Source organism: Cyprinodon tularosa, unplaced genomic scaffold (assembly GCF_016077235.1).
Source record: "Cyprinodon tularosa strain WSP-4 unplaced genomic scaffold, ASM1607723v1 ctg45, whole genome shotgun sequence".
Classification (NCBI taxonomy): domain Eukaryota; kingdom Metazoa; phylum Chordata; class Actinopteri; order Cyprinodontiformes; family Cyprinodontidae; genus Cyprinodon; species Cyprinodon tularosa.
Window position 1 is genome coordinate 539209 of NW_024039174.1, and position 70288 is coordinate 609496.

General features: G+C 42.0%; 5 protein-coding genes across 7 annotated transcripts in view; 1 reads left to right on the top strand and 4 right to left on the bottom strand.

Moving 5' to 3' along the window:
• Positions 1–3260: 3260 nt before the first annotated feature.
• On the top strand, positions 3261–10870 carry LOC119793348 (E3 ubiquitin-protein ligase RNF135-like). The gene is made up of 7 exons (XM_038300494.1): positions 3261–3617; positions 4454–4771; positions 4848–4925; positions 6237–6318; positions 6409–6498; positions 9703–9759; positions 9839–10870. Exons 1-7 carry the CDS (start codon positions 3306–3308, stop codon positions 10369–10371), a joined length of 1470 nt encoding a protein of 489 aa, XP_038156422.1. The 5' UTR covers positions 3261–3305; the 3' UTR covers positions 10372–10870.
• tox4a (TOX high mobility group box family member 4 a) lies at positions 10764–17606 on the bottom strand. The gene is made up of 9 exons (XM_038300493.1): positions 17163–17606; positions 17013–17078; positions 16625–16918; positions 14809–15030; positions 13956–14294; positions 13785–13865; positions 13045–13695; positions 11353–11495; positions 10764–11273 (listed from the first exon to the last, which is right to left on the bottom strand). Exons 1-9 carry the CDS (start codon positions 17265–17267, stop codon positions 11216–11218), a joined length of 1959 nt encoding a protein of 652 aa, XP_038156421.1. The 5' UTR covers positions 17268–17606; the 3' UTR covers positions 10764–11215.
• Positions 17607–18949: 1343 nt separating this feature from the next.
• Positions 18950–50775, bottom strand: chd8 (chromodomain helicase DNA binding protein 8). Of its 2 annotated transcripts, none has more exons than XM_038300397.1 (39): positions 50628–50775; positions 47604–48767; positions 47119–47412; positions 35551–35664; positions 34946–35454; positions 34731–34842; positions 34207–34410; positions 34019–34087; positions 33884–33939; positions 33665–33782; positions 33501–33584; positions 33242–33379; positions 31258–31379; positions 30072–30315; positions 29778–29954; positions 29556–29699; positions 29373–29471; positions 29029–29188; positions 28728–28938; positions 28391–28586; positions 28136–28306; positions 27721–28011; positions 26129–26349; positions 25838–26040; positions 25592–25748; positions 25364–25453; positions 25183–25286; positions 24926–25049; positions 24500–24575; positions 24137–24408; positions 23733–23965; positions 22709–23362; positions 22507–22613; positions 22199–22420; positions 21860–21955; positions 21536–21646; positions 21332–21433; positions 20216–20320; positions 18950–20101 (listed from the first exon to the last, which is right to left on the bottom strand). In XM_038300397.1, exons 2-39 carry the CDS (start codon positions 48663–48665, stop codon positions 19724–19726), a joined length of 7830 nt encoding a protein of 2609 aa, XP_038156325.1. In that variant the 5' UTR covers positions 48666–48767; positions 50628–50775; the 3' UTR covers positions 18950–19723. The 2 variants fall into 2 exon arrangements, with proteins under 2 accessions (XP_038156325.1, XP_038156324.1); XM_038300396.1 differs by having other exon boundaries at positions 34207–34413.
• A 1594-nt stretch (positions 50776–52369) lies between these two features.
• cbln12 (cerebellin 12) lies at positions 52370–58569 on the bottom strand. The gene is made up of 4 exons (XM_038300435.1): positions 58359–58569; positions 57451–57749; positions 54658–54777; positions 52370–54572 (listed from the first exon to the last, which is right to left on the bottom strand). Exons 1-4 carry the CDS (start codon positions 58387–58389, stop codon positions 54375–54377), a joined length of 648 nt encoding a protein of 215 aa, XP_038156363.1. The 5' UTR covers positions 58390–58569; the 3' UTR covers positions 52370–54374.
• A 2142-nt stretch (positions 58570–60711) lies between these two features.
• Positions 60712–70288, bottom strand: part of trim110 (tripartite motif containing 110) — a 14470-nt gene continuing 4893 nt past the window's right edge. For both annotated transcript variants that reach the window (XM_038300437.1, XM_038300436.1), the window contains exons 5-8: positions 68867–68889; positions 68520–68665; positions 65802–66073; positions 60712–61130 (exon numbers count right to left, since the gene is read on the bottom strand). In XM_038300437.1, the coding sequence (XP_038156365.1) occupies positions 60861–61130; positions 65802–66073; positions 68520–68665; positions 68867–68889 (711 nt within the window). In that variant the 3' untranslated portion in view covers positions 60712–60860. The remainder of the gene's footprint in view (positions 61131–65801; positions 66074–68519; positions 68666–68866; positions 68890–70288) is intronic.

Here is a 70288-nt window from a genome sequence, read left to right on the forward strand (position 1 = left end):
ATATATAGATAAAAGTAAATATGTGTCATTCCTTAAGAAAATATTTTTTAGTCAATTTCAGAGATCCTGACCAGAACATCAAGTTTCTATAAGTTTGTCCATTCGGGCTTTGGTTGCTGAAGGATTCAGTCAGACATGCAGGTTGAAGAGAAGAGGGTAGATTTGGGATTCAATTGCAATATAACACAAATGCAGATGAGTGCTCAGAAATTCTCATTCTACTTTTTTTGTCATTGTTAATAAATGGATGAAAGGAATTGGATTTAAATCTTGTTGTGTTTCAAGAAACATTCTAATTTGCTTTTAATAAAAAATGTATACCAACGGTATATGCTCATACTGAGAGACACTGTTGGCCTCTGCTTTTTTTTTTTAGTTTATCTTCAAATTCTGTAAAATCTCAATGACTCATTATGATGAGAAAAAGCTTTAATTACTAAGTTTGTTACACAAAAGCAAGAGATTTTACTTCTGTTGCTCTCGATGAGCTGCCAGGCTGATTTTCTAACACTTTTTTTCCAAATGCACATTTAGGTGTGAAACAACAGAAAAACAATAACTCTGATACTATATTAGTTTTTTTCAAAGACTGTTTAATTCTTTTTTTACTTTTCAAGATGTATACTTTATATCAACAAATATCTGTGTTTGTTTTTTTAATGCTGTTTCTAAATAAATTGTCTACTGTCAGATAGTTGTGAGACTTGTTTTTTTTTTACTTTGAACTAGGGCTCCAACTAACGGTTATTTTGAAAATCGATCGATCTTTCGATTATTTTTTCGGCAAATGTTCCTTAAGGATGACTTCATGAAATTAAACCAATTGAAACTAAAACTTTTCCCTTTGCTGGATAGTACATATTGACAGAGGAAAAATAACTTTTATCTTAAATTCTACAATGTTGGTATAATTACTCCTCTAATGGGTTGCTGTCAGTTAAATGTTTTAGAGTCTCTATACTCCGTTTAATGATTGATTACCAATTACTTCAATAATTGATTAATCATGAATAATCCCATTGTTTAGCCCTATTTTAACCACAACAGTTAGAGGATTTGTGTGTGACTTTAAATTACTGTAATGTACACTGAAAAAAATTATGCAACTGTTTTTGGCATTTACCTAATCTAGTTACTTTAACACAATGGTTTCATGTTAGCACATAGGACATAAAATAATTGTGTTAAAGTAACTAAATATGATAAATTAAATGCCAAAAACGGTTGCATTATTTATTTTTTTCAGAGTAAGAAGTTTTGTTTTTAACCAACTTAGGAATTATAAATGTCCTAGGTATGAACAGAAACACATATTTATGGATTCTGTTGGTGTTTATCCACTTGTCTGAGCATAGAGGTCTTAACCTGAAATCATCTGAGGAGATATGTTGTCACTTTGGACATTTTAGGATAACTGGTGTGTTAAAATTAACAGTTTTAAAGTTCACATACTTTACTTGGGCATAAATAAATGAAGGGTAGAATGTCTGGAAGTATATTTAGAGCCCTTATTGCACTGCTGTTTGGACAAAACTCAATCATTTGTGGTTTTAAATCTCACTAAACATCTACTGATAAATTACTTAAACAAACTTCATTGTCATTTTATGTAAACAGAGTGTAAACATAATCGAAATTCCGTTTCGTACAGCTCTCATGACATTTCCGTTTCTTAAAGTGCACCAGTGATCAATGTAAACAGTGTGGGAGAAAAAAACATGGTGCAAAAGAAAAAACGCATTGATATGGTCAGTGTGATGCCGAGTCTGTGACATGATTTAGAGTTTTTGCAACGTTTAGCTGTCTAATGGCGGTGGGGAAGAAGCTGTTTTGGAATCTGCTGGACCTGCATCAAATGCTTTGAAGCCTCTTCCCAGAGGGCAGCAGGGAGGACAGTCCATGGTGGGGGGGTGAGGGGTCACTGATGATGGTACGGGCTCCAGACACGCAGCGCTGGGAGGAAATGTCTTCTATTGAGGGAAGAGCAGCCCCCCGATGATCTTCTCAGCGGTTCTCGCTACTCTACTCACTCTTTTCCAGCCTGAGATGCTATAGCCTCCACACCACACAGTAGAAGGTTGTGAGGATGGATGGGGGCAGATGGGCTCTCCTCCCTTTTTTTTTTTTTTTTTTTTTTTTTTTTTTTTTACAAATGAGGTGGTTATGAAAGAAGATTTGTTTCTTTATTATTCAATTATTTAAAAGGTTGGTTCAATCAAAAACATATTTACAATTATAAACTTTCACTTCAATGAAAAAAAACTTCAATCAAAGAAAAAAGGATTTGAATGCAAAAATATCGTTGTGACTTAAATAAATATATTTGAATACTTATTCTACGGTATTTGATTAAAAATGTTTTCTTTAATAGAAGTCAAGTGTGTTTGTTAAAAGCAAGTTTTTTAATTGAGGTAACATTGTTTTTGATTGGACCATATAATGAGTAGTTTAAACATTTGTGTCTTTATCATACAATTAAAAAAAAGCTGCTTCAAACAGACGACAAAATCAATAAAAAAAAGTCACTTCAATGAAGGGATAAACTTTTCAATCATAGAAAATAATTTTTTGAATGAAAATAAAACATAAAACATTTGAGACTTAAAAAAATGCATTTGAACGCCTTTGTATCCCAACTCAAAAGTGAATATTAGTAGCAGTGCTTCAAATGAAACATTTGTGTTTAGCCAACATATTCAATTCCAGATTATACACAGAACCTGGACTTTCTCCTCAGTTGAGTGCATCAAGTCTTGTTAAAAACGAATAAACGTTTACATTGAGGGACTTGAGCAATGTGTTTTTGTTTAAAGTGCATTTCACAAGTTTCCTTTGTTAAGATTATGTTTTTTTATTAAAATAATCCCTATATAAATGTAATTATTTCAGGTTGGTTAATTACAATTTTATTAATTCCTAATTATTTCCACGCATAATGATAAACACAAGGGACATACATTTAATTGAAAATCTGGTGTTTTATTGATTCGCCAAACGCGGTTTTACGCGTTAAAATAGAGGATTTGAAGCGACAATGTGCCACTCACAAGATGGCGAACGCGGCCACGCATCGCCTGAGGCCCGGTTAGCTTTTATAACTAACGACGTTGTTTTAGGATATCTATCAAACGCAACTGAATATAAATGCCAATAATTATTAGTTAGTAATTAGTAAATAATGTTTTTGTATATTTAATTCTGGCTATCCTCTGTTTGCACGTGAACAAAAACAGAAAGGCGGGTTGAGAAAGCTGCATACTTGTCGGTCCCTTGGCCCCGCCCAACCAGGAAGTCGTGCTAAAGTAATGCTTCCACTTTCACTCTTAAAACTGAAAACACGGATTTTGGCACTATTAATGATGGAGGATGCAGAACAGAACCGACTGGAGGAGCTGTTAATGTGCCCAGTGTGTCAGGACATTTTTAAAGACCCCCGTCAGCTGCCATGTGGTCACAGTTTGTGTGTTGACTGTGTGAAAAAGCTGCAGGAACACTCCACAGATGCACCTTTCCGCTGTCCAGACTGCAGGGCTGATTTTGGACAGGGGCTGGAGTTACAGAAGAACTACGCCCTGGTCAGCATCACAGAGGACTTCAAACTGAGCAAGAGAAGGAAGGTATACCTGCTTTAGTACAGATGCACCAATTAGTCTAGTTTTTATTTTTTGGCTGATACTGATTTTTGGCATTCTTTGAAGTCTGACGTGCAGATTCCACCTTTCAACCATTGTAGTTTGTCCTTTTATATAAATGTATTGTTTAAGAAAAAAAATCCCTGAACAAGTATCGGTGTTTCTGTAAATATTAGTGTTGCACCAATACCGATACTGCACTAAAATGGTGGTATCGGTATAATTTTGAGAGTCAAAAGTTTATTCAACTATTGTCACCCATTCCAGGTAGGTAATAAAAAGTTCTACTGGATTTCCCCTTGTATTAGTCTTTTTACTGCTTCACAAAGGTAGACAGCAGCTTGACAAAGACATTATTTTACATCCAAGTAGTGTGCAGTTCTTCATATATACACACACAAATCAATTTCAGACAAATGGTATCGGTATTGTATCGGCCGATACTGCACAGGCAGATATTAGGGCCAAAAAATGGCATCGGTGCAACAGTAGTAAATATGACTATGTCTTCTTGATATTAGTTGATGCTTCAACCATACTTTTTGGTTAAGTGAGACTGCAAGACTGAGGCAGAACATTTTATTGTCACACTAGGACTGCAGTCCTGACAGTAACCCTCTTAGCTAAACAGTATTTAATAACATAAAAACCACTATTGGTTTCATAATTCCTCATGTACTTGCTCTTTGCTGGTGAGATATAAAAAAATAAATAGGGAGATTTTTTCACTGGACCTGCAGTTCTTTACCTATCAGCTGATTATAGGATCATCGGTATGCTCTGGGTAATTGATCGCTACATCTCTGCTTTTTACCTTGCAGGAAAAGCAGGCTGAACGTGTGTACTGTGACTGTTGTCCAAAGAGCAGAACTCCAGCATTTAAATCCTGCCTCAAGTGTGAGGTATCACTGTGCAGAGAGCACGTGAAGGACCACTTAGAGCTGCAGGCGTTTACAGGACACCCCCTGGTGGAACCTCTGAGTGACCTGCTGGAGAGAAAATGCCCGGATCATCAGGACAAGGTGCTCAGGTACTACTGCACCTCGTCCCGCCGCTATATCTGTAACATGTGTGCCCTGGAGAGCAAGCAGCTCAGCGCAGCCTCAGATGCCTCCACTGTCGTGCGACGACAGCTGACGGTGAGCTCAGCATCACTCCTGATGGTGTGTCATGGGAGTGATTTGTAAAAGTAATCAATCTATGTGTATTCAACAGGAGTACATGGACCAGCACTTTAAATTGCTTCAGGAGCAAATTGAAGAATCTACAAATACTCTTAACAGTCAGCTTGCAGTAAGTCCTCTTTCTTAAAACTCTCTTGGGTTATTTTAAGGCTTATGATGTCTTGCAAAAGTATGGAGCTTTTCATTATACAGAGCAAAAGAGAGGGGAATTAAAATCTCCATGGCAGTGGTTTCTCTAAAGCAGAGACAGTGATAGAAATCAATAAAGTGAACTCCTAGGGGAAAACTTGCTAGAATCTGTAAAGGATGCTAGACACGGGCGGAAATCTAAACATAAAGCAGGAGCTGTTATAGACTGATTTAGGTTAGAGTCATGGTTTGGAATGGCTTAGTCTAGCGGTTCACAAAGTGAGGAAAACGCCCCCTGTGGGATAGTTGCAGAGGGGTCACAGTAGATGTGACCCGTATAAATGATCAATTTTGAAAGGTAATTTAAAAAAGGGCCCTCATAGCAATGATAAATGCTGTTACACTGTAAAACAAACAGTTAATATCAAAATAATTTTGATTGTGATTTAATGAAGGTTATGGATAATTTTGCTGCTTTACTGCAGTTTCCTGTCAAAAAGATTGATTGGAGGGGGGCGCTGGCCTAATCAAAGTCCAGAGCAATATCCATCTGAATCTTTTTTTTTTAGCAATACTGCCCTACTAAGCTAAAAGGCAGTGACTGGGCAGAGCTGGGCATGAACTCTGAATTACTTTAAAGTGATCATGTCGTCCAGCCTAATTAGTTGTAGCTAGATTACTGTATCATTTTCTCCAAAACGACACACATTTGATATAAGATATTTAGTCATAATATTCATTAAATATCATGAAAATGATAAAAACTCATTTTAGACCAGAAATGCAGTTACTGTCTTTTTGCCTTGATGGCTAGAATGCGTGAGGTAAGTTACAAAGAAGCGTAGAAAAAAAAAAAAACTCATCTTAAAACCTCTAAAAAACATGTAGATGGAACTGAAAAGTACTCTGAGTTGTTCCACCCTACAAAAACCCAGTGAAATTAAAGGTATAGTGGAGGGTGTTCTTTTTCCGGGTGGATCATCAAAATAACTGGTCCTCCTAAATTTTAATCATTCTGGTGATGTTTACATTAGGCCGTCCTAGAGCGTGCACGAGGAGAAAAGGGCTCGCGCACGTTTAATAAGCTTTCCCTCTCAGGAGTGGGTACAGGGCTGTGCATGTGCACTTTTTTTCTAGAGGGTGGGTCTTTTCAGAAATTTGCAAAAATCCTCCACTGTATCTAGGGTTATGATTGTAATGTGATTTATTCATGTGAAGATGTAAAGGATTTAATAAATTAGGGTTATTTCCAAAGGTCAGATGTCAGTAAATCTTTGTTTCCTGAATCCAGGCACAGAGAGGAAACCCTTTTGACCGCCTTAACGGCGTTACAGTAGTCCTGCTCTTTCTTTGGTTCATCGTCCTCTACTACGGTGAGAGAGATTACGTCACTTTCTAAATCTTATGCGTTTGTTCTTTGTTTTTACACCATTGAACTGACGTCAGCCTTCTGTCTCCACCAGCATACAACTACTCTGTGGAAAACCAGACGCTGATGGACGCGTTGGAGAGGCAGCAGAGTCGAGTGCATCACATTTATTCCAGCATAGCAGGTGATCCTCTGCCTACGTACGGTCAGAAACGGAGCATTAGGTTTGATTCCAAAGATGAGCTTGGTCCTGCAAAGACTAATAAGGAAACGGGTCTTTGTGTTCATTAAAGAGGGAATTTTAGACCAATAGATCACATTTATAGCTTCTACTACAGTATCTAACATCTAAACATCCTCAGCTGTGTTAAAGTAAACGTTTCAACCCTGATGATGATATACCCTAGGGCTGGGCGATAATTCAATAACGATATATATCGATCGATAGACGTGTGGCGCAATAGAAAAAAAGAAAGTCGATAAAAGTTCGATAAAAAAGAAACGCTGTTTTCCTTCCTTCTCATTGTAGCCTAGCATGTAGGTTTATGCTAGTCACTACTTCCTCCCAACCAATCACAATCGCGGACCCAGGCACGCCGTCACCAAGCGCCGCCCTCTCAAACCACAACACAGAGCACATGAAGATGTCGCAGCAAGGAGAGGCGGAGGAAATTGTTCCAAAGAAGGGTTTTTGTAGTTCGCCAGTTTGGCAGCATTTCGGTTATGGCAAGTCGGACAAAAAACAAACCACAGTCATCTGTAAAATGTGTAGGGAACCAGTGAAAACGAAGTCTGATAACACAACCAACTTTTTTTTTAATCATCTCAGCCGCTCACACCCGCAGGAGAACAAGCTGTGTAGGCCCCGGCGCGGCTCTCCTCTGAGGAATCTTCGGGAAATATATATATATATATATTTTCAGTTCTGGGCAGTTTCCCACGTAGTTTTAACAATTGAGAGAAAAATGCTGAGGGGCCAGCAACTTCAAAGTAATGAAGTAATGAACTCAGGTTAAAGGAGGAAACTAAGCAGAACCAGGTTCCAACCGGGGGGTGGGGGGTTAAATAAAGATTTAATTCAAAGTCTGTGTTTGTGTTCTTTATTAAAATTAAATCATTTAGCAATATTATAAAAAGTCCAGGCATACCTGCACATAAAATATGGTTTCAAATATTTTCAATAATTATCGATATCAATCAATATGCATTTTTTTTTTTATCGATAAGCTTTTTTTCTATATCGCCCAGCCCTAATATACCCTCAGATAAAATTACATTGGTTGTTATCAGCAATCCTGGAATCATCAAAGCTCACACTAATCAGAAACTGGTCATCAACAGTTGGACATGATTGACACTTGATTGAACATAGCTCAATCTTTTTGACATCCTTGAATTGTAGACAAAAGCTGTTTGGTGTCTGCAAGAAAAATGTTTGTAGTGATCATCATAGAAACCTATGATGGTTTCTGAGATGCATTTCCACCAAAGCAACCATCATTCCTGAACCTGTTCGCTTTAAAGGTATGCAGGATAATCTTTTATTTCCGGGTGGATCAACTAAATAAGTGGTCCTCCTAATTGTCAATCATTCTGGTTATACTGTATGTTTACATAAGGCTGTCCTTTGTGATCGTCTCCAGTTAGCTATCTTTTTCTGCGCAAGCGCACTTTCAGGCATATATCCGTGGTGAGCTGCGGTTTCAGACAGTCATTGAAGCTCACCTTTTTAACCATGGTTCTTTGAAGATGGCCGAGGCATGGAGAGCTGTTCTTGCAAAGCATTATGGGATTTGCTATCACAGCCGCAGGCACCGCGCAGAGTAGAAGGAGTTACGTGACCAACAGGGAGCAAAAAGTAGTTATCTGTCCGAACGGGAGGTTAACTATAAAGTCTCTGCTCTATATAGGGATTGAGGGATTTAGAGGTTAGGGCGGATGTTCAGACAGAGTAAGCTTGTATGAGCTATGAGAACAGCAACGTTTAAACAGTGCACAAGGAGAAATGGGCTCTTGCATGCTCTTGCACGCGTTTAGTAGGCGTTCCCTCTCAGGAGCGGGTACAGGGCATGTGTTTTTTACTGGAGAGGGCAGGTCTTTTTCTAAAAAATTCACAAAAATCCTCCACAATTCCTTTAAGGATCCGTCTGAGCATGCATCATAAACCAAGGGCATTACACAACAGGAAAGGAAAGCATTTCTGAAGGCAGTTCTAAAACTGCCTTCAGTGTGTGCGTAGTTTGGCATGTTAACACATGTTGGACCGCTACAGATCACAGTAGGATCTTCATCTTTGCTGCAATACTAGCTGTTTCTACTGTATCTAAATTTGACCAGTCCAATGGTGACATCACAGTCTGAGCAGAAACATCAGCATTTTGCTCAACTTGAACCATAGATCCCTCTTTTCTTCTTCACTGGTTAAAAATCATATTTCTGGACACTGGAAAGCACTTTCACTACCTTCAGATGTTTCTGCCTTGATTAGGGCTATGAAACTCTAGTCCACAAGGGTTCAGTGTCTTGTAACCTTAAGATACTCGTGTCCAACACAAATCTAGCAAATTTGATACCTGCCAGCTAGAAGTGTGAAACTTGGACAGGGTCAAGGGGTTCCTCTAATTATACAATGAACTTTCAGCCAGATTCTGAAAATTGATTTAAAGAGCAATAATTTCTTGAAAGGTTGGGATCCAATTTTTCAATTAAACTGTTATTTTGATTTTAAATGATGCATAAGCTGGAGAAAAAAACAACAACTAACAAACCACAACCTGTGATGTGTTTGCAATGGACCCAAAGCAGAGAGGCAATCATTTAAGGCATTAAAACTTTCAACTATTTGTTCACTTATCTCAGGTCTTCTCATTAAACTAAGATGTTTCCGTACTTTCCTAATATCACAAAGGTCACAAACTCCTCCAGTTCTGCCAAAAAACTAAAGTGATCTACTGTCCAAGCTACAAATAGTGCAACTTACTGTAATGTAAATGAGAATAACCCTGTTTGCCTCAGATAATCTCCAGTATATTATAATTTGGTCTTCTAATTCTTAGGAATCTGTGCTCAGTGGGGAAAAGGAAAAGCAATTTAAAGCATCATTAAAGGTCCAAAATTAATCTGACATGCATGATATTAGGTGTTTGACCGATAAAGAACACCAGTATATCAAAAGACACGATGGCACACTTGCCCTGTGCAGTTATCAGTCCCTGTATCAATTTCTGAAACTTAAAAACTAAAAAAAAACACACCAAAATTTTTATTCAATAAGTCAATATCGCCCGATACCAATAAGCTAGCTGATAATACTGTGAGTTCCTACCATGCATGTTTTCAAACCCTGGAGCTGTAGATGTTAATTTGAAATATCCATCTTCCTGCATAGAACATATGGTTGATCATCCTCTGAAGAGCCACAGAGCTTCACATCCTGAGGATGGAGGTATGAAGATGTCCCTCTTAAAAGTTCGCATGGATCTGGGAGAGCGTGTTGTCCTTCAGTGTGTCACCTCCTCTTTCAGGGATCTTCATGTGGGACATGGACACTGCCAGTCGTCTCCTTGGATTTTCTGCCGACCTCCAGACAGCGGAGAGAGTAAAAGCAGCGCTGCATTATCCCCCCAGCGACAGTCGCTTCGACGAAGCCCCGCAGGTCCTCTCCAGGCCGTGCTTCTCCTCCGGGGCTCACTTCTGGGAGGTGGAGGCCGAGGGCTGCTGGGACATCGCCCTGTCCTACAGGAGCATCCAGCGAAAGGCCGGAGACAACAGCACGTTCGGACACAACGCAGAGTCCTGGAGCCTCGGCTACAGCGGTCAGGGTGGGCTTTACGCCTGCCACGATAAAGAGAGAACCGCCGTGGCGGGATCGCTGCAGAGCAGCAGAATAACAGTGGAGGTGAACTTTGAGGAGGGCAGAATCAGCTTCAGCGCGGTGGGTTCCATAAAGACACTGCTGCACCAGTTCAAGGCAGAGCTGAAGGAGTCGCTTTGTTTGGGTTTGGGTCTTTATCATGTAGATCCACCCAGCAGAGCCTCTGTAGTGAAGTTTTTATGAACAATCCTCCACCAAGCATCCAGACTACCGAGAGGCCTTGCACTTACTTTTAAGCTCAGGAGATGTTTGATTAAAGTGTTTTCTTATGTATATCAACTAAATAGGTTATTTTTAAAAGGGGTTGATTTATATTAATGATGTAAATATATCAAAACTTTCTTCAGTGTCATGACAAAGTAGTTTTTCGTACTGATAAAATTCCCTACCTCATATTTAGGGTTCTTGTTTTTCAATCATACATGCTGTTGTGTTAAATCAGTAATGTAAAGAAATGTCAAACTAAAATCCTTCTAAGGAGGCATGAAGCGTTCAGATTAAATCTCAGGAACTGAAGAGAAAAGCTTTCGATTTGGAGGCACCTTAGGGAAATGGGGAAACTGCAGAAACCAGGGTCTTCCTATTTTTTCTTTATTAAAAAAAAAATAACATTTGAACATTGAAGAACTGAACTGCCTGATTAAAAATTACACTTATAAAAAAAGCCGTTAAAAACAAAACTCACACACACAAATGAAGTCATTTTTTTGTTTGGATCTATTGTTACTGGAAACATTTCTCAGCTGTTTAAAAAAAAAAAAAAAAAAAGTAAATTTACAGTTCCTTTTTTAACGTAACTAGCTGCCTTTAGAACGTCCTTTGAGGTTAACATGAGAGGAATGAAGGCCTCCTGTTCTGGATCGGTTTAACTGATGAATGTCTTTTCCTCAAAAGTGTTAAAGTACAATTTACACACAAAGAAGTGACAAATATTGTCACTTCACTCTGTTTAAGTCTTTTTTTTAAACCTATATTTAAAAAAAAACAACAGAAAACTGATTTCCCAGCTGCGTCATCTGTATGATGCTCACTTCACAGTCCCTAGGTTCTGGTTCCGGATGGAGCACCACGCTTTGAAGACATCCCTGCAAAAACAGCACATCTGTCAGAAAATGCTTTCTAATGGCTGTAAAGAAAAACAAACAGGAGGGAAGGCCTGCACACCTGCAGTGAGTGGCCACGCATTCATTACTGCAGTACTCCTTGTCCCAGTCCTTGCTGTCCACCGCCGGGTTGGTGCAGCCCGCTCTCACACAGATGCTCTTCACGGAGGCATCACCGGTGGACGCACTCACCTCCATCACATCCTGGAAATAAGAGCCAAACATTAGCGGCAGCTGAGTCTGATCCGTTTACACAAGGCTGCAAAAACTAATTTAAAGAGGTAGAGATTAAGGGTGTGCAAAATAATGGTTATGATGATGCATTGCGATTCTAATTTTTGTGATCTACTGCATCGATTCTTGAAGGCAAAAATCGATTAAAAAAAATAAAAAATTGAACAAATAAAATACATGATTGGTTGGCGCACATCAGCCAAACCAAGTGGAATACAACTTCCAGTCCAGCAGATGTCGCTGCGGATATGTTGACGCCCACTGCTTTGTGTCATGCGGGATACTGAGACGAGTCATTCGTAAACAAAATATGGAGGAGACTGAGAAAATTCGCCCCCCGGCTCCATCACATTTCAAGTCAGATGCTTGGATGCATTCTGGCTTTAAAAACAAAGGTAAAAATGAAATTGATATGATGCACGTAATTTGCAGAAGGACCACTGAGGCCATGTAAATGGCACTGATTATCCTTATTTTGTTATTTTAAGTTTGATGAATCCTAAGATCTTTTTGACAGTGTGTCCACGCCAGTAATAGTAATATTTCTGTCCAGTATTTGTTTTCATGGCAACACCTCAAAAAGTCGTTTCAATAAATACAGCTATGTATGAATTCAGTTGCTTTCAGTTATGTATCAATTGAAGACAATATCCAGATCATACCCAGCCAGTCAGCCACTGGTAAGGGCTGTATCTTTTTCTTACAGTGTTCAGGGAAAATATCGCAATGCATCGCAATATTTCAAGTATCGTGATGCATCGTGATAGAATCGCATCGTTGGCATGTGAATCGTGATTCAAATCGATTAATGACTTCTTTGCCAATACCCACCCCTAGTAGCCATGGTAATGCGACTGATTTGAGTGTTGGATAGTTTGAATCAGTGCTCACCCAGCTGGTGTTGAACTAAAGTAAATGAAACTACAAAACGGTTTATAAGGGTTTGTTTGTAAAATGCTAAATAATAATGATATCACAGTCATGTTATGAAGTTTTAAAACCATTCAGCCTCAGTCGGTTGCAGCCAGAAGCCAATATTTGAGGCTACAAGGAAACCTAATTTGGTTTAATGTGGATTAATCCCCTTTTAAAAAATTAATTAATCAGTTTTAACTGCTGGAATTGCTGTAATGAAAACGTCACAGTGGTAAAATGAGAGAAAGTTAGTGGGCGTGGTTACGGTCTGCTGGTGTTGAGTCACTAACATTGATCCTTAGATCTAATTCCTTTAGCTCTAGATTAATTCTGCTGCTTCAGGTCCTGATATAAAACTGTAAAAGTTTTTCATTATTAATTTTCAGCCACACTTTTCAGATATTTATGTGCAAACCACACATCTCTCATTTGGAGTATTGTGTTGATCCATTACATCAGATTCAGCTGAAAAACACTGAGTTTGTTGGAGCGAATCCAAAGAAATGAGTCATGACATAGCGCATGGTTTCTAAATATGAGCCTAATGTTTAAAAGTTTGGACTGCAGCAGGAGAGCGTTCAGAAACATTGATTTGAAAGTTTACCTCATCTGAATCCAGCACCTCTGTGACGTCGTCGTCACCTGAAGCCGTAGCAGAGCTCCCTCCTGACGTAGCTGCAGCAGCAATACTGGGTACAACAACGGCGGGAGCCAGTCGGTCCTGAACCTGGACGGGTGCTGGGACTATTTTGATCTGGAGCGGCGGTGGAGGCGTGGCCGTGAGGATAGCGGGTTGACCGAACGCCGTCGCCCCCTCCCTGGGTTTGGCCTGTAAAGGAGGCGGAGCGGGCGCCATCTGCTGGAGCCGTGGAGGAGGCGGGGCGTTCTGCATCTGCTGAAGAGGCGGCGGCTGACGGGAGGCGCTCGAGACCAGAAGGGTTGGCTGCGCTGCACCAACCCCCCCAGATAACAGGGTGACCACCTGACCTCCGCCCTGCAGTAAGTGCTTTGGGATTATGATCTTGGTGATGGTCTGGGCTGGAGCCAGGATGGCACCCGGAGCATTTGCTTGGTTTTCTAAGTGGGAGGGTGTCATCACCTCAGGGACGTCCAGGATGATGTTGGAGGCACAGATATTAGTGTTGGCCTCTGCGCTGCCGATTGCTGATGGCAGAAGAATGGTTTGTTGTCCAGCAGGAGCTGATGGGATCAGATTGACCACAGGCGAAGAAGTCTCCAACTCCAAGGAAACTGGCTGCAAGGAGGCAATTTAAAAAAAAGAGGAATATGAGTAAAAAAAACAGAGTAAGGGGGTTTTCCCTCTGCAGGACAGCATGGCGTCACCTGTGACAGCTGGCTGGCTTTGTACGCTGCTAGCGCCTTTAAGTACTCCTTTTTGGAAGCTTCTGTTTTCTTTTTGTAAACCTATAGAAAACAAATAATCATTCCCAAATCTGGATATAATTCCTCCGACCACTACTCCAGATCATCAAGAAGAAAAAAAAAATGCAGCACCTGTTTCTGATCCTCCGCCAGACTGTCCCACATGGACGCCACGATCTTTGACACCTCCCCAAAGGAGGCGCTGGGGTTCTGGCCCTTAATGGCCGACTGAGTGTCTCTAAAAAACAGAGCGTAGGCCGAGACCGGCTTCTGTGGCTCGTTAGGATCCTTCCTCTTCCGTCCCTTCTTTCCTCCCGTAGCTTCAGCTGCAGAGGCGACAGCGGCAGGTTTCCCGCTACCCCTCCTGGGTGCCGCTGGGGTGGCAGAGCAGGGGGGCGCAGGGTTGGAGAACATGTGGGAGAGGGTAGGGGAGGAGGAGAGGGACACGGGGGAGTCCACCAGGAGGCTTCTCTACATGTGGAAGGAAGCAAACAATAAAAATACAACCATTCATTATTATTATGATGATTCTGGTGCAAAGAATACACAGCAGTGGCAGTATTATAACGCAGGGATTTTCCTTTTGTTTTTTTAAAGCAGGGATGGCGGAGATAAAGACAGGGCATTCCTGTTTAAAACCGGATTTACACCATCAAACATTTAAAGAAAATATTTCAATTTTAACCAAATGTTTGGGTGTGGACTTAAAACTGACAGTATGTCAGTAAGTGTAATATTGGCAGCTATGACTGCAGCAAAAAGTATCTCTAGTTAATCTAAATAAGGGAAGTGTTGCATACCTGGATTATTTTTTAATCAATATGTGAAAACATTCCTTCTACTGCTCAGACATGCACTACTTAGCGCGGCTCAATGAAATAAAGCTAACCCTAACAGAAAACATTGATGCTGGTGGATTTGACAAAATGTGAAAATGTCCAATAGGATGAGAAGACTTCTTCAAGGAGACTGAAATTTTCTTTACCTTGAAGTCATCCATGTCCTCATCCACAGGGGAACCAAGAGGAGATGAGGAGATCAACAACGGCTCGTCGTTTGCATCCGAATGATGGCCAGAGGTATTCCCACTGAGACCCAGCGTCAGTTCTGATGGGTTCAGAAGACCATGACCCAATTCACTCAGCTGAACATCAATGGTCATGGGAGGAGAACGGCTGAAATGCGAGCCGCTGGAAGTCCCCATTTCCTGTTGAGAAAGTAGAGCAAACAAACTTTAACCAGTTTGGCACACATTCAAATTGAACATTTCGTCAAATTCCTTTTCCCAGATTTATCATTGGATGGATGGAGGTTTCTACATGAACAGTTTTAGATGAAAGAACAGACAGACAGATGGATGAAAAAGTGGACAAACAGAATTTATCGCATTGAAGTAGAATTAAATGTTTAATAATGACAGGGCTTATACAGGAATGAGTAACTCTAAGTTAATGCTATTTTAATGTTATTAGAAATAGCAGCCACTTTTGGAGACATTTACATTTTCCAAATATGCATTTTCCAATTCTTTGGCTTTTTCTCCACCTCAAGCTTCTTTTCCGAACATACGGCTTCACGATCAACCAGAAGCAGCTTCACACAAATATATTGCGATATAATATATCTGATTAAATTGTTTTTATAAACATTTTCTTTAATATAGCAATTTAAATGCCACAATAATCAAATAAAACAAATTTTAATTTCAATAAGGCCTTAATTAAAAAAATTATAATTTAATTTTTAATTAATTTTAATTACCTCTATTACTAAAAATAGGTAATGAAGTATAGATACATACATATATATAGTAGAATCCGCTTATAGTGGTTTCCATACAAATGCTGTTTAAATAATTTGTTTATAGTAATCAAGAAATCTGCTTATAGTGTTCATTTTTGGCCATTTTATGAATGTAAACGTGCAGAAATAATTAATAAGTAGACTGAAGTGATGACAGCACTCCGTTGTCAGAGCCCGTGAAGGATGAAGACGTCATTGTGGAGGTACAAGAGCGCTTTGGTGCAAATACCAGTGCTGCACGCAGCGAGGAGGGGGAGGATGAAGATGTGGCGACTGTTGTCTCTTCCACAACTGAGATGAGGAATGTAGTATGTATTTTAAAGATTGATGTCCTGCATGTTGGTTTCAAAAACTTTGACCTTTTACATCGTTTTGAAAAAGAAGTAAACTCCATGTTGGACAACACTGTGATCCAGGGAACCAGGGATAAATATGTGAAGTGATTTCTTAATGCGGTGCAGCAGATCCGCAACACAAAACAGATGTAGGCTATCTTTAATTTTGCAGTTATGTTCTATGTTGTTGTTCTATTAAATCGTTTCTTTCAAACTTCAGACTTACCAGGCTACCAGAGTAATGTCTGCACACACAATGCAGTATACTGTAATTAAAGTTGCATGGTACTGTAATAAAATTCAGTAAATGCAGAAGCTATCTGTTTCATTTCATTTTTCTCATTGTAAAAGCACAAAAATGGCATTTAGATTATGTTCTGCATAAAAAGTGAAATTGTGAAAAGTGAAAACAGTAAATTCGGATATAGACATCAATCGCTTAAAGTGTTCAAATTGAATCTGGACCAATGTGATCACTATAAGCAGAATCCACTGTATGTATGTATATATATATATATATATATATATATATATAAGTCATGGGTACTTGTTGATGGCATTTAAATGGTTTCTAATAGCATTAAAGAAGCAATAAAAAGCATTAAATAACCCTGTATAAAGCCTGTGAATAGGAACCCTACTGCTCCAGAGTGAATCACTCACCAGGGCAGAGGAGCTTATCAGCCCTCCTCCTCCAGCTTGGCCTATCGCTCCAAGGTTCAGCTGCTCCAGACTTTGGGATCCTGTGTTTACAAAGGTGGAGGCGAAGGATGGATCATTGGCCTCCACCACCAGGTTGCTCACCAGGCTTCTGGGACCGGAAGAGCCGCTGTTGTCGTCAGAGCCATCGGTCAGATCAAAGTGGGAGTCGCTGATGCTCAGAGCCTGGTCTGGATCCAGGGAGATCGGGGGGATCTCGAAAACTTCATCTCCGAGACTAGGAGTGTGAAATGTCTGCTGTAAGGGGGCAAAACAAGAGGGATGGTTTCAGTCATTAAAAACACGGCATCATATAAGGCAGATGAAACGCCCCTAAAGTTTGATCACTAACCTCTGCGGATAAGAAATGATGCCCAGCTCCACTGATAGCCAGGTAGCTGTCGCTGCTTTCTGAAAACTGCAGCAAATAAATAACATTTCACTCACAGATAAATCCACGATACTTTATAATAAACACATCTAAGGCTGCACCGACCCTTACCTTGTTCTCCCCAGAATAACCACCGTATTCCTGAGTCTCCATAAACTCCGCATCAACATTTGAAGAGCAGCCATCTGGCAGCTCGGAATAAAATTTAAGATCCATTTTTTTACTGGTTACTCTAAAAAAAAGGTCCCATTTTTCATACTTGAAGCGGATATTTCTTAAATCGTCCCACAGACTGGTTGTAACATCTTGAACAATCGCTGCTAGCTAGCATCAACCAGGCGGTTAGCGGTTTTTCTACTGTTGAAGCAGATATTTAAAGAATTTGGCTTTCAACCTTAACTGGATTAAAATTATACGATTTAAAATGACAAACAGCTGCAAAAGGCCTGTTTTAATCAGCAGAATAAAAGTGTTGGTCCATAGACAGGCTAAAGTTTATAAAGGCCCAAAACAAGCATGCACATCAATGCAAGACTGCTAGCGCCCTCTGTGGGTACACGGTGGAACTGTGTTGCATTCAAGGGCTTTTGGTAAAACGGAAGTTCAGTGCAAAATACGGTAATTGTGTAATAGGAGTCAGCCAGTTTCAACAGCAGAGAAACCAAGACATGTTATGCCATAAAAAACAGCAATTCTGAGTTATAAAATTTGACTTTAATATCAATATTGTACTTTTGAATCGAATTAAAAACATACATCGGGGCACGTCATGTCCCCCCCCCCCCCCCCACGAGCTTTTTAAGTGCGTCTATAAGTGCTACATTAAGGTAGTTTAATTCTGATAAGGTGTTATATTTAAGGCAAATGACGTGACATTTGCTGATGGCAAAATGTTACAGCTCGTTACAAAAGTGAACTAGCCATGATTGAAATAGTGGTCTAGAAAGAAAAACTTTGTAAGATATAAATTTTTAAGATGATGCGATTAGTTTAAGGGGAGGAAAAATTCTAAAAAACGTAGGTGTCAACTTAATGTAACCTTGTAAGGCTTTCATTTTGCCCTTTGTTATATATAAAAGTTTGAAAAGTAAGATCCCTTTATCTCTGGTTCTATCTCCTTGAACCCCAGTCGGCCGCGGCAGATGGCCGCTCACACTGAGCCTGGTTCTGCTGGAGGTTTCTTCCTGTTAAAAGGGAGTTTTTCCTCTCCACTGTCGCTACAAGCATGCTTAGTGTGAGGGATTGCATTTGAGTCAATGAGTCGATGCAATCAACTGGTTTTCCTTAGATAGAAAACTTTGAATCGATTTCACTGTATGATCTGGTGAACTGTGAAGTGCCTTGAGATGACATGTGTTGTGAATTGGCGCTATATAAATAAACTGAATTGAAATTGAATTAATGCGTTAGCAGTTCAGCTTTGTGTTTCCTGTAATAGAAAAATCATACCACACAAGGATGAAATGAATAAAAGCGGATTCCTTCAGTGTCTGACCTCCATACACCCCTGGAAGAATAATATAAAATTCTAAGAAGAGTTGAATCTGCAGAAAGGTGGTCAACTCATTTAACCCCACTGAATAGGAAAGGAAGGTTTAATTCATATAAGTGATGTAAAATGACCAAATAAGTTTGGCAACATTGGATTTTTTCCCTCCTGCTTAGTTTTTCAGTTTTATCAGATTTGTAGTTATCAAAACATTTTCTTAGCAAATTGATTATTTTGGATATTAAAAACGTTTGCAAACATTTATAGTAAACGGAACTTCCAGATTTTATAGTTGAAATTATTAAGTGTTGAAAACAGAAAATCCTTTGAAACAAGCAAAAAAACATGAAACCAGTTCAAGTTATTTTTACTCTGGGCTGTTTTTAAAAAGACGATGCACACTGGGAGGTTTTTTTCACTGTAGATTGCTGTTATTCATATCACAGATACAGTCAGATCATAAAACAAGAATAACTCACAGCTGTCATCTTTGCACCATAGTACACAACTGATGAGCTCTACATTATACAATACACACACCACCCCTTAAACCGCTTCAGTAACTAATACGCCACTTTAACCCCTCCCTCCCTCCCTTCTCAGCCCACAACCCTTACGCAGAGTAAAGACACTAAAGTCTATCCACACACTGGATCCCCTCTTGGTTTACAGTCTTGTCCGAAGAGAGGCCGACCGAAGGAGATCAAAGGGGAGAGAGGGATCAGGCTTTGCTCAGTACGCGTCCAGTTTCATGTAGCTCTCGAGGACCAGCTTTGAGGTTTTTTTTTTTTTTCTTCTCTTTTTAAAGATATGAAAAGTGTGTCTATACAGCAAGGGTCCTCTTTTGGTCACGTCTGGGAATGTGATGGGAAATTTATGGGTTTGGATGGAAGAGATGAAAAAGTACGAGTGGAGAAGAGAGGCCGCTCAGTTCAGCAACGTCATGAGGAAGATCGAAAAGAGCTCGGTGCAAAAACGGAGCGATGGGGGAGGGGTTAGAATAAAATGGGTGGATGCACACCTGCTCCTTACACAGAAATAATCCCAAAGAAAGAAAATAATGAATGAAGGTAGCAAAAACAAAAACAATGCTTGATTTGTTACATGTTGGTAAAAAAAGAAAATTTCGGAATAACATGATTTCATTTGGAAAGAGGGGGGATAAGTCAGATGTATTTGGAGTTCAGTCTTCTGAGCTTGATGAGGAGTCAGAGTCCTTCGGCGCCAGGATGACATCTTCCAGTAGCGCTTCTTGATCCGAGCTGTCGTAGTCGCCTTGAGAGAGGCTGTCACCGCCCCCCATTTTAACGTCAAAGTCCGGGCTGGTGAGGAAGTGATGGGGCGTCTCCAAGTCCTCCTCGTCCATCATGTAGGCTCCGTCGGAAACCAGAGTCTCTTCTTCTACTCCGTCCAAGTTAGGGTCTTCAGGCGTGGGGTCAGGAGTGTGGTAATGATGGTGGTGGTGGTGGTGATGGTGGTGGTGACGCCGCCGGTGACTTTTCTTTGGAATCTCTGAATTCTCCGACAGCAGGCGGTGGAAGAGGGATTCAGGCAGCAGACCCTGCAGGAGGAACAGAAAGATCCACGTCAAATTAATTTATGCTGAAAAACAGAGAAAACATTTTCTTAAAATTAATCAGATTTTCCTGCATCAAAAATTAAATGTCTTGCGTACAGATTTTTGAACGGTTTCAGACCACTCGGGTGAAACGGCGATATTAGGATTCTCCTCCAGATACTCCTTTAGATCCTGAAGCATCGGCGAGAAAGCAGCTCCAACCTGGAGAGAGATGTCTGAATGTTACTTGGTTCAGAGTTGCTATAAAATACAGACCTTTTCTGAATTCTCACTTCTTTTTTTAAATAGAAAACACTCCGCCAAGGAGGTTATATTTTTAGGATAGTTAGTGTGTTTGTGTACGGGATACCTTGAAAGCTATGGATGGATTTTAATTCAATTTTTATCAGCGGTGTCCTTCATGCCAAGGAACAATCCATTCAATTTTGGTGATGACTCAGATCATAATCTGGATACAGGAATTTTTAAAAGATTCTCTAACATTGTAAAAAAGGTATATTAGTCGAAAAAGCAGTTCCACATTACACCAGAAGGTGGCAGCAGTGACTATTGACACCTTCAGCATGGAAGTATTTTGCTGAAGTCAAAAACCCAAGAAAAGGGAATGTTGTTGGTGTGTGAGCAGGATCAATTGGAAACTTATGAACAGATTTTATGGAAATGTGTTTTTTTTTTTTTTACCAGAGGTGTGCCTCACGCCAAGGAACAATTAATTTAAATCCGGTAATGTTTCAGATTATGTGTGAGTTTTTGCTAAAGGTCTAAGCCTCAATTTGGGGTAAAATTTGGTGCTTGTCGAAGATCTGCACTCTTCAAGTGCTTTTATAGTTTGACATATTTTTATGATACATATTTCTGATATAAGTGGGAGAAATACAGCTAAGGTGAAAAAATAAGCAAAGAACTGAAGGAAATAATGCATAAGATTAGGTAAGAGAACAAAGGAAACATGGAAAAATACAGGGACAAAAGGGGCAAACGAGAGAAAACATGGGAATAAGAGGAAGAGAGGGCAGAAGCAAATGCACACATTAGGTAGGAAGGAGAGAACAAGGCAGAATAAAAGAAACAAGGGTTAAAAAAGAACAGATGAAAACAACAAAGCAGGACATAACTAAGTAAACAAATATCCTCTGCTCTTATCCAGACCTGAGCTCTACTGAGAACAGCCTATAATAACACTGAACTAGAGACTGTACAGCTGTAACCCACCTTCTTTCCTGTCAGCATGTTGATCACTTTGACCTTCTCAGTGCCTGTCAGAGGTTTATTTGCTCGCCGTCTCCTCTTCCTTTTGCTCCTGTTAACCAGCAGCTGGTTGACAAAAAGTAAAACTAAATCATCATCCTGGAAGCATTTAAATACAAGCCTGAAGCCCGGATTATAGGATCAAACATTCAGGTGTCATGAAATTACCTCCAACATGTCTCCTTCCACCTCATAATCTGGATTCTCTTTCAACCAGGTGGGAGGGTCCCTTCTTCGAGGGGTACGTTCCAGTGAATCGAGTTCGTCAAACTCTGACAGCTGAAAGATTAGGGAGCTTGGTCAGCCTAGTTTCTGCTTTACGGGATCAAAGTTAAAAATCAGCCTAGTTAGCTAACACATCTGTTTCAGAGCATCACTCTCCACCCCACAGCGTGTGATGTCACATGTTGACTCCTCAGCTCCAAATATAAACAATAGCAAAGGGTCAAAGTTTAATTTAAAGGTGAGTAAATAGAGATGAGTCTGATTTACCTCTTGGTCTTTCCGCTTCTTTCGTCCGCTGCTCTCTCCCCCTGACCCGTTGGGCATTAGTGCCTGCTTGGAGAACGTCAGCTTCAGGCCTTCTTCCTGAAAGGAGGGGCGTTAAAGTTAAAGATGTTGATATATAAAAGGTGATCCCAACTCCTAAATCCTCCTCATATCAAATAAGATCTTTCTGTTTCAGCTAGCATATGACCCCTTTGACCTTAGCTCCATTAGGTCCTCAGCGGTAGGATCTACAGGACTCTTAAAGGTGGATATAAAAGCTATTTTTTCCAATGATATAAATATGTTACAGTAATGTAGTAAAAACTGCGTCCATGATGTCACCTTGAGGAGTTTGACTGTGAACTCTCCGTCTTCCCCCTCCGGCCCGATGCCCCCCGGTGTGCTGATGGGTTTACGGATGACCCTGGGGTAGGCCATCTCCTCTCCCAACAGCTCTGAGCTCGGGTTGAGCTGAGCTTCAGGAATGTAACGTCGGCCCGAGGGCCACTGGCCGGTCAGCACAAGGGTGCACAGGTTATCCAGGCGGTTGATCAGCACACGGTCCTGAAACACCAAACGCACCATTATCAGTTTGCTCCCCAGCAGAATCCAGTCCAGACGAACTAATAAAATGTTTTCCTTTTAACTACCTTGGGCCACTCGACTCGGATAGGTTCAGGTGGAAGTATGCTATCCTGAGACGGAGTCATGGAGAGTAAGCTATTTTCTTCATCCACATCTCCCACCTTCATACCCCCTAAAACGGTGTAGATATTAATTTTTTTCTTTTCTTTTTTTTACAGCAGTATTGATTTTCTTTTCTTTTTTTTTTTATTTAAATCGTGAACTTACTTCCTTCTACCTCCTCGTCGCTGTCTCCGCTGTCATCGCTGCTCCCGGATCGCTCCGAGGACGAAGACCCCGAGTCAGAATCTGAATCCGAGTCGGACCCTCCTCCACCTTTCCTTCCTGCTTTTTCCGATCGTTCCCTGCTGTTCTTAAAGCTCCAGTCCTGACCTTGCACTTTGACAGCGTGGTGACTCAAAGGTGTGCTCTGCAGCTCAGTACTCATACCCCCCCCAAACAGTCGAGCGCTCTCATCTGTTTCCTCCCGCTTCATACTCGTTAAGTCCAACTCCACCTTGGGCTGGCCGAGTGTCATGATTGGTGGAGGCGGAGGAGGAGGAGGGGGCGGTAGAGCCTGCTGGTTCTGGATGAATTCGTCGCGAGCCGAGCTGAAAGTGAACTGCGGGTCCGGGAAGATGGAAAGCTCAGTACGGCTGACGCCGTGCAGTGCGGCGCCGAGCATTAGCTGCCGATCGTGGTCGGGCATGGTCCACCAAGCAGGCAGCTCAGAGCTGCGTGGGGCCAAGAGGAGACGCTCCTCCAGGGAGGGGTGAGGGAGGACTCGCTCACGAAGGCGGCGCAGAAGGCTGATGCGGTACAGAGTACGGGAGGCACGTTCTTCAGTGATGGGAGCCACAGTTTGAGTCAGCTCTGAAGGATCTGCGAAGGATGAAAATATTTTGTAACTGCGGCTTAAAGGGGTAATTAAGGAGAGTCACTACATACTAGCACTGGTTAAAAAACAAAAAAATCTTCCCTTTATATCTAATGCCATTATTTCTGTTTCATTAATAAAAATCAGACATTTTAACAGCAGGATCTTGTAATTATTTTTGTTAGGTTTACTTCTATTGTAATAATAGAATATCCAGGTATTTTTCTCTCTTTTGAGCTTTAATCTCTAAAAATAACCAACTGACCAAAATGGGAATCAGTAGATCAGCTCTACATCAGTCAGAAAGAAGACTAGCTAAAGCAGATGATTCAGAATATAAATAGGTCATGAAATGAGAAAAGAAAGTATAATCACCTTCACCACGACCTGGGCGGAGGTGGCACACTCTTCGGCACATTGCGACGAATGAACGGAAGTATCGACTGAGGCTCTCGTCGGTTTTTTTATCCAGGCGGGCGAAAGTTCGGAAACGGTTCCAGTCGAACTCCACTTCTCCCTCCTCTGAAATGCCGGGCTCCTTCTTAATCTTCTCTACTCCAAACGTGGACACCACACGGTAGAAATCACTCTCTTCTCTCCGCGTCCACCTGTGAGGATGACGTGACAGGCTCGATTTAGACAATTTAAAAAAGTGAAACAGGACAATAAGTTCCACTAAGTTCATTTTATTCCCAAATCCAATGTTAAATAGAATCCTAAAATCTAAAAACCTATCTTGTTTCAATCACTAGAATGATTATGATGGATTAACAGTGAACCTTTGTTGTCGTTCCTGCCGTGCGATTTCCTTTAGCTTGCTGGCCTGTTCGCACCGCCTCCGTCTGCGGTCGCCTTTGGCCTCGGCTTCCATCTTCAGCTGCTCCTGTCTGTAGCTGCGCTGGTACGCTGTGATCAGTCGCCTCAACCGTGCAGTTAGCGACGAGCTTGAGGGCCACTCGCACACTCCACTCTGACTCGTTGAGCTTTCTGTTACCGTTGGTACCGTCTTGTCTTCCACTGAAATCTCATCGTCCACGTTCATAGAGTCAGGCTGTAAGAAAAATCAAGTGAGGATCGGATGAATGACCAGAATCTTCAGTTACATTTATGGACATAGGAAGAAAAATGTTACACATAAGTACCTCATCAAAAAGATCTTTGGAGACTCTAGATGCTGGCTTGAACTCGGGATCTTCTGAAAACTTATCAAAGTCGGCACTAAATAAATAAAATGTAAGAGTCGAGGAGAAAGAAGAAGGAAAAACACGGGGTCAGAACAAGAGCTTCTTGGTAACAATTTTACCAATATTTCAAAATGAAACCGGAATAAATAAGAATGGACGGACAGACATCCAAATCAGTCGAAGCTAGAGAAGTCTATATGATTTCTAATTATAGCAAAGCTTTAAGAAATGGATTCCTTAAACATTAAAAACAAACATTGAATCGGCAGTTTTAATATTATTCTGCTTTAAATTTGCAGCGAAAACAGACCCTGTTTAAACATAGGGTAATGCTACTGCTACCTAAGAAGTTGTTCATTGCTATAATAAATAAATGATACTCACTCATCTCCCAGCTCGGTGTCCCCGGTGTGCTGCTCAGCATCAATTGCCTTGTCGTCAGGCCGACCAACTCTTTCCACGAAACAGAGGCAGGGATCGGCACGCATGGTAGTGTACATCTCATAACCTGGGAAGCAAAGTTTAAAACCAAGGCTGGTAAATGATGAATATACAGAATGCAGGTTACAACTATTTAACAACAGACTAGTAGACCCGAACAGCCTCAAAGGGAGCAGCAGAACATATCCAACCAGACCTACCATGTTTGAAGACACCAGCGAGCAGCGAGCGGTCTGCGTCTGAGTCCCACCAGGCAGCAGGTACCTCCTGCTGTTCCATCTCTGGCATCCAGATATCAACATCCCTAAAGACAAAAACATAAACCATTAAATGGAGTTCATGATGATGAACTGTAGTAAACGAGAGCAGAACATTTGTTACCGAATGTCAGCTCCTTTCAGGACAGAATCTGCATGGTCTCCAATGACCTCCTGCTTCAGGTAGTAGAGCATACGGACCCTGAGCAACACTCTGAGAAAAGACGGGGGAATTTGATGTTAAAAGAGCTCAGAAGAAGCTTTCACACATTTTGAACCAAATTCTTTATGGACATTATGATGGATGTAGTGGGGTATGTTGTGCATCTACTCCTGATTAGCTTTCACCTACTTGTTGCACTGGTGCTTCAGATGTTTGCGGTAGCTGTCGTCCAGCAGCAAAGTGTCGGGGTTATATTTGCGGATCCACTCCACCTTCTGGACATCGAAGGTGCTCTGGGCCTTGACTCTCTTACCTTTCCTGCCTCTTGGAACCGGGATAGAAAGACCTAAGCAGTAAAAAAAAATGTAAAAATGTTTTGTCTTTGAGACCCTTTTTTTTGCCAAGTAAGCCTACAATGCAGAATCGACTTCCTACCAGAGTGGTTCAGTAGTGTTTGGGGTTCTCTGCCATTTTCTGGTGGAGTAATCAGCTCCCAGATGAAGCTCTTGATGTTCTCATCACCACGATAGTGCATGAGACAGAAGACCAGAATGACACGGCAGATGGTTTCTACATCACGTTCACTCAGACGCCTTTTACATCTGGCGTGAGCCAAGATATCCCTCCAGCGGCCCCATCTAAGAGGATCAAACAGGTGAAAATGGCATAAAAAAAAATAAAAATCATCCACTAAACATCACGATGCACCACAGATTTTTTTCATACCCGTAGACAAGCAGGTGTTTCTCCACTCGGAAACAGTCGGTGCGACCGTAACCTCCCCCACTGTGGCGGTCGGAGCGGCGAGATGACCGCGAGTGTCTGGAATTGGCGGGCGGATACTCGTCGTCACTGTCCAAATCGGACAGGTCGCCTCCTTCACCGCGTAAACTGGAGTACTGGCGGGTCTGCTTCCGAATTCTGGGAGTGTCAATCACAAGAGTGTTCTGTGGAAGGAATAACATAGTCGATATGGTTACTCAACGGCTAACAAATAACACGAGTGTTGGAGCATTTCAGTTTATAATAATATAATTATCGATATTGCTCTCACATTGGAGAAATTTACCTCTAAATTTAACCCACCCCCCTTGGGGAACAGTGGGCTGCCATTGTCCAGCGCCCTGGGAGCAATCAGTGTTTAAGGGTCTTGCTCATGAACCCAGAGTGGAGGCAGTGGGATTCTGCTCTAATAGGAACCCACCTAGTGGTGCCTAGTGGGTTCCTATCCAGTATTAAACTTGTGTATTATCTTTAGTAGACTTGTGAAAATATTCCTTCTAAGGTGCCAGGATGAAGAAATGTGTGTGTATCAATGTATCATGCAATAGATTACTCCTCATAAATTCCTTTAGAGTTCTGCTGTGATCTATTGTAACTAGGGACTTCCTTTTTTCTAAAAAAGAGTGAGGAAGACAGCAGAGGTGCTTCAGAGCTAGGGTTGTCAAAAGTATCGATACTCAAAAAAGTATCGATACTGAAATGTTGTATCCGGATACAATACTCGTTTTTAAAAGAATCGATACAGTGCTACCACCAGTGGCACCTAAGCAGTCATTCATCTAAAGTGCAGAATAGAGGACAATGCACTTTCAGAACACTGTGTGATTGAATAATTCTCTGCACTTTTCAGTTTCAGACTTTTTTTTTTGTAACAAGTGCAGCTTCTGAGAATTATTTTTGTTTCTTAACCGGTTTGGCTAGTGTCATTGTTATGTGTGCAAAGCATATCCAAGGAAGGAACACTTAATTTTTTTTTATCAAGCTTGCTTAATATTGTGCACAGCATACAACCTTTATTGTATTTCTTTATTGTATTTTATTTATTAATGAAAATAATTCTGTAGAATTTTGGAGTCTTTTTTTTTTTTATCCTTGTGGTATCGAAAATGGTATCGAGTATCGAATATTTTCCTTAGTATCGGTATCGAGTTGAAAAGTTTAGTATCGTGAGAACCCTATTCAGAGCAGTGGGAGATTGTAACTGATGTCATCTCTGCTGCTCTCCCCACAGGTAAAAAGAATGAAACGTCTCTTGTGCTTCTTCCTCAGGTTATTAGGGAAGTGTTTGGGTGTTGAAACGACTTTAAATAAAAAACAACATTTTCAGAATTCGACAAACAGCTGCTTTAGCTCTGTAAACTGACCACGATCACCAAAACTGATCCCTTTTGAAAGAATTTCATTACCACCACTGAATACTAGCATTTAACAGCAAATCTGTTCTGAAGAAAAGCTGCATCTGAGTGAAGAAGACTGAAAGTCAGCCACGTTGAGTATGAAATTGAGTTTTTACAAATGCTTCTCTACTGATTTACCTTTCGATTAATGGTATCCATGTCGATATCCGCTTTCTTAGCCCACTTCTGCCAGAACTCGGGGTCATCGAGGGCGATGTCAGTGCGGTTCTCAGAGGCCACGAAGCTGGCTTTGGAGAATGTAGAACCTTTGCCTTCGCTCTCGATAGTAATGGTGGTGGCTCGTCGTTGAAGGATCTGGTCGATATCTTCCTCGCAGAACCGGCTTCCTTCGTCATTTTCATCCATGATGGCGGCATAAGCTCCTTTCCGAAGAAGGTCCTCAATTTCCTTCTTAGAGAACTGTTGCAGCTGTGGCATGAGACGAGTAACACCATTTACACGAGTGATGGAAGCCGAGTTAAAATGTACTTTTCTGTAACTACGGTGTGTGACCAGTTAAAAATAAAAATGTTACTGCGTTTTTTTTCCTCACCCCGTTGACGTTACTATCCTTGTTGCCGCTCATGCTTTGCAGAACAGCGCGATCCAAACCAAGCTTCAGACTTGCTTTGTCCAGCATTTCCCTCTCGTATGAATTCCTGGTGATGAGGCGGTAGACCTTGACCGCCTTTGACTGGCCGATACGATGGCATCTTGCTTGAGCCTGGATAAAAGGAGGTGGAAAGGTGAAGCCGGAACCTACAGCTTTTATAAACAAAACAAGCGGCACCACCTTATGATGTCACACCTGCAGGTCGTTTTGAGGGTTCCAGTCAGAGTCAAATATGACGCAGGTGTCAGCAGCTGTCAGGTTGATACCGAGACCGCCAGCACGGGTACAAAGAAGGAAGACGAAGCGGTCCGAGTCTGGTTTGCTGAAGCGATCGATGGCTGCCTGCCGCAGGTTCCCACGCACTCTGCCATCTATTCGCTCATAAAGGTATCTGAAGGAGGGAAGAAACTCAAAACTCAGAAAATGTGGAATAAGCTCAAAACATCACAATATTTCTGTCAACACTTTATATTTATTGACTGATGCAACAGAAGCAGTTAAGATCATTTAGTAAATTATATATGCAGCCTACCTCTTGTTGATGAGGTAGTCCTCTAGAATGTCTAAGCAGCGCACCATCTGAGAGAAGATGAGCACTTTGTGGCCGCCAGCCTTGAGGCGAGGCAGCAGTTTATCAAGTAGCACCAGTTTGCCTGCGGAGCGAATTAGGGCCTGCAAATGAAAGTCAGGGGCCAGGGGGTCGTACTTTTCTCGTAACTCCGTCACAATCTTCTCCTCCGCACCTGATCAGGACAAGATTATCAGAGAAAATGCTAGTTTCCAAAAAAAGAAGATGGTTAAAAACAGAAAAAGGAAAGATGACAGTCTGGTACCGTTAATGAGGTAGGGGTGGTTGCAGCACTTTCGGAGCTCCATCATTGTGTTGAGGAGGTTTGGGACGTTGCTGTTACTGTTGGCTCCTAGACTAAGGAAACTAAAGTTCCTCTCCAGAATGGCTCGGTAGTACTTCTTCTGGATGTCGGTCAACTCAACCTGTAAGGAAAGCAGCGATTTTAACTTTTCATTCACCAGCTATCTTTAAGAAGGACATTTATTTTAAGTCCTAATCCAAATATATGGAAGTTTATTTTTGAAACATGAGAAAATGTTGAAAGGAGTCAACATTTATTTTATGATGCACTGATATTTATCAGAAATTCTCAAAAGACAAACGGACCTCAATGATGGTTTCCTGCTTGGGTGCTAGGTTCTTCTCAACATCTTCTTTGAGTCTGCGCAACATCATTGGCTTTAAAATAGACTGGAGTTTCTGAACCTGTTAAAAAAGATGATATCACTAAATTATCGGTTTCATATCAAGTGACAATAAAGTGAAAGACAAGAGTTCTGTGTTTCACACCTGCTCCTCCGTTTTAAGGTCTCCAAACTCTCGAAGGAACTCGATTTCAGAGGGGAACTGAGCTGGCTCCAGGAAGTGGAGAAGACTAAAGAGTTCCTCCACGGTGTTCTGGAGAGGGGTGCCGGTCAACAGCACTTTGTGCTCCTGAGGGGATCCATTAGACGTTGAGTAGAAAGAAACAGACATATCTCAGCATTGCGGGACTTTAAACGGTCCACTCACCAGGTCCAGCATCTTCAAGCTGTCCAACAGCTTGCAGTTCCTGTTTTTGAGGCGGTGAGCCTCGTCAATGATCACACAGCGCCATGAGATCTCCCTGAGCTCTGGGCAGTCAGAGAGCACCATTTCAAAAGTTGTGATGAGAGCGTCGAACTTGTACGCTCCTGGAATTAAATGTCCCTGTAAAAAAATAATAAAAATTTAATTCACCTAACAGGATGTGCATGGATTTTCCCCCCTCAAGGGCCAACTCTTGAATGAACCTGCTAAAAACTAGTAAGGATATCAGAGGCTCACCTTATCATCTTTACAGTACATCTCATACTGCTGGATCATCTGTCTGCTGGCGAGGCTTCCATGGTAAACGATGGCATTCATGTTGGTCCATGTGGAGAACTCCCTCTCCCAGTTAGTGATGGTGGAGAGCGGGGCAATAACCAGGAATGGGCCTTGGACTCCAGCAGCGTAAATCTCTGAAAGCAGCGTTATGGACTGGATGGTCTTCCCCAGACCCATTTCATCTGCCAGGATGCAGTTCTGCCTGAAAGAGGAGAACCAAGAGGAGCCGAGTTCAGTGATGGGAGTGTGGGGGGGGAAAAAACAGAAAAAAAAAAATGACCTGTTGCAGGGCTTGATGTTAACCATCGCCCGATCTCCCAAGGGGGCAAGTAGTTTTTATTGTTGGGAGAGTACAAATTTCATTGCATTTGCCCGCCGGGTAAGTGCAATGATTGCAAAAAAAAAAAAAAATTATCACTCAAAATTACTTTAAAATCACCGACATTCGATAAAAACGACCCAGAAGCATTGTCGGCGCCTTTTTTGTTGTTTTGTACACATTCTCGCGTGATTCCGCCAGATGGTGTGATTTTTGTCCACCTAGCGGTAATTTTGATGTAGTTACCCAAACGAAAAACGGCTGCATTTATTTTGTCAGGGAAAACTAATCCTGAGTCAGTTTAAAGTCAGGGAATTCTGAAATTATGTAAGACTGTGGAAACCCTATATAAAATAACTATGTATAATGATTCTCTAGAAAAGTCACATTACATTAATAGTATTATCTTGAATAAACATACCGTGACTCTAAAATAAAAGTTATTCATTTGTGACATTGACTTCTGTCTTGTTTTTAGATTTTTAACATTACAATTTATATTATTCCAAGCACACAACAGTTTAAAGCAAAGTTTAGTTTGTAAAGAATGTGCAGGAAGGATTGAAAAGCATGTTAACACGGTAATGTAGGCTTGAGTTCATTATCTGACGCATGCATATACGCACCAGGAACCTGGAAACTTAAAAAATACTGAATTACAAAAAACATTTAAAAAAACAAAAATGAATATTAGGAACTATATTTATCAAACATTATACTGGGCAAGTAAAAATTGTTTCTGGGCAAATTAAATGTGAAAGTCACTTGCCCTTTGGGCAAGTGATAAAAATCCTTAACGTCAACCCCTGCATGTTGGATAGTTACCTGTTGTACCAGTTAAACAGAAGCCAGTTGACTCCTTCCAGCTGATACTCTCTTAGTGTGTTGCCGTTCTTATATTCTCGGGTCTCCTCTAGCTTCTTCCATGCACTGGCAGACGGGCGGACCTGAGAAAAAGAATATACCCATTAAATCAGGAGGATAATTAGAGAAAGAGACAATTTCCATCATGCAATAACTAAATCAGAGGAAGGCAATGCCACAAAGATGTCAGTCCTTAAAAAAGTTTTCCTCCACTGTAGAATCATTTAACTATTAACACCCAGTGAATCCACTTATGCTCAGACTGTTCGGAAAACGGATTCAATTCAAAATTACTATAATAATCCCAAAGGGATATTTAGTGTTGCAGTAACTCATGGGCAGTTTTTCATTAAGATTTTATAATAGCTGATAGCTGTAGGTTTGCTCTGTAGATTTGACACAACATTTAGCCACATTTCTTTTCCGTGCCATAAAACCTGTATGTGGAACCTTAGAAAAAGAAGAAAACAGATCTCTTTAGGGACAGAAGCATAGAACAGCAAGAAATAGACTCTCATTCAGGCACCAGGGAGAGCTTTCTTCATTCTTTACTTAATTTCCTATTTGTATTTTTATTATTATTTAACCTAAAAGTACAACAAGCTAAAAACAGCTTCATAAATGTATTGGAACACTCAACTGATAATTAAAACAATAATAAAAATAAAATAAACAAAATGCAGGATTCCACCTAAGTTGATATCAGTCCAATAATTGAACCCCCTCCCCTGCACGTGTCAGGTTGTCTTATATAATTTATTCAGTCGAGCTAATTATGCGGGCACAAAAAGCTACATATGGAGTCGATCTTCTTAAAGGGATAGTTCGGGATTTTTGACATGAATCTGTATGACATCCCCATCACCAGTGTCATGCAATCACACTGACTTACCCCTGGCAGCATCCTGTGAGCAGAGTTCTCGTCCAGCTTTGGTCAAGCCGAAAGTAGTCCGGCAGGTTTGCTAGACCCAGCGAAATAAAACGTTTCTCTTCCCAAAACATTATGTGTTCAAAAGAGTGATATTTTTGCATCCCAAAAACATTGTAGTGGAAAAAGTCACACGTCGTTATCACTTGGTCCTATTTTCTCTCTGTTCGTATCAGTGCGCGCCGTCATTCTGACAGCGAGCTCAACTTTTCCAGCTCATTTCAGTGCTAACTTAGCAGCTGCGTTTACAAGCAACGCCACCGAGCTAGCTTTAGAGCTAACTTGAAACAAGTGCACCATGATTTGTCGGCCACCCTGGATATCGCAGCTCCAGCTGTGGCTCCTGCGGCTCCGGCTTCAGCTTCCATCACTTCTCTGTCCACCCTCTCTCTTTCTGCCCGATCTAACTCCATTTGTCGAAGTTCATCGTCAGTGTACTCGAGTTCATAAAGATATCCCTTTGGCTCTAAGTGGAAGTCGATGTTTTCCTCGTCGCTCTCGTAGTCAGACATCTTCCCCAGTAGTAAACAATCGCGAATCAAACAGGTAGGCCCTAGCTGTCAGGTCATGGTGTCGCGCGCACTGATACGAACAGAGAGAAAATAGGACCAAGTGATAACGACGTGTGACTTTTTCCACTACAATGTTTTTGGGATGCAAAAATATCACTCTTTTGAACACATAATGTTTTGGGAAGAGAAACGTTTTATTTCGCTGGGTCTAGCAAACCTGCCGGACTACTTTCGGCTTGACCAAAGCTGGACGAGAACTCTGCTCACAGGATGCTGCCAGGGGTAAGTCAGTGTGATTGCATGACACTGGTGATGGGGATGCCATACAGATTCATGTCAAAAATCCCGAACTATCCCTTTAATCTAAGCACAGTTTTGTATTCCTCCTCTATCACTTTAAGTATTATCACTTAGGTTGTTAGTAGAAAAAGCATCTTCTACTGGATAATAGCCTGATCTCGTTGGTTAATATTGTTTAAGAGGTCCTAATCCTAAGTAAATGTACCATTTTCTTCAGGCGAGGTTGTCTGTTCAGGAGTTTGCCAAACTCTTCCACCTTTCCCTCATCAACATCCTCCTTCAGCTCCCACGTAGCGTCCTCATAGGGTAGAGAGCACCACTTCACTAAGTAGTAGATGACCGGCTGGAGGAGATCAGAGAAGGTAGGCAGGTAAGTTTTAAATGTCTAGAAACGTATTAATAAAAAGATCTCAGACGTTTTAGGGATTTAAAAGGAAAGTCTTAACAGGTAGTTTATCACTGACCTCTCCGTTGTCTTTGTCCACACTGTGGGACACGTCAAGGATCCTGTCCACTTCTACGTAGTCTGGGTTGAAGGGCTCCTCTTCCTGCAGGGAACCAGAATCAGTGTCATTGTTCGGAGTTCCCTCCCAGATTAAAAATGTTTCAGAATCGGCCTGAAGCTAACCTCCTGGAATAAATGCCTCATCTGTGCGTGTTTGGTCTTGAACCTCTTGATCTTTTGATGGATCCGCTTATCTTTCTCCAACTGATCCAAAGTGGCCCACTCACAGTGCAAGTAGGAACTGAGAACGAGAGGGTGAAGATGTTCTAGATATGTTTGACCCTCATAATTGGCGATAAGAACTGCCATGCTAACCATATTTACAGCCATATGGAGACTTACTAGTTTTTATATTTAACGAAGAATTCCTCAATATTGGTATACTGGCCTGGTGACACCTTGTGAAGAAGAGAAGACATTTAGGAACCTTTCAAAATTGTCAAAATACATAACATGGTATAGAGGGCGAATAAAAACCTCTTTCTTGGTTATCCTCATGGACAAGACTTTATCTACAATGGCAGCATCTTCTTCACTAGGATTTTCCTACAAACAAAAAGTGAAAGTGAGAAAGAAAAGTTATTCATATCAAATCCACACACAGATGTAACTGAATTAAAACATCCGTCATCCATGTTAAGATCTTCCCGTTTTCAGTAACTCACTACAAAGAACTGCATGCTGGGCAGCCCGTCCCCGTCAAGCTCCACTTCCTGTTTGAGCTGAGCGGCGGCCCCTCCGCTGATCGAGGCAACTGCTGCCGCCGTCGTGGTCACGTCTACATCTTCCTGCTCGTCCTCATCATCTGTTATTTTAATATCCAAGTCTTCGGTGTATTTCTTCCTTTTCACCACCCGGTTGGAGCGTCTCTTCTGTCCAAAACAGAGAAGCAACTAGTTAAACAAATCTGTCATTGAACCATTTCACTCTGAAACAATAAAATCATAAAAGAATCACTACTAGAATGCTTCAGGGGCCGGATGCAGACAGATTTTCATTCTTCCAAGGCTGCTGTTCGTCTATTGGTTGCAATATTCTGCTTTATATAAATTCTTCACTGAACATTTTACCAACTATTTACACAGGTACTTTGTTTTCCCAGGTTTTACTAAAGAATCTCCATTTATTCTTTATTTTCTGGGGATTCCAGGCAACATATCTAAAGGAGTGTGTGTTTTGTTTATTTTACCATAATCATGTCATCCTCCATAGGGACAGGTGAGGGTGGGCTCAGCTCCCCATCAGAAATGTCTGAAGAGGCGTTTCTCTTTCTTTTCTTTGCTCCTACCAGGGTAATAGTGCTGCAGGGGGAAGGAAGGGAGAAAACCAACTTAGATACAGTTAAAAGCCACAGTGACAATGAAACTTTTTTCCTTAACACAGACTTTCCTGCAGAACACTCACTTTGCTTTAGTCTTGCTTTTGCTTTTGTTCCCAGCTCCAGGTATCACTGTTCCACCGCTTACTGCAATAGTTCCTCCAGATATCTTTACCACTTTACCCTTCTTGTCAGTCCCAACAATGATTTTAGGTATGGGTCCTCCAGACACCAGACTTTTCTTTTTGCTTCCGCCTCCGCCGCTGCTTTTTTTCTTTGCAGGAGACACCAAGGTAAGAGTCCCTCCCATCTCCGGTGAAGTCTGTGTGGATGGAAGCTCGTCCTGATTCAGGACCCTGGGCAGGTTCTTTTCTCCCCGTGCTTTAGCCCGAGCAATGGCTTCAGCTACTATTCGATTTGCCTTCTCCTGCTTGCAAAGAATCTCTACCCGTCGGACGGCCGCGGGCTCGCCGGGGGCCTTGGTAATTCGAATGGCCTGCGAGGGAGTGGTAGTTGTAGCAGAGGGGGCAGCGGTAGACGGGTTGATGACCTTCACCACAGACACGGTGCCGCCGGAAGATGTGGCTGAACTCGTCTGGGTGGGAGAGGAAAGAGAAAATGGTAACTAATCTTCACTGAAAGGTAACCATCTAATGCACAGATGTAAACATCTGCAAATGAGCAGCTTTACCTGTGGCTGCAGAAGCATTTTGAGAGGTACAGCCACCCTCTGTCCTCCTTGGCCTTGGGATATCTGCAACATCTGAGGGCCGCCGGTGCCCCCAGCTCCTGACACAAGCTGGTACTGTTGGCATTAAACAGATACAGGTGCTGGTCATAAAATTAGAATATCATGAAAAAGTAGATTGATTTCAGTAATTCCATTTAAAAAGTGAAACTTGTATATTATATTCATACATTACATACAAACTCATATATTTCAGATGTTTATTTTGTTTAATTTTGATGATTACAAATGACAACAAATGAAAATCTCAAATTCATCATGTCAGAAAATTAGAATATTACTGAAGACCAATAAAAACAAAGGATTTATAGAAATGTTGGCCAACTGAAAAGTATGAACATGAAAAGTATGAGCATGTACAGCACTCAGTATTTAGTTGGGCCTCCTTTGGCCTGTATTACTGCAGCAATGCGGCGTGGCATGGAGTCGATCAGTCTGTGGCACTGCTCAGGTGTTATGATAGCCCAGGTTGCTCTAATAGTGGCTTTTAGCTCTTCTGAATTGTTGGGTCTGGTGTATTGCATCTTCTTCTTCACAATACCCCATAGATTTTCTATGGGGTTAAGGTCAGGAGAGTTTGCTGGCCAATTAAGAACAGGGATACCATGGTCCTTCAACCAGGTACTGGTAGCTTTGGCACTGTGTGCAGGTGCCAAGTCCTGTTGGAAAATGAAATCTGCATCTCCAAAAAGTTGGTCAGCTGCAGGAAGCATGAAGTGCTCTAAAACTTCCTGGTATGTGGCTGCGTTGACCCTGGACCTCAGAAAACACAATGGACCAACACCAGCAGATGACATGGCACCCCAAACCATCACTGACTGTGGAAACTTTACACTGGACTTCAAGCAACGTGGATGAAGTGCCTCTCTTCTTTTCCTCCAGACTCTGGGACCTTGATTTCCAAAGGAAATGCAAAATTTACTTTCATCCGAGAACATGACTTTGGACCACTCACCAGCAGTCCAGTCCTGTTTCTCTTTAGCCCAGGCAAGACGCTTCTGACGCTGTCTGTGGTTCAAGAGTGGCTTGACACAAGGAATGCGACAGCAGAAACCCATGTCTTTCATACGTCTGTGTGTGGTGGTTCTTGAAGCACTCACTCCAGCTGCAGTCCACTCTTTGTGAATCTCCCCCACATTTTTGAATGGGTTTTGTTCTTTTTCATAATATTCACTCGGTGTCTCGCTATGGGATGCAGCCTCCTGCAGCCCTGATAGAAGCATCTATCTCAATCTGCCAATCCTGATTGGCCGGTGGAAGTGCCCGTCATACGCTACGCCTCGTAGCTCCGACTACTAAAGCGTGTGCGGATCACGGCACTCCAATTCAAAACCTCTTCTCACCTGAGAGCTTATCTCACGTCGGAGCCTTCGCTAGCTTAACTGCCCACAGACGGACCTTGCTAGTTTCCGTCGCCGGACGCTAGCACTGTGCTCTGGCTTCTGCCCTGTCCGCTCACTCCAGACCGGACCGGTAACCTTTTGTCTCTCTTCACGGCGGAATCCCTCTCGGCTCCTCTCCACGGACGCTCGAGTCGGACGAGCATTTAGCACACCAGCTACTTCCTCGACCCCGCCACGCTAGCACGCCAGCTAGCTACGGTTCCTTTCCCTACCAGCACTCCAGCTCGTCGGGAAATGGCGGCCGTCCAAAACCCCCACGCCAGGGGAGACTACCGTCTTTGTGGCTGCGGGAATAAAATTTCAGGGAAAGACACCCACCCGGTGTGCAGTACCTGTCTAGGAGTCGACCACGCCAGGTTGGCCCTAGAAATTCCCGGCTCCTGTGGACACTGCAAAGTGTTCACGGTCAAGAGCCTCAGACGCAGGCTAGCCCGCCAGGTTAGCATCTCGGACCGTGATCCATTCCTCCCCACCGCCGCACAAGGTGCAGCCGCGGAGGAGGACGTGGACACAGCTGGGGAAGCCCCGGAGACTGACTACGACTGGGGTGCCCAGTGCGAGCAGCTCCATGCCCCCCCGTTTCCCGAGGAAGACGTGCTGGAAGTCAGTCCCATGGAGGAGGATGACGACACCTCGTTCCTCATATCAGAGGACGAGGAAGAGGATGACACCTTCATGGCCCCAGCACAGCCTGAGAGGCCTAAACCGCCGTGCCCTTCCGCCATGGAAGACAGGGGAGCGAGCTCACCAGCTCCCTCCCTCCATGTGGACCTGCTCGACGTGTGCAAACGCGCGGCAGAGAAGCTGGAGATTCCCTGGCCGGTCGCAATAGCGGAGCCCACCCGGTCCCGCTACGAAGGCAAACGGCTTCCCCTGGCACGAAATGCGGTGAAGCAGCTTCTCCCTGTCTTCCCCGAGTTGCTGACGGAGCTCTCCAAAACATGGACTAGCTGCCCATACAGCAACAGGAGCCCTATTTCGGGCGCAGCATCCCTCGACTGCGAGGCGATGGACGCCCACGGCCTCCTCTCCATGCCTCCGGTGGAAGTCCCGGTAGCTGCGCACCTCTGCCCAGGCAGCGTGAGCCAGCTGTCTGCAGCTTCCCCCAGACGCCCGACGCTGCCAGCTAAGCCCGAACGGTTCCAGTCTGCGCTGACCGAAAAGGCATACAAAGCAGCAGCCCTCTCGGCCAGAGCCCTCAGCGCCCTCTCCATCCTCACTGCCTACCAAGCGGAGTTGTTTGGCGCGTCTGCTGAGGAGCAAGACCCGGATGCGTGGGAGGAGATGGCGGTCATCGCGGACCTGTCTCTCCGTATCCAACGTGTCGCGGTCCAGGCCACAGGGAAGGTGATGGCAACCCTCGTCGTCCAGGAGCGAGCGCGATGGCTCAGTCTCGCTAACCTGACCGACAGGGAGCGGGATGACATCCTGGATATGCCGATCGTCCCTGAAGGCACCTTCGGCTCTGCATTGGCCACAATGCAGCAAAGATGTGAGGCAAAGAAAAAGGACAACGAGGCCCTCAAACTTTGTCTCCCTCGGAAAGCCCCTGCGCCTTCACCTCCGGTGCAACGCAAAACCTTTGCGCATGCAGCCTCCCAGCCGCCGCGTTTTAAGGTACCAAGACGGCCACCACCGCCAGGTCCGCCCCCTCCGATGAGGAAGGAGCGCGGAGCCGGCTGGCAGGGGAAACCTGCCTCCACGACCGCTACGCCGCCGCCGCCCACAGCCGCCGCGAGCTCGGTCCCACAGGCGAGGAAGAAAAAGAGGGCGGCCTGACAGCCGCCAGTTCCTCAGTTGGTGCAGCCTGCTGTTCCCCGTTGCGCAGGCCCACCGTTTTGGCTTGTTTGTGCGCACCCCACGCCACCGTTGCCCATCCCAGAGCCGGTCTGCGAGGAGAAGGACATCGCCCCGGAGGTCTGCGCGGTTGCGCCCCGAGCGGAGTGTCCAAAAGCACAGTCACACACCCTTGTTCAAAGAAAAAATGGTGTCAAAATAAAAATAAATCTGTCACAGCCAGGCCACGAGCCGAGGGTGCAGATAATAAAAAAAGCCAAAACAGACGATGCTCTTTCTATAAGCAGGGTGGCCGCTCAGCCCCCTGCAGCTCTGCTCCCGGGACGGGCACCGCCGTCCCCGCGGAGCAGAGCAGAGCGCTCCACCGTGCCTCCGGTGGTGCCCGAGAATCATTTCTCGGTTCCACCACAGGGGGGCGCGGGGCAGGAGCCGCAATATGTTCCCCCGCTCTCTCTCAGATGGGAAAGCTGGAGAGCAGCAGCAGCTCCACCGTGGGTGTTGCGCACAATTTCCCGGGGATACAGGCTTCAATTCGCCACTGTCCCTCCCCGCTTCTCCGGTGTAATACACTCACATGCACAGGGAGAATCAGCTCGAGTTTTACGGGAGGAAATTCTCTCTCTGATAGACAAACGAGCAGTTTCTGTCGTATCTCCCGAACAGAGTCTTTCAGGGTTTTATTCCAGATACTTCCTCGTCCCCAAACGGGGGGGGAGAGGAATCCGCCCTATTCTGGACTTAAGAGCCCTGAACAAATTCCTGCGGAAATACAAGTTCAGGATGCTGACACATGCAGCTCTGTTGCGTCTAGTAAGACCGAACGACTGGTTTTCGTCCGTGGATCTGAAAGACGCGTATTTCCACATTCCCATTTATCCCCCTCACAGACAATATCTCCGGTTTGCCTTTCAAGGGGTGTGTTACGAATACCGTGTTCTACCATTCGGTCTGTCTCTCAGTCCGAGGGTTTTCATACGGTGCACAGAGGCCGCGGTAGCCCCGCTCAGACGCCGGGGGATACGTCTGGCCACGTATTTAGACGACTGGCTCCTGTTAGCGCAGTCAGAACAGGAAGCCAGGGTTCACACACACATTGTCACAAAACACCTGATGGATTTAGGTTTTGTGATAAATATGGAAAAAAGCCACCTATCTCCAACGCAGGAGATATGCTTTCTGGGATTATCCCTGCGCTCTGTTCCGTTCACAGCCCGCCTGTCAGAGGAAAGAGTGACGGTTTTCAGAACGTGCCTGTCACAATTCCGTCTGCACAGGTCTGTCCAGTTCAGACTGTGCCTTCGGTTGCTGGGTCTGATGGCCTCAGCCATCCTCGTGATTCGCCTCGGCCGCCTTCACATGCGGGACTTTCAGCGCTGGGTCGCTTCGCTCCGAATGGACCCCGTGCGTCATGGCGCACGGCGGATAACGGTCACAGCGGACTGTATAACCGCTCTGCGCTGTTGGCGAGCCCCGTCCTTCCTGACCCAAGGGGTGCCTATGGGCACCGTCTCGTCCAGGAAAGTGGTAACCACGGATGCCAGCCTATCAGGCTGGGGCGGCATTCACGAGGGCAGGTCTGTGAGGGGTCGCTGGAGCCAGGCCCTCCAGCACCTTCACATAAACTTTCTCGAACTTTCGGCGATGTTTCTTTCTCTGAGACACTTCCTCCCATTCCTCTCGGGTTTACCATGTCCTGGTGAGGACGGACAACACGACAACAGTGGCGTATATCAACCGCCAAGGGGGCCTGCGCTCCCGCATGTTGCACAATCTGGAGCGCGACCTGATTCTCTGGAGCAGTACCCACTTTCTCTCCCTGAGAGCGACGCACGTCCCGGGAGACTTGAACACGGGTGCGGACCTGCTGTCCAGAGGCGCGCCAGTGTACGGGGACTGGACGCTGCACCCACAGGTCGTGGAGCAGATATGGGCGCGCTACGGGCGCGCTCAGATAGATCTGTTCGCGTCCAGGGAAAACGCTCGATGCGAGCTGTTCTTCTCTCTGAGCACTCTGAATGCCCCTCTGGGCGTAGACGCATTAGCGCACGCCTGGCCGCACGAGCTGCTATACGCGTTTCCACCGCTGGCCCTGATACCCCCCACTCTCGCCAGAGTGAGGGCATTCAACCACAGACTGATCCTAATAGCTCCGCACTGGCCAGCGCAACACTGGCTGGCGGAGATATTCCAGATGCTGTGCGCCCAGCCTTGGGAGCTGCCGCTGCGCAGGGACCTGCTCTCGCAGGGTGCGGGGACAGTGTACCACCCACACCCGGAGCGACTGCAGCTGTGGGCCTGGCCCATGAGTGGCTTAATTTAACCACTGCCGGGCTCCCTCAGAGTGTAATTAATACTATCCAAAACGCCAGGGCTCCCTCCACTAGGAACCTATATGGCTCCAAGTGGTGACTGTTTGAGCGGTGGTGTCTTGAACGGGACTACGTTCCTTTTCAGTGTTCTGTACCAGCGATTCTGTCGTTTTTACAGGAACTGATTGATAAAGGAAAAGCTTTTTCCACGGTTAAGGTTTATCTGGCAGCTATAGCAGCATGCCATATAGGATTTGGAGACAAAACGGCGAGCCAACACCCTTTGGTTTGTCGGTTTATGAAGGGCGCCCGCAGGCTCCTCCCCGTCTCCAGACCTTTGCTGCCTCCGTGGGATTTGTCGGTGGTTCTGGAGGGGCTTAAGGGACCCCCATTTGAACCGTTGTTGGGGTCCAGTCTTAAACATCTGTCTCTCAAGACAGTGCTGTTACTGGCCCTGGCCTCTGCGAAACGAGTCAGCGACATTCATGCGCTCTCTGTGAGCCCCGCATGTACCCGGTTCGACCCGGAATACACGCGTATGGTTCTGAAGCCCAACCCGGCCTTTGTTCCTAAAGTGGTTGGTTCTTGTTCACCGATCGAGCTAGCGGCGTTCGCCGCCCCCCCAGGTGAACGGCGAGCGCACACGCTGTGCCCTGTTCGAGCCGTGCGCTCTTATATGGACAGGACGCAGAGCTTCAGGATGAGTGATCAGCTCTTTGTCTCCTGGGCGGAGCCCCGTAAGGGGCAGCCGATCACAAAGCAATGCCTCGCCCACTGGGTGGTGGAGGCTATAGCTTTGGCGTATGGAAGCAGGGGTCTGCAGCCCCCGGCGGGTCTGCGTGCACACTCTACCCGCGGGATGGCTGCGTCCTGGGCTTTATTTCGGGGAGTGTACGTTCAGGACATTTGTTCAGCGGCGAATTGGTCTTCGCCTCTGACTTTTGTCCGGTTCTACATGCTTGACGTGTCTGGACCGTGCGTGGCCAGTGCGGTCCTAGAGTCATAACTGACCTTGTGGACCTTCCCCATCGGCCGGTTCTTGTTCGATAAGCTGTCTGACAATACGGGAGCTACCATATCCCATAGCGAGACACCGAGTGAATATTATGAAAAAGAACGTTTGGTTATCTAACATAACCCCAGTTCTTAGAATAATATGAGCGAGGTGTCTCGCCAGACAACCCTTCTTGCAGGGCGGCGAGAAGAGGTTTGCTTGTTGAATTGGAGTGCCGTGATCGGCACACGCTTTAGTAGTCGGAGCTACGGGGCGTGGCGTATGACGGGCACTTCCACCGGCCAATCAGGATTGGCAGATTGAGATAGATGCTTCTATCAGGGCTGCAGGAGGCTGCATCCCATAGCGAGACACCTCGCTCATATTATTCTAAGAACTGGGGTTATGTTAGATAACCAAACGTTTCACAATCCTCTCCAGGGTGCGGTTATCTCTCTTGCTTGTACACTTTTTTCGACCACATCTTTTCCTTCCCTTCGCCTCTCTATTAATGTGCTTGGACACTGAGCTCTGTGAACAGCCAGCCTCTTTAGCGATGACCTTTTGTGTCTTGCCCTCCTTGTGCAAGGTGTCGATGGTCGTCTTTTGGACAACTGTCAAGTCAGCAGTCTTCCCCATGATTGTGTAGCCTATAGAACTAGACTGAAAGACCATTTAAAGGCTTTTGCAGGTGGTTTGAGTTAATTAGCTGATTAGAGTGTGGCACCAGGGGCCATCAATTTTGAACCTTTTCACAATATTCTAATTTTCTGATATGATGAATTTGAGATTTTCATTTGTTGTCATTTGTAATCATCAAAATTAAACAAAATAAACATCTGAAATATATGAGTTTGTATGTAATGTATGAATATAATATACAAGTTTCACTTTTTAAATGGAATTACTGAAATCAATCTACTTTTTCATGATATTCTAATTTTATGACCAGCACCTGTAGATCAACACACAAGCATTCGCAAAACACAATAAAAGTAATAAAGAAACTAAAAAATACTAACAGCTTCTCCAGAAACTACATTTAAAATGTCACATTTTAAGAATCAAACTTAAGCCTCAAAACATTTATTAAATACCTGTATAAATATTAACTGCATGTATCAAAGAAAACCCTCAAATAAATTTACAGACAAGCCAAGAGATATTAAAAAAAATAAAATACGAGGATTTAAATAAAATAATCTTCAACAATCAACAGGTTAGTAAACTAATAATTATAAACCTAAAACTTAACACCATTTTTACTTCTTTTTAATAAAACTAACAGCATAATAACATGAATCTGCCATCAAACAGGACAGACAGGTAAACTAAAAGACGATGTTTAATTTTCCAATGGCTGTATGAATGTTTGGAACGATAGGCATAGTGAGAAAATCAATATTTAAATATTTAAAATAAATATTTCCATGCTCCTTTTCCTTATTTCTATAATTATTCAACCTTTAAACCACTAATAAAGACCTGAATGCTGTTTAAGGCTATTAAGAAATCTGACAAGATGAATCTAAAGTTGGTCAAATAATCTACAGAGCCTGGAAATGTCCCATTAAACAATTCAGAGGCCCTTTGTCCAAACCTAAAGTAAATTAAAATAAGTTGGCATGGATTTAATTACGAAAAGTACTAAGAATCAAAAAGACATTTAGAAAATGTTGTAATCAAGCTTAAACAAACATTTCTCATTAGAACAAAACAGATTGGATCAGAGGCTCATGTGTTCTTCCTGCATCAACATCAAACGGTTACCACCTCAAAACGGCTAGCTAGCTTTAGCATTTCGCAGGTGTTTAAAGAGGGGAAGTTAACAGAGCATCTGACTCAAAAACGCAGCTTCTGGTAGATGAAAATATTGGGGAGTGGCGGGCTAGTGGTTAGGGCATAGAGCTTGGAATCCAAAGGTTCTGAGTTGGAGCCCCACTTCTACAGACTGCCCCTCTTGTGTCTCTGAGCAAGACCCTTAACCCCTCGCTTCTACCCTGGCACCCCACTGCTCCCAAAGAGGATAGGTTAACCACTAAGGGCAAAGTTCTCTAATTATTATTATTATTATTTATTTTTTGTCATTTCATTAATTGCAAATAGAAAGAAATTCCCTGACTTAATAATACTAGACATGAAAACTTTCAGTTAAGTTAATACTAATACCTCTGGTGATGCTTCTGTGCTGATTTAGATTCTGACTCCATTAAATATTACATACAGTGGTGACCTGAATATAGTGACCCATAAAGTGAAAACCACAATCCAATAATACTGGATATGAATTAGTCTTTCTAAGAAAAGGCTTTTTCAATTCAGAGCGTCAACTGAGAGCGGCACACAGACAACGGCTTAAAGACACAAACAAAATGACAAATAAGCTGCAGCAGTGTTCACAAATACAAGCAGCAGGAAGGCAACAGTTTAGAGCCAAAATTAGCTCAACCCTGCTAAAAGTATAGTTAGAGTTGAACACAATTTTTTACCAACACTTCCTTATTTCCCAGTTTAAGAGAAAACCAGTCAATCACCGACTACCACAAACAGACCACAGCTAGTCCATCCGAGACATATTTGTCCGATCAGGTGAACTGAAAGCAGTCTATTACACATAACAATCTAAAACACAATTATCTGAATTTCGAATTATGTAAATAGAACATTATCTTCAGTCTTCATTTCTGAAGGGAACTCTAGGTCTTGGGTGTCAAAAAATATCTTGGTAAGTTTAGATCAAAGTAGACCCACATGTCCAAATAAACCTACCATTATTATCCATTCAATTACAGGGCCTACATCATGCAAAATCAACTTTTCTGAGCTTATAACTATGTTATAATGCTATTCGTGCTTTAAAATCATACCAAATCATTTATCCACTCGATTTAGGCCCCGTCCACACAAAGTCAAAACGAACACGAAACGCTAATATTTTCCAGAACGTTTGTCGTAAAGACGGAGACGTAAAATAAATGTGATCGTCCACACGAATGCATGAAAACGCTGCAAAATGTATGCCAGGCCTGTAAGCGGCGCTGTGGTGCCAAAGCAAAAATAGGCGACGAAATGTTGGGCATGCGCACTAATATTTATACATGGTTGCCCTGCGGGTCCATTTTCGTGGTTAAGTCAAATTCAGGTGCTGAACTATGTCGTCGATATTGCTCCGTTCTTCCTGGAGATATTCCAGAAGAAGAAGATTCTGTTGTAAGCCCGACAGCAGGGTGAGTAGCATGAGCAGCAACCATTCAACACAGTACGGCGCCATTGTTGTTGTGATACTGTGTCGCGCATGTGTGTTTAGAGGCGACGCTATGACGCATGCGTGTAAGAAAAAAAATGTGGTTAGAGCTTAAAGATGGAAACGCGAAAACGGCGCTTCAAAATCTTTCCACTCTGAAGGCTTAATAAAAAAAAGATTGTTTACAGACCCCCGAAACGCCGGCTTTGTATGGATGAGAGACTGGTTTGGTGAAAAATTTGTGCGTTTAGGCCAGGGTTCGGCTTCGTGTGGACGGGGCCTTAGAGCATTCCTGATGAATTCTGCTGTCTGAGCAGCAACTCCCTACCACTTCAAGAAAATAAGTGGCCATCACCATTTAACAAAGAGCAGTGATCCTTCAACCCCACTAGGAAGTACCTACTTTGAATGCTCCAGGCCTGCAAGTCCATTTTCTATGATCAGCGAGGGATGATGTAAGACAAAGCGCTATAGCTTCTGCTCAAAGTTGAGTTGAAGGGGATAATTTAGTACCTAATTTGCATGGTATAAAACAACTGCTCTTTTTTTAGGCTAATTTTAAGTTTAAGTATGCAAAATGCCTAAGATTGTATTTAGCCTAATGGTCAGAAGTGGTGTAAAACTATTCTGGAGCAGCTCCAGGGTGACATCATGTAATCGGCGGGGTCTATGCAGGTCGCAGTAAAGGCAAGACCCTTTCTTCAAGGTTGGAAAAACACCACCAAAAAACGATACATTTTCATAATAAATAACTACCCCATAGAGCCAAAAGCAATATTTCATCATATATGTGCCTGCAGTTGCTCGGCTGACAGGGTGTCCCATCAGCTGAGCAACAAACAGGTGTTTTCTGTAATAGCACATTCAATACACTCACACTACCCCATTATTAAGGCATCGACAGGCTGACATTTATCAAAAACATGCAGGGTTTTTTTTTCTGAGCTGCAAAACCATTTCAGCACAAGGCCTCAGCTTCACAGAGGTAATATAAAACCATTAAAGATGATAACAGAGCTCATGTACATGCAGAGAGACAGATTATGTCGCATCAACGGGTGATATTCAAGGATTGACTACATTCTGACTTCTGAACTGAGGCGATATATAACATATTCAGAAAACCTCTAAACATGATTCATAAATTTTCCTCAAAACGTTGTTTTACATCTGCTGAGTACAGCTGTTGGGGTCAGGAGTAAACCAGGTCAGCGAATGTGAGCGGACCACAGGAACTAACATTTCCTGCTGACAGATTTTACTAAATGAAGCAACTCAGGTAACTCAGTATTTCCACTTTACCGCATTATAAAAAAACTACAAAAAAAACAACAACAATATCCTATGACCTTAGCAATAATTTCCTATGTTTAATACTAATGTAAAAAGCAAAAGTGGGCAGCGACCTTCATCCTAACAAAGTAATCTGGCCACATCCAGACACCACAAAATAAATAAAGAGGCGAAGGCACTGAAGGCCGGTTTTTCAGAGCACCACAGAGAACCCAGTGGCACATTATTCTTCCTCCATTTCTTTCTGTGTCTTTTAAAAATGCACAGCTGAATAAATAAAGAGCCTGGAGCTGAAATAAATGTATAACCAATGTCTCAGAATGACCCTTTAAAAGACGTCACAGAAGCAGAGCTCCACTGACAACACACTCTAATGTGGCTGTATGTTTATTAGCATGTCACTGGTGGAACATCCAACCGTCTGGATGGATTTTCCACACTGGGCTCTACCCACTAAAAACCTCCTCTCACCTTAACGACTCCTTGTTGGTTGGGCTGCTGTTGTACTTGCAGCTGAATGGTGAGGACCTTGGGCTGCCCTCCAGCCTGACCTGCAGCCCGAGCCTGGGTCAGCGCCGCTAGCTGGCTTCCCTGGAGCACCAGTTTGCCACCAGGGAGCTGACCCAGAACCAGCCTGGCAGGAGCCTGTGTCTGCTGCTGCTGACCTCCTGCTGTGACTTGCTGTTGAGCACTGACGGCTGGTGTGGTAGAACCAGTCTGCGACGGCTGCTGGAGGACCAGGGTGATGCGCTTGGCTTCACCTCCCTAGAAACAGAGAGACTAGATGTGACTCAGAATGATCTGGGCAGAGTTAAAGCTGCTTATTGTCTAAACCAGGGAGATCAAGCTTTAGACCTGGTTCTAAGAAACTATTTTGTATTTTGAGGCAGTGCATTTACCAGAGGTTCGTAGACGCTTACAAAAAAAAAATGTCACAAGGTTACGGTTGTGCCTACCTGTGTCTGGCCCTGCATGGCAGGTTGGAGCTGCACCTGACCCTGTGTTTGGACCTGGGCCGGAGCAGCCTGGGCCTGAGGCTGGACCTGGATTTGGACAGCTTGGGCCTGGGGTTGGACCTGGAGCTGGGTAGACTGTCCTTGGGGCTGGACCTGGATCTGAGCGGTCTGGGTCTGAGGTTGAACCTGGACAGTAGTCTGACCTTGAGCCATCTGCACCTGAACCGGCTGACCTTGAGTCTGCTGAGGCATGGATGTGAGCAACACCTGTTTGACCGGCCCGTTGGCAGACTGCAGCAGACGCTGCACCCCTGCAGCACCCACCTTGACTTGGGTTTGTCCTGGGCTAGCCTGATTTAAGATGGTACCTCCTTGCAGTATGGACATACCGGGCTTGAGAGGGGTACCAGACAACAGACGGATGACCTTCCCGCCCGTCTGGCCCGTGGTTCCTGACACGGCCTGCAGCACCTGGGCCTGACCCTGGGGGCCTTTGAGAATGACGATTTTCCCTCCAGCTTGCTGTGTAATGGCAGCTAACTGTTGGGGAGTGAGCTGGTGAGTTATCTGAGTCAGCTGCTGCGTGGTGGCAGTGGTGGTAATAGCTGGGGAGCTGGAAACGGTCAAAGGTGAGCTCAGCAAGACGGTGCTACTGGAAACCCCACTGGGGTTGCTGGCAACAGGGATGGTTGTCTGGGCCTGGATCTGTGGCACAGACTCAGCTGGGGCAGGAACTGGGGCTGAGGTCATGAAGGCTCCGGCTTCCACGACAGGAGCTACAGACACAGTCTGGGCAGAACCGACTGAGACCGGCTGCTGGGTAGGAACGGAAAGTGGAGCGGGATCTGGGATGACTGGAGTTGCTACAGGAACGCCAAGACTGGAGCTGACGGCGAGGTCAGGAGTGGACTCCGGCTCGCCTGTTGGGACAGCTTGCCCCAAAGCCAACTTTAGAGCTTCTTCCACGGGGTCCGATGACCCCTGAGAGAAGGAGTCATCTGGGAGGCCGTCCAAGTTAAATAGGGGAGTGTCCTCAAAGAGGTCCATAATGGGATCTGCCATCTTTGCCCACTCCACACAGGGAGTCGGGCAGAAAGTTTAAAAGACTCCGAGATGAAAGAGATATAGTAGTTGTCCAATTCTTCTCAACTTTTAGGTAAGCAGCTGAAAGAAAAAGATGACAAGAGAGCTCAAATATCAGCATTAATCATTTAAGGACTACATTTTAAAACACTGTATGAAACAACCTTCAACAAACAGCATCTTTCTGATGTTGAAGAAAATAACATGATTTGAAAGACTTTTGTAAATAAATAAATATTACAGATTATCTACCCATTTAAACTACTGCAAAACTTCGGCGTGGTTAAAATCGAACACTGCACATAACTCTGAACACATTATCTGTCAAACATGGCTGTGGTAGCATCATGCTGCACCGATAGGAAAGCTAGACAGCATTTATAAATGTAGCAAAACATCTATCAGAGAGGAAAAGCTGTTAGAAACTGTAACAGAGGGTTACCATTAAGAAGTATGGTGACCTTGAACATCCAGCAAGAACTGCAAAAGAATGCCTTAAATCGGAGCTCTTCGACAGGGGGTACTGCATGGGGGTCGTAAAAGTTTTGGTTGATTAAACCTTTTTTTTTTTAAGTGAAATCTCTTTAAATACAAATTAACATGAATTCAACACACTGTATGAAACAGATAAATTGAGGCAGAAGATGTCTTTCAGTCATCAATGCACACATTCAGAGACACACAGGAGCTCTTTCAAGCTGGGCACCGTTTCCTTCACAACACCTGTCCCATCAACGAGGAATCAGAAAAACTTTAATAAAACCAGGGCGAAATTACTTTCATTAAATGACTCCATCTGTAATAGAGAGACTGTAGGACCAGTTTGATATAACACAATTTCATACTATATATATATATATATATATATATATATATATATATATATATATATATATATTTAAGGGGTCTTCGCTGCTTCTCGTCAACAGTTTGGGGGTCCTTGGCCTGGAAAACTTTGAGGACCCCTGCTTTAAATCATACATAGAAAAGTCTATGTTCGATGTTGGAAAGTTATGTTCATATCATTCATATATATCTTTATCCAAGAGAACAGGCTGAAATATACAGATATGATTAAAGCTTAAAGGTGTAAATACAAGGAAAAGGCATATTATTAACCAAATAAGGAGGACTAAACAGATATGTATGCTTGGTTTGTATTTTATTTTAAGCAGAAGTGTTTGGGAAATGTTTAAATAAGTCTGTATTAGGAAAGAAAACTCATTAAATGATGAAGTCCCCTGTTTCACATTAGTATTCTGCTTTGCACTGCCCTATAATAGGGTGTAAATGAAAAAGGAATAGTTAAAAAAAAGTTTAATAGTTGTGTATTATTGTGTCAGATACAGAGCTGTTTCTGAATTTTTAAAATCTTTAAAGATGTGTTGATACACCAATGAAAAATAACGATATAAGAAGCCTGTTTGCTACAACATAAACTCAAACCAATGCTTCACATATGTATTAGTGTTTTAAATAAATATTGTGAATGGGAATAGTTGAGGGTTGACATAAGGAGGCAGGGTACTGATGCTGGACAGGTAGGATGTTTTCGTCCCTGCTCCTCTCTCAGTCTCTTATAAACCCGTCTGCTAGCATTAGCTTCTACAGCGACCAAAATGTGCCGATTACCAAAGCGTCCGAGACACCAGGAGCACATACAGGGGTCAAAAACACGGATGAATGGGCGTCTGTGGTTTCCTCTCTGTCTTTTACAAGCTTCCATTCAGTCTACCGGACTCCCTCAATCTCATCAACAAACCGGACCAAACCAAAGCAACGTGCCACAATAACCACTGCCCGACAACGTTCAGACACAGGTTAGGCCGCAATGCTGTTTCGGTTGGTCTACGTCTCAATTTTCGGCAAAAATACCCTGAAATAACCATCCCAACCACCACCTCGACTCTCATAGTAATAAATTCGGGGTGCTAAATTTACCTTTGCATCGACACACATGGCTTTCTCCGTCTCACAACACTGTACGATTACAGGAAACGGCCAGGGAAGAGCAGGAACTAACTTCTTGCCAGAGAGAGCGCAGAAAGGGAGCCTATTCTGCTGCCGCTGAGTGATGATTGGTCAGTTTTCTCCCGGCCGGCGGCAGACGGTGTTTTCATTGGCTCGGCTGAGTATCAGTCATTTCTACTCTCTCAAAAATGGGCGGGATGAGATCCCGTAGTTTGGTTGACAAAACAATAAATGCGGCCTAGCTAAGATCATTTGACTCGGTGATCTTCATCATTGCAGCCTTACAGCAGATGATACCCTCAGCTCATATAGTCGCTTCCGGAGTTTACTTTAAAAAAATTCAACGTAGTTTAATGTTTGAATTAACTATTCAAGACGTGTTTCTATTTGAATGAATGGTTTTTTAGCTTTTTATTAGACTGGTCCCAAGTCAGGAATAAACCCTCATCACATGCATGCAGACCCCTTCTTTTTGTGTTTCGGTTTAATATTTTTATACCTTTAAATGCAGACTACGTGATTATCCATTGCATCCTGTTCTGTTTATCGCTTCTAAATTAGATATTTCATGCTTTGATAATGTTCTCCGCGCGTCCAGAGCCGATTCAAGCATCCAATGTGGAGTTTTGGCGCCCTCTAGTGCTTTCATGCAGAACACTTATTTTTTAGAATTTCTACTACGAGAGAAGGGTCAAATTATGTGACAATCCTTAATTCAATCTTTTTTTGTTTCTTTGTAGTAAAATGAAATGGCATCATGTTTCCAAATCCAAAATTTCAATAGGTCGTTATAATGAGATGATAAACTCAAACAAAAATATCAATATTTGAGCTCTCATGCACTATGATTGTGTGCAATAATGCTCCACTAGATGAGAAATGGAATTTTATCATCAATTTCGGATTTTTTTTAATGTTTATATGACTCAGGACACATAAAAAACACTTTTTTCTTCTCATCGCAGTCTTGATCCAGATAGTTCCAGAGCAAATTTATCTGATAAAATCATTTCACTGATTTCCTAACTATTTAGGATTTAAATCTGGGCCACAGAATGTAAATGTTTTCAATCTATTTTGTGTTAGTTGTTCTGGAGTGAATTTGATGCCTCGCTGTCCTTCTCAAAACCAAATCGATATCTAATGCCTCCACTTAATATCTTTGCAAATAACTCACACTTGCCTGTTGTTTTTCCTTGGCGAGCTCTGCACTGGCCAAACCAAACCATGGTTTGATAAATGGCTGATTTGGTTGCAGTCTTAGTAATGGTTTATCTGCCTGTTAAGCCATTTTAAAGCAAAGTAAGTAACAATAGTAAAAAAATAAAAAGAAGGATAATTTTTAAGCATAAAATCTCTTTAAAGAAACAATTTTCCTCTTCTAATTTAATCAATATTGACAGCTGGTCTTTTTTCCATATACTTGTTTACCCTTAGCTAACCATCAGATTTTTGGAAACAAGGCAGCATTTTTATGGTTTTGTTCAATTTTAGTTATTTCAACCAGATCCAAACTATCTGATCAATCCATATTAAATCCAAATTGTTACCATAGAAGCAGAATTAGGAATTTTAGTAATTGAGATAAATTAAATGCATCCACTGGGAAAATGTGTTCATTTAAAAACGGACTTAAGTGTTGTGATATTTAATGTGAAGTTATAATGGGAGCTTAATTTAGTCAACAGATCTACTTTAATAGTCTCCAACAATTATGTTTTTGATCATGCAACCTGCTGAAAGATTTTGGGGTATGCATCTTCTTCTTCTTTTACAGATGGACACATTTCTAGAAATTGTAATATTCAGGATACAATTTTTGTTGAAACAACAAAGCCGAACAAATGCTTAAAAAAAATAGCATTTGTAAAAGAAATGCCTTTGCGTGAAGCCCTAAAAATTAGCTCCAGCCCATGCAACCACATAGCTCTAAATTTATTCCTACATGCATGACAGTTTTAATACGAACACGTGGAAGGGGAACAAATAGAGAAACAGAGAGAGGTGGTTCTGAACCAGAGAAGCGTAAATGATAATGTGTGACAGTGGGCCACATATTATCCATGGAAGTCCTGCAGGGATGAGCCGACAGGCACGCCAAAGCCTCCATCTGTCCATGTCTCTGCAAGGAGTATCCGCCACACTCGGCACTTATACCGAGTCCCATGCTGGTGTGCCTGGTCCAAGCCAAAGCTAGCCCGGCTGGTGGGAGCTAAATTTACAAACCGCTGCCGTGGAATTGGGTAGCACTAAAAGGGCATGAGAAAATCTGCTTTGCATTTGGAGATTAAACCGTCCTACTTGCAGGTGATTGATAAGATATATTTCTGTATACAAATACACACTCTGCACAACTGAGGCCATTTAACTTCTTTTATATTTGTTCTTCATATAAATCTCTTAATAAACAGATGTTTTTGTATGATTGCTGACATGTAAACAGAGGCGAAAGATTCATACAGTCAATTCAATCAAAACACTTTTTCTCAAGCTGGACAGGGTATTTGGAGCACAGCTGTTTACATAAAAATCTGGAAATGAAACATAAATTAAGGCCTGACAGTATATCAGCACAGAAGCACACGGCGCACATTAATACTTCATTACAATCATAATAGTTTTTAACTAAATATTTTGCAAAAGGACAGAACAAATAAAATATTTTCATAGATATTTTGCAGCTTTTTATCTTAGTTTTCTATGTATAGATCTCTTTAATTCCGAGACCTCAAAATCTGATGAGCAGTGCCTTGTAAAAGCATGCACCCTGAACTTTTACATATCATTTAAGGTTATAACAATGAACCTTAGTGCATAATTGGAAAAAAATGTTGAGAAATTAGTTTAAAAAAAATGCAACTTGCATTTGTATTGAACTCTACTTATTCTAATTCCTTTAAATGAAAACCAATACAAAAAAAGCCTGCAGAAGTAAAGTAGTTAGATAACATAATTTATCTAGCTGTTGTTCTGTGGTTTGTTAGAGAACTTAAATAAAGATACACAGTAAAAAAGTTTAGGCGAACGTTAGGTAAGTTTTACGCTTGTTTAAGTTTTAAAATAACCATCAGCCATGCACAACTCCAAACTGGATTTTATGTAACAGAAGCTAAAAAAAAGTAATAAGAAGCTTTGGGAAACTGTTTGCAGCGACTCTTATAGGCGACATTGAAAGCCTGCAGAGGAAGTAGCTCTGGTCAGATGAGAACAACATTGTACTTTTTAGCCTGTACATGCACTGCAAAAACACATGTACAGTAGCAATGGGGAAAAATAGTGTTGGCAGCATCATGCTGTGTTTGCTTTTCTTCGGGCAGAACAAGGAAGCTGCAGAGAGTGGCTGGGAAAACACATGAATGCGGATACAGGGAAATCCTGAAAGAAAAGCAGCTACAGTCTGCAACAGGCTTGAGACTGATTACTCAAAGTCAGACATAAAACCATGTGAAAATTCAGTGGCATGCTTTCAAACTGATGGACACAAATGATCTTCGTCCAACATAACCAAGCTTGAAGTATTTTTTAAAGAAGAAGACTAAGTTTTAGGTTCAAGAGGTGGAAATCTGTTGGAGATGTTCCCTAAAACGATCTGCAGCTGCGGTGAAAAGTTATCACATTTTAAAGAAGTTCAAGGGATTTTCCATATTTTTGCTAAACACCGTGAATCCCCTCAATCACAACTTTTTTGTTAATAAATATCTTAAATTTGCAACTTTTTCACAAGGGAAAGACCAGAAAACCGGAGAAGGTGGAGTACTTCCAACCCCCCATCAGGTTCCCCCTCTCCAGTCTGAGGTAGGCCTTGTCTCCCTTCTCCAGAATCACAAGGCCTGCGTTGGTAGCCGCCTCTCTGGTCACGTCTTGGTCCCCCGCAAAGGCTGAAATCATCGGCCATCCGTTCACCATCAGACTGACCTAAGAGACATTAAACACATAGATCGGACCACATGAATCAGCTGGAAGGTCAATTGCAACTGCTTTAAGTGAAGTAAAACAATACCTGAATAGTCTGTCTGTTGTAGGCCTTCACGACATGGAAGTTGAAGCTGTACACTCCTCTCCGTGGAGCTACAAAGACGCTACTCTCCTGGTCAAAGTGGGTGCCAACATTGACTAAGATCTGAGGGGATTTATCGAAGAAAAACCAGGCAGAATAGTTTATGTTAGCAGGATAAAAGAAACCCAGAGAAGAGTTAAGTGCATCTGTGATTGGTGAATGCCTTCTGAAACCTACTATCATACCCGCTCCAAGGTCACTCAAATAACTCTATTTATACAGTTGGAACTCAGTCTCATTGATTCTCTCTTATACATCTGCAATCTAAAAAAAGCTTTAAATATGCTGCATAATCTTACAGTTTTGTTGCAGCACACTAAGCCCAAATGTTCAATCTTTACCTCATTATCATTTTTCCTCAGTGCTGGGCTCAGTGGGCAGTAATCATATGTGCATTATTACTGGCAGACGTGGGACAACAAATGCACTCATTTTCTTTCACACATTTCAAACATTAGAACTTCCAGAGTTTCTCATTATGTGTGAAAAATGTGTCCAGAAATGAAACCTTAACAATCCAAGATTTAGTACACATAAAATCACAATTTAAACTCAGACCAAGACAATAGCTTGAGGGCTTAATCTTTAATTTAAACTCTGATAAAATAATCTTTAAGCGTGGGGGGAAAAAAACACTATATTGTCTAAAAAATATTGTTACCAAGAAGTTTGCAGCTGTCTCTCTCAGGAAACTTGAACAATGCATTTAGAAATTAATATAGACCCGATGAACAGTTTTGTGACGGGTGTCTGACGACCATCAAGCCTAAATCTTTCCCATTTATTTTTCCTTCCTGCTTTGACGTACTCAGCTCACCAACACCAACTTTTTAAAAACTTACAAACAAAAAAATAAAACAAAAGAAAATGTACCTACCTGAGCAACATAACACACAGTTGAGGTACCTCTAATAAAACTACCTTTAGAATGGCTTAAATGGTTGGTAAGCAGAGGAGGTAAAATAGAACAAGGAGAACCGCAGGTCAAGTGACTCATTGTTGTTTATAGACATAATGGGACACAGCTCAGGCCAAAGTAAAGTTTTGGTTTTAGGATAAGTCTGTGCTCTGGTCTAATGGTTAATCTTAGTTACATTCAAATTACTCTTTAATTTCTCTTCTTTCTTTTCATATTTATTGATTAAGATGTATTACTTTGATAAATAACAGATCAAATATTGAATCTGGGGCTGAGCGATTCCCATTTAGTCAGCTTTCAGTCAGTTAAAGAGTCAGTTCTGTGTTTCAGACCATTAGCGTTCACAGACTTTTTGAAGGGCAGGAGTGGAAAGAAAAAAGAAAGAAATGTCAATATAATGGGCCCTTAAGCAATGTCCTGTATTTATTCTACCCAGCCACTGAACCAGGTGAGTCAAATCTGCACAATGATTTATAATGTGCAGATTGGACTCACCTGGTTCAGTAGCTAGGTAGAACAAATACTTTAGCATGTGATTTGATTCCAAGAGGGTAGTTTAGCACGTGTTTTGGCTCCCAAGGGGCACTGTAGAAATTGCTTTCACTCCAAGATGGCAGTTAAGCAAGCATTTGGCTCCAAACGGGGGGCATTAACACGTGATTTAGCTCCCAAGAATGAGTTTAGAACAAATTTTGGCTCCCGAGTGGGCATTTGAGGGCAGTTTAGTACATGTTTTGGCTCCCAAGGGGGACTTTAGCACACATTTTGGCTCCAGAGAGGGAGTTTAGAAGGATTTTGGCTCCCAAGAGGGCAGTTTAGCACAAGTATTGGCTCCCAAGAGGGCACTTTAGAATGTGCAGTGGCTGGGTAGAACAAATACGTGGCATGGAGATGACTTGTTGAATCCCTATCTCCCACCTCTGGCACTTTAGCATGTGCTTTGATTCCAAGAGGTTAGTTTAGCATGCATTTTGGCTTCCAAGGGGCACTGTAAAATTTGCTTTCACTCCAAGATGGCAGTTAAGCAAGGATTTGGCTCCAGAGGGAGTGCATTAACACGTGATTTCGCTCCCAAGAACGAGTTTAGAACAAATTTTGGCTCCCGAGTGGGCATTTGAGGGCAGTTTAGCACGCGTTTTGGCTTCCAAGAGGGCAGTTTAGGGTAAGTATTGGCTCCCAAAAGGGGGCTTGGCTGCTTTACAGAGGTGGGAGTTGTGGAGCCATCAAGTGAGCAACATTTCATGTATTTGTTCTGCCCAGCCACTGAACCAGGTGGGTCAAATCTGCACCATTAATTAAATTGTGCAGATTGGACTTACTTGGTTCAGTGGCTGGGTAGAACAAATACGTGGCATGGAGATGACTTGTTGAATCCCTATCTCCCACCACTTTAGCATGTGCTATGATTTCAAGAGGTTAGTTTAGCATGTGTTTTGGCTCCCAAGGGGCACTGTAGAATTTGCTTTTTGTCTCCAGGTGCATTAATATGTGATTTGGCTCCCAAGAAGGTGTTTAGAACAAATTTTGGCTCCAAAGTGGGCATTTGAGGGCAGTTAAGCGCGCCTTTTGCTGCCCAAGGGGGCATTTTAGCACATGTTTTAGCTCCAGAGAGGGAGTTTAGCAGCATTTTGGGCAGTTTAGCTTATGTTTTGACTCTCAGAGGGCACTTTAGCACTCAATTTTAACCTATAGTGAGGGGCATCCATCTCCTCTGCCCCCGCCCCCCTGTGCATGCCACTGTTTTTGACATTACTACATTGACATAACTTTGATATATAAATGATGCCCTTTTTCACAAGTTTTTTAATGCTACTCACATTATCGAAGTAGATGATCATGGTGCGGTTGCTCATGTCTGTTGGCTCATGATTGGTCTGCCGGCTGGCTGAGAAGGCCACTCGTCCTGAGCCAGAGCGGACAGACATACCCAGAGCACTTCCAGCGGGCTCGGATGAAGGAGTGGAGTCACACACCACCAAGCATTTCCCCTCCAGGATGATGGGCTCTGTGTCATTCTGGGCAAGCGTTTCAATAGGTACCCAGAGCAGCAGCAGGAGCAGCAGCAGACTCGACAAAATCAGGTCAAAGCGGATGGTCCAAAGGGGCATGACTGAACCTGAAATGTTTATGAAAATAGTTCCTTTATCACAACAGTGCCTAGACTGTCTGGAAGTAATTTCTGAGCAATCTGAGGGTTTAGGAAACACGGAACAGAGCAAACGTCAAAGTCTTGTCAACATCATCCATAGGGAACGTGACAGAAAAGCTCTTTTCTTTCCATCAGCAGAAAATAAAATAAGACAGACAAGATGCAGAGATGAATGTGGGAAGAGGATGAAAAAGTGATGAGGCAGGATTCTGGAGGAATGACAAGGGGACCCAGTAGGGAGCGAGAAAGAAAGACTAAGAACGGGAACAACTCCACTGAGTGACCATCTGTCTTATACAGAACCCCCTCCCTCCCTCACGCATCCTCAGCACACACACACCTTCACAACACCCCTGTCTCAGCATATGCTATAGATGAACGTACAAACAGGAGTTGGTCAGCCTAGAATCCTCCTCTGTTCTTCTGTCCGGCTTAAATTAAACACTGAAAAAACTCTAAACTAAAAGCTGTAACCATGTCTTTCTTTTCTTTAAAACTACGTATCATTCCATAAGATTACAAAGGAGAACTATTCCAACAAAAGATGGGATGAAAAAATAAAATCAAAGTGATCACCTGTTTTCAGCTGAAGAAGCTTGTGTCCCATATCAGGCAAACGCTGCTTGATCCGTCCAACTGAAGAAAGGCGTAGCAGAAAAGACCCTTGTTTTCCAGCTCTTTCTGTCACATTATCTCCCGGGGCTCCAAGTCGAGCTGATTGCAGCCGATTCGGAGTATCCTCTGATCCCAGTCTGAATCTCTCTCTCTCCCTGTCTGTTTGTCCTCCCTTCTCAGCCACCCCCTCTCTTCATCTTCCTCTTCTTACTCACCCTCTACCTTGAACCCACCCACTCATACTAATAAGGAAATAAAGAACGTTGCAAAGCTTCCAACGGCAACATTATCAACTAAATGGAAGCTGGTTTTATTTTTCGGAAGTTGGTTTTATAAGTGAGCCCAAACGAATTGAAGGTCGGCTAAAAATGAAAATTGTAGTTCTCAAAGTTAATATAAAACCATTTTTAGCAAGTAAAAAAACCAAATCATTTCAATTAGTCAGTAACAACTGTTTGGTTTTGTTATTTTATAAAATACAGTGCTGTAAAGGAGTAAAGGAGACATAAAAAGGCTGGATATCTATCTAATCTATCTATCTATCTATCTATCTATCTATCTATCTATCTATCTATCTATCTATCTATCTATCTATATATATCTATATCTATATATATCTATATCTATATATATCTATATCTATATATCTATCTATATAGATATATCCATATATCTATCTATATCTATATATATATATATATATATATATATATATATATATATATATATATATATATATATATATATATATATATATATATATATATATATATATATATATATATATATATATATATATTATAGGGATTGACTACACAAGGTTTCATTAAAATAATTGCCCAGAACGGGTCTTTCCTTGACATGGCTCTAAAACTAGCCCAAAAATCACATCTAATGGTTATTATAGTGACTTTGGGTGATTTATTTCCTTCCATTCTCTTACAGTGAGGTTAGAGATCTTGTTAAGAACCTCCTCATTATAGAGCACATTTTGTTCCATAATATTTTGCAAGCAAAAACATTTTGTAGTTTGCAACATAAAAAGCAATCCAGAATTGCAGAATTAGGAAACCAGTACAAAAAAGAGAAACCTTGTTGCACCAATTTTTACTGATATTTTATTTGTCCATATTTTTATTTTAGCAACAACATTGTTTTTGGGCATCAAGAGCGAGCGTTTGCATTGGGCTTGACACGTGAAGAATTTGATCTGGGAAAACGCAATTTAAAAAAGAATGTAATTTGTAAACTTCAGTCTGGAAAACTAAGATTTCAAAGATTAACATTTTAAAACATAAATCTGTATAACAATGTGAAAAAATAATGCTTGGGAAAATACGAAAAATATAATTTGAAAAAAATATACTGCATCATGGAGAAAACAGCAGAGTTACTCTTAAGACCGTTTTGTTTTTAGTAAGAAGTTTTCATTTCTGGATTGAATTTTTTCCCCCTTAAATTTCCTGCTTGCTTCCTTGCTGCAACAATAATGGAACAAGATGACTACTTCTACTGTTGCATTTGCAAGATAGACTTTTACCCAAATCCAGCCTTATTTGTCCAAGCAGTCTTAAACTGTTTAATTATTGCTTTGACTTTAGTTACAGGCAGTATAGTATAGAAAAAAGGATAGATTTCACAATGGAGAAATTCAACCCTCCATTATGACCCATCCACTTTGGGGAGCAGTGGGCTGCCACTGTGCAGCGCCCGGGGAGTCGCGTGGGGGTAAGGGTCTTGCTCAGAGAGCTAGAGTGCAGACTGTGGGGATCGAACCGGGAACTTGCAACCTTCTCAGAGCACAAGTGCACTGCTCTGACCACTAGGCCAACACTCCCCAAATAGTATAGTAGCTATTGTCTTTTAACCATTTCAGGTTTTATCAAGACTAGTAAATCTCTACTGTAGATATTATTTAACATGGTCTCTTGTCTTTCATGTTTTTAAGAGGACCAAAGCAAAAAAGGCCTCAAATGATTTCAGAGAGACTCTTTTGATCTAGTTTTGGATGACAAAGTTAATGTTTTATCGAAATTGTGATCCATTTAAAACTGTGTGAATTAATTAAAATAGCTTTTTTTTTTTATTTTAAAAGGATTGCTGTCACTATAATGGTGATAGAAAGGATTTTGTCTACAACATGTATTTCTTCTAACTATCCTACTTGTTGAATAAATGTACGCAAATCAAAGGTTAGATTGTCAGTAAAGTTTCAATGAAATCATTCAACTGAAATTAGAAAACATTTTTACTATGACTAGAAACAAATGTTCAGGATGCTTCAGATAAAAAAAAAAGACAAAAAAAAAAAAAATTTGGCTTAAAAACAGACTTTACTTAAATGTCCCCGACTTTGCAGTGTCGATATTGTTAGAAAGCATTTCTGGAATAAATGTTTACATGAACAAGTGTCATTTAACTCGCAGTTCTGTGTTAGTAGTTTCCACAGGGCTGTTTTCATCCTCACACTTTGACAATGGAGATGCGACTCTTGAGCTCAGCTTTATAGAGTCCCAAGCCTAAACACACAGGCTGAGTGAAGCTGGTGGAGAAAGTGTGGAGGTGGATAAGGTTGTTGGAAGGCCCCACCTCGGAGAAAGTGATGGTCCCAGAGCTGTAATCCACAGCTACTGCAACTCGATTGCCAACCATCTGGTACGTGAGCCGAGTCTTCCTGCGGTTGTGCCAGGCAGAGAGCTTTCTGTCGTGTTGCTGGGTCAAGCTCCAAGACACCTGGGAGCACAACAGCAACGCTTTCAGCAAAGACACCAATGGAGGGAAAGAGAAACACAACACATACTTCCTGAGTTCTCTGACGTATTGGTATTTTGCATCTCGACACACCTAAAAACTAAATGTACCTTAAGAATAAATTACTGGCATAAAGGTATTGTGGAAGATTTTTTAAAAGACCCTCCCTCTCCACTTAAAAAAAAAGCCCATTTCACCTTGTGCCCGCCCTGTTTAATATGTGCTTTCCTCATAGCTCATACAAGCTTATTGTGTCCAGAACCAGCAGGGACTATAGTTAACTCAGTTAACTGACCGTTCAGACAGAAGATCACTGCTTTTTGCTCCGTTAGTCAACTCCTCCTCCACTGCTCAGTGCATGCGCCATCTTTGCTATTAGTCGCCACTGTCGGGTAGCAACAGCCTATGGCGACATAGGCTGTTGCTGTGACAGCAAATCCAATGGCACAGGCCACTGTGACAGCAAATCCCATGGCGCTTTGCGAGGAGAGCTCTCCACACAAAGCATTCCAGGATATATCTAACACTTCTGAGGCCTTTCTGTTCTTCTCATACACTTCGTAGACACTTTTTCTCTTACGACCCGAAGCCATTTTCAAAGAACCACGGTAGCTCACCACACATATGCGGCTGAAAGTGTGCATGCGCATAAAATGATGGCCAGCAAGAAGAGCACGTAGGACAGCTTTACATAAACATATCACCAGAATGATTGACAATTAGGAGGACCAGTTATTTAGATGATCCATCCGGAATTAAAAGATCATCCTCTATGCCTTTAATTAAAAAACATTGAAGGGCGCCAGGGGAATAAAGCCAATATTTGATTCTTTGAGACCAAATCAGTGCAGGTAGAAGGTTGTACACGAGCAAACTCCTCTCATTTAGTATGGAAGTGTGAACAAAGGAAGGTAAAGGAAAACTATATATAAGCCTTGAGTGCTGACACTGTTGACCTACATTTGGGGTTGTGTCCCGAAATTGAATACTTGTCCTTAAAAGATTAATTTTATCCTCTCCAGATTTTCACATTTCTACAAAAGCATTCAGGCTAGAAAAAAAAAAATTGAGGCACATGGGGAACCTACAAATGCAAGGGGAAATGCTGCAATCATAAAATAGAGAGAAGCAATGGGCAAACCTGGTGTGAACACAAAATGCCCTGAAAAAATAAAAAGATACTAACATACAGCATATGCAAAGGAAAACTGCGGCTAGGAACAAAAACAACAGCAGGTTAAAAAAAAAGCTGAAAACTAGTTCCTTATAAAGGAAATGCTCCAAAATATTAGGAGAGTCGACCATCATTTTATATTTGACCAAACTCTTATCAAAGACATTTACAGAATGAACTCTATCTCTAATAGACCAGGTATGTTGACATGGACATGGTGTCTAATGTAACCATGTATCATCATACCAATGATGCCACAGTGACTGCAGAAAGTTTGAACTTAGCTTTTAAATACTGTCCCAATATAGATGCAAAATTGCTCTTATAGTCAGTTTCTTCCTTAATAAATCCCTTTCAAGTTTTGAGTGTTTACTTTTGAATACCCTACCCCTATGATTTTGTGCCATTTAGTCATAAGGATATGAACTTCATATTCATGAGGGAATTAAAAAAGTTTGGACCTGTTGCAGTTTGCTCATTTTACATGTGTACAGTATATGAAGTTGCACCTGGTATTAAGACAAGAATTGAGCATTCTGTCAAGTTTGCACATGTTTTCACACATGCAAATATAGCTTAGGGGTGCATTACCATTAGTTTACAGCAAATTCAAAATGTCCTGCAATCACAAAAATGAGCCTTGCAGGCTAAAAAAATAGGGTAATAAACCCAAAAATTAAATTTGCAAACAGAAAAAATAGACTCGCACAGAAACACCAAAAACATACGGAGGAAACAACGCTGCAAGGGAGAAAATATGCAATCAAAGAAAATAGGGAGCAGCAAAGTGGAAAAGCCTTGCAAAAATCCCCTGCTGCAAATACATAAATAACGCTAACACACAAAACACATGCAAAGGATAAATGATGCAAGTACCAAAAAACAACTCCAAATTAAAGCAGAACTAAGAAACATACCTAAAAATAGCCTGTTCCTCTGTCTGGACATTTTAAACTGTTTATTTTTATTTTTATTGTGCAAGTTTATGACATGAAAGAGGACAAAAAAATAAAGGTAACAAATGAGAATCAAAACGGGACAGGTCTCAAAGGTCTTGGGAAAGGCGTTTGCTCTGTGATGAGACCTAAAACAAAAAGAAGGATACAAAACTGATACAGACTTGTAAGAATTATATCTGCTATACTATTGTGACTTTAGAGTGATCCATACATCCATCCATCCATTTTCCATCACGCTTATTCCAAGCGCGGTAGCGAGGGATGCTGGTACCTATCTCCAGCTGTCTGTAGGTGAGATGCGGGGTCCACCCTGGACAGGTCGCCAGTCCATCACAGGTCAACAGAGACAAACAACCATTGACGCACACACTCACACCTAATGAGAATTTAGAGAAGTCATTTAACCTAACAGTCATGTTTTTTGGCCTGTGGGAGGAAGCCAGAGTATCCGGAGAGAACCCACGCCTGCACAGGGAGAACATGAAAACTCAATGGTGAAAGACCCCCGGCTGGGAATTGAACCCGGAACCTTTTTGCGGCAAGGCAGCAGTGCTACCCATTGATATATTTTTTTTATTTGTATCTATAAAACATGGATAGGATGAATAACTTTATGAGAGCAAATAAAACTAAAAAAATTTACAGGACAGGCAAACGGACACCGACTGTATAAAAGTAACAATTTGCAGTGAAATGTGGTCATGATATGAATCTTCTAGCCGAGAGTGACAGCGCTGTGCCTGTGGGGTGCAAGGCTCCTAGAGAGCAGTCAGTGTTTACAACAGTGTTATTTTAAAAATGTCCTTTAAAGAGGAATACCACTTGAACGTTACTAAGAGCTGCTTTAAGAAAAGCTGCAAACTAGGGTTGCAAAATAGAAATGATCCAGACCACTAGGGGGAGAGGATCATCAACTCATATTAGACCAGACCGTAGATATTACCAAAAACCAATGGCTGTGTGTCCAAACATCCACCCTGACCCTTCAATCACTGCATGGAATAGGAAACTATATAGTGGAGTTTTTAGTGAACACAGTCATCTGACCATTCGTACAGATGACCACTGTTTTTTGCTCCCCATTGGTCATGTGACTCCATCTTTTTTTCTCTCTCATCCCAAAACAAATCCCATGATGCTTTGCGAGGAGAGCTCTTGCAAAGCATTTTGAGATATATCTACTCATCTTGTGACCATGGATGCACTCTCCTTTTCAGGGTACATTGTGGGGAATTCGGAGTGCACTACTTTTTCCATCCACTAGAAATTCAGACACTTATATAAAATGGTGTAACCACTATATAGTGCTCTAAATAGGGGTTAGGGTGGATGTTCGGACACAGCTAATATCTATGGATCAGACCATTTGCAAAAACATAAACAGGATGCTTTTCAGCGGGCATTTGGGGGAATAAGGAAAAAGTAAGTTTCCCTTTGAATTTTCTCTAAGCATTTGATATTTCTGAGTGTCCTAATTAAGTCTCCATTTATATGTAAAGCTAATTGCCAACTTTTTTTTAAATAACTTGCAGTTGTTTGGCTACTTGCTTTGCAGCTTTTTTCCTTTCCGTGTCTTTTGTGTGTTACCAACATTTATGTATTTACAGCTGGTATTGTGTTTCCACTTCACTACTCCTTATTTTCTGTAAGTAAAGCTTTTCTTCTTTGCTTCATCTTTTCTTTGCATGGGCCATTTTGTGTTTTTGTCTCATTTTTGTGTTGCTAGTCTAATTTGTTTGTTTCTAAATTGAATTTTTGTGTTTTAAGGACTTTATTCGACCCATATTTGCTGTGAAATAAAGAATTTGCCCAAGCTTTGCACCCCTTGGCCACTATATGCAAACTCTTTAAAGATAAGTCCTTTAGAAGTTATATGACCAAGTCAGAGTTCATATCCACAACCTCTCCAGTTACATGAAAAACATTATTCTGGAGGTATTGTGTTAAGTTATATGAAATGTCTTTATCCTTTAAGCTTGGATTACACATGACCAACTAATAAGTGTGATTTTTCAATATTGTTTAAGTCAATTTTATCTAGGTAACCTTACCTAGATAGATTCTTCGCAAAGGTTAAAAAAAGGTTTCCTCTTCCTTATATGTATGTTTTTTGAGAAACATTTAAAGTTAAATGAGAAATAAAGTGCTCAATAGTGCAAGAAAACATATAGTCAAATCTTTACCGTCTGATCTCTGTTTACTGGTATAACTATGAAAGTGTGTCCAAGTTTATCTCATTGGTATAGTTCAACCTTGCACAGAAGCTGATTCCTTTTCTGCCAATTGGATAACTTTCTTTGTTCCCTAAAGTCAGGTTATCATATTAAAACCCTTTCCCCCATCTTTAGAAAAGATGAAATGACCACTGACATGTTTGACGGTGCACCCAAGGTAATATGTGTAGTTTTAGTCCTGGTATTGTTTTAAAGTTTGATGTCTTGGTAGGTCTGCAGTGAATTTGTTGCAAATCGTCAGATGAGACAGATGTGCAAGGCATTGCATGTGTTTTCTTTTCTTTACCTTGTTGTTTCCAAATGCATTTCCTTCTTTCCCCTTCCGTCCGATGCTGCGGTAGCAGACGGCAATGTCCCAGAATCCCTCAACCTCCAGCTCCCAATAGTAGGTCCCCGAAGAGAAGGTCTGGACTGTGAGGACCTGCGGCCAGTGGTCAAAGCGCTCAGGGTGAGCAGCGCGGGGAAGGCGGCTTTTTACACGTGTGACTGAACGCAGATCATCAGAGATGCTCAGCAGAGGATGTGCAGAGTTTGTGTCCAAGGTCAAAGGGCTGGTTACTGTAGGGAGTAAGAGACTCATCAGTTATCTAAAAAATAACATGATATGTGGATATGTATTGAGTACTGTATAACTTATATAATATTTCATTTAAACTCCATTTTAAGCAGATTTTACTCATTATGTCAAACTTTCTCTATCCCTTGAAACTCAGCTTTTTCTCCCATTTTATTGGATTGGCTAATTTTATGGAATAAAAAATACATATATAGTATAAAACATAACTGAAAATCTTAAAAGTAATTTTTATGGTTTTTGAACCTTGTTTTCCTCTCATCAGACATAAGGTAATAGGGTAGCAAATTCTGGGAGGGAAACCAGTCATCCTTTTGCCACGTGACACTCCCCGGGGCATTCTGGGGGATCGTCCTAATGGATAAAGCCGGAAAAACTTTACAGACTTTTAGGCCCCGTCCACACGAAGCCGAACCCTGGCCTAAACGCACACATTTTTCACCAAACCAGCCTCTCATCCACACGAAGCCGGCGTTTCGGGGGTCTGTAAACGATCTTTTTTTTATTCAGCCTTCAGAGTGGGAAGATTTTGAAACGCCGTTTTCGCGTTTCCATCTTTAAGCTCTAACCGCATTTTTTTTTTTTATACGCATGCATCATAGCGTCGCCTCTTAACACGCATGCGCGACCAGTACCACAACAACAATGGCGCCGTACTGTGTTGAATGGTTGCTGCTAATGCTACTCACCCTGCTGTCGGGCTTACAACAGAATCTTCTTCTTCTGGAATATCTCCAGGAAGAACAGAGCAATGTCGACGACATAGTTCAGCACCTGAATTTGACTTAACCACGAAAATGGACCCGCAGGGTAACCATGTATAAATATTAGTGCGCATGCCCAACATTTCGTCGCTTATTTTTGCTTTGGCACCACAACGCCACTTACAGGCCTGGCATACATTTTGCAGCGTTTTCATGCATTCGTGTGGACGATCACATTTATTTTACGTCTCCGTCTTTACGACAAACGTTTTGGAAAATATCAGCGTTTCGTGTTCGTTTTGACTTCGTGTGGACGGGGCCTTATTCATTTTCATGAATTGAGTACGCCTGTGCATAATTAAGTCTCAGTATGTATCTCAGGGGTTTGTCAGAGAACAAACAGCATCACAAAAGTAAGGAGACAGGTGGGGAGATCAGAAATAAAGCTCTAGATAAGCTGTTCAACATGCAAAATCTTATGTGGTGGAAAACCAAGACTGTGCGAAACTCAGAACACATCATTCCCTAAATAAAACATGCAGCTGACAGCATCATACTGTGGAGATTCCTTTTTTTTCAGCAGGGATACAGGTCAGAGTAATGTTAACATCCAGGAAAATCTTGATGAAAAATGGAAACCACAAAAGCCTCAAGAGAAGTCTGTGAAACATGAATGCAAAGCTACTATGGATCAGGTTAGATTGAAGCATTTCAACCTGTTTAGAATGGCCTGGTCCAAGCAAGACCTAAAGATAGAAAATGTATCTTTAGAGAAGCTCATCATCCAGTCAGAATTAGTTTGAGCTGCTCTGCAAAAAAATCAAAAACCTCAGTCTATAGAGATGGAGTTTGAAGGAGAATGCTATATGTATCCACAGGGAGCAAAAGGATTTAGTAGCAGATCTTACACTTTGGAAGGGAGCCACTTTTTTAAACATATATGAACTGATTTTAATGAGAAAGTGTTCTTGGGAAAAAAAAAACCATTTAGGGATGAACAATATTTATATATTGGAATAGATATTTACACCCAGACCTTGTCAATCTTGTTGTTCAAATGGGAAAATATCTATGTGACCCTGAACATATTAAACTTTAAAAAAGTTTTGCCTGAATCAGAAAAGAGAAAAATGTAGTTTTCGACCAAAAGTCTATCCCTAAGAATGCAAATGCTTTTTCAAATCTATAGATCTTACACATGTCTTGATTAAAAACAGCTGATCCAGTTGAATCTTATTTCTGCAGTTGGTTTGAAGATTTGCTGTTTTTAGTTTAGAGTTAATAGTGGTGGGTCTGTTTGCTTCTTAAAAAAATTGATACTGCAGGTCAAACGTCAAAAAAGCATGTCCTTAAACAATTATATCTTCAGCTGCAGTCGCTGGTGAGGAACATGTTTGTTATCCTGTTTAGATTCTGTATTTATAAAGAATGTATAATGTTTTAGAGCAGCTTTTCTTTTCCTTCTACTTCACAAATATGCATTTTTTTTGTTTTGCTCTAACATATACAAATAAAATTAAATACATTGGGGTTTGTGGTTATAATAAAAGCAAATATAGGAAAATTTCAAGGGACATGAATAATTTTCCAAACGTAACATAACTACTGATAGATAAAAAATGGGTCATTAGAAAAAGAAAACATCATTGCCTCTACGTTGAACAACTGAATAGAAGATATTTAATAGGCTGGTTTATGCAGCCCATGGGTGTAATGAGGTACTCACAGAGCTCCTTCTTAAGCTCGCTGAGGCAGCGGAGGGTGGCAGTGATGAACTCTCGATATTTGCTCTCTATGTCTTCAATGATGTGCTTCCTGTCCATGCAGATGGGCTCAGGGAGGAAAAGTGGGCAATTCAGGTCTGCTAACAATCTGCAATACACCACATGGTCCAGAGTAAGAAAAGTCCCTGGAAAATTCCTTTCAATTATGACATTCTCTAAAGCAAACATCATCTAAACTGGACATGTCTCTTATTATCGTTAATTGATCATCCCAAACATTCTTAACAGAGGAATGTTTACTGCTTGGATGAAACATAAAAATGGCCTCTGTTGATTGGCTCGGACTTACTTTGTGTCATCGGATTGAAATGCCTGCAAAAGAAAAGGAAAGTTGAAAGCAATGTGTGACATTATGTTCCAAGAGAGATAAAGAAAAGTCAAGATCACCTCAAGGTTATTCTAAGGAAGCATGCTCTATTCTATTTTTCTTTATTGAATAAAAGGTTATTGACACAATATAAACTGAAAATTCTGTAAAAGTAGTTCAAAAGAATTCAAAAGGTCTGAATCAATTACATTTGCAGCATTTCTTTATTAATTTGCTTGTAAAAGCAAGTCTTTCTCATGGTCTTGATGCAGAATTTCAGTTGGACTAAAGCCTGAGCTTTACTGGAACACACTGGTTAAAATTACTCCTTTTAAACATGGAAATGACTTGAGTTTCCCTTACTCTTGAAAAAAAAAAGGTTAAAGAAAATTATTCAAAACTCAGCAGATTTCAAACATTTTCTCAAAATTTGATCAACATTGTTTCTCTGGCTGGACATGATAATAGAGACTATCTAGGGGGAGGGCAGATTAGGGTGACTGCATGAAGATCTTATAAATTCATAAACTTGCAATTTATTGGTAAACATAAATTGTACAAAGCAGAAACAGGCAGATGCTCTGAACTTGAAGTATATTTTTTTTATCTATTGCTGTTTGAATCTACTATAAACCCAATGAGCAACAGCTCTTTGCATTTTTCTCCTCCCCATCCCCCTCTCTTCTAATCTCTTCATGTGATGCCAACTTTTTACAGGGACAGCATCACAATTTTTGCTTTAACTGCAGCCTGGCAATCTTCCAGCTATCTCAATCTTCTCTATATGCACAATTTGGAGGTGCACCATCTTTTCTGAAGAAATCCTATAGCATAAAGCAAAGGTAGGCAATGTCATTTCTCCACTGCACCACTGTCCTGCAGCTTTTGCATGTATCCCTTGCATCACCTCCTTGACATGTCGGTAGGTTTAGCAGAGACCAACAGCAACAGCTAGGGGGCAGTGGAACTAATTGAATGGTATTGCCTACCCTTGGCTTACAGATTGCAGTGCATATCTATATTGATTCATAAAAGGTGAAACATGCCTCCATTCATTGGCATGAAGCCTGGGTATTGCTTGGTAACATCACTCTGGCTTCAGTTAAAGAAGGGACTGAAGCCAGGTGTAGTGAGATACTGTTGGTGCAAGGCCGACATCCTTATGCCTGAAACAAACTTTTTTCTTCACTCTGATAGCTGCAAAAATAAAACTATATCATTTTGTTGTTCCAGCACTGTATTGGGGTTCTCACTGCTTGTTCTTGACACAATGTCTAAAATTATTTTTTGCGGCATATCCCAGAACAGTTGCGTTGTTGGTCCTGATTTGGATAGGCTTTAAGTAGGAAGAGCAAACATAATTTTCCCCTTCTTTTTCAGGTTGAAAATTCCTGCTTGCCACAG

Coding starts and splice junctions, on each gene's coding strand:
- LOC119793348 (XM_038300494.1), top strand. CDS start 3,306: ATGCTTCCACTTTCACTCTTAAAACTGAAAACACGGATTTTGGCACTA. Junction 4,772..4,847: donor TCGTGCGACGACAGCTGACG/GTGAGCTCAGCA, acceptor TGTATTCAACAG/GAGTACATGGACCAGCACTT. Junction 6,499..9,702: donor CATTTATTCCAGCATAGCAG/GTGATCCTCTGC, acceptor CTTCCTGCATAG/AACATATGGTTGATCATCCT.
- tox4a (XM_038300493.1), bottom strand. CDS start 17,267: ATGGATCTTAAATTTTATTCCGAGCTGCCAGATGGCTGCTCTTCAAAT. Junction 16,919..17,012: donor ATCATTTCTTATCCGCAGAG/GTTAGTGATCAA, acceptor GCCCCCTTACAG/CAGACATTTCACACTCCTAG. Junction 13,866..13,955: donor TGGCGGAGGATCAGAAACAG/GTGCTGCATTTT, acceptor TGTTTTCTATAG/GTTTACAAAAAGAAAACAGA.
- chd8 (XM_038300396.1), bottom strand. CDS start 48,665: ATGGCAGATCCCATTATGGACCTCTTTGAGGACACTCCCCTATTTAAC. Junction 34,843..34,945: donor AAAAGCAAGACTAAAGCAAA/GTGAGTGTTCTG, acceptor TTCCCCCTGCAG/CACTATTACCCTGGTAGGAG. Junction 33,585..33,664: donor TGAGGCATTTATTCCAGGAG/GTTAGCTTCAGG, acceptor GGTTCCCTGCAG/GAAGAGGAGCCCTTCAACCC.
- cbln12 (XM_038300435.1), bottom strand. CDS start 58,389: ATGGGACACAAGCTTCTTCAGCTGAAAACAG. Junction 54,778..57,450: donor TGATCATCTACTTCGATAAT/GTGAGTAGCATT, acceptor AAATCCCCTCAG/ATCTTAGTCAATGTTGGCAC. Junction 54,573..54,657: donor ACAACAGACAGACTATTCAG/GTATTGTTTTAC, acceptor AATGTCTCTTAG/GTCAGTCTGATGGTGAACGG.